The sequence below is a fragment of the Halichoerus grypus genome, chromosome 2 (genome assembly GCF_964656455.1).
Source record: "Halichoerus grypus chromosome 2, mHalGry1.hap1.1, whole genome shotgun sequence".
In the NCBI taxonomy this organism is placed as follows: Eukaryota; Metazoa; Chordata; class Mammalia; order Carnivora; family Phocidae; genus Halichoerus; species Halichoerus grypus.
Window position 1 is genome coordinate 145,493,714 of NC_135713.1, and position 71,669 is coordinate 145,565,382.

Sequence of the window (71,669 nt, forward strand, 5' to 3'; positions counted from 1 at the left end):
GATATTTGCAAAGCATGTATCTTCTAAAGAGCCTAGGGTCTGACAGAAAAGAGAGCCCAGAAATAATCCCGTGCTTATGTGGTTAATCTATAACAAAGGAGACAAGAATATACAATGGGGAAAAAGACAGTCTCTTCAATAAATGGTGCTGGGAAAACTGGACAGTTACTTGCAAAAGAAGGACTGGACCACTTTCTAACACCATACACAAAAATAAATTCAAAATGGATTACAGACCTAAATATGAGAACTGAAACCATAGAAATCCTTGAACATAGGCAGTAATTTCGACATTGGCCTTAGCAAATTTTTCCAGATAGGTCTCCTCAGACAAGGGAAACGAAAGAATAAGCTATTGGAACTATAGCAAAATAAAAGGCTTTTGCATAGTGAAATAGACCGTCATCAAAACAAAAAGGCAATCTCTTAGTGGGAGGAGACATTTGTCAATGATATATCCAATAACAGGGTTAATATCCAAAATATATAAAGCACTTCCACAACTCAACACCAAACAACAACAACAAAATCTGATTTTTAAATGAGCAGAGGAACCGAATAGACTTTTTCCACAGAAGACACCCAGATGGCCATCTGACACGTGGGAAGATGCTCAACATCACTCATCATCAGGGAAATACAAATCAAAACTACAATGCAGTATTGCTTCACACCAGTCAGAATGACTAGTATCAAAAAGGCAAGAAATAACACATGTTGGCAGGGATGTGGAGAAAAAGGAACCCTTATGCAGAGTTGATGGGAATGCGAATTGTTGCAAACATTGCAGAAAACAGTACAGAGTTTCCTCAAAAAATTAATAGAAATACCATACAATCCAGTAATTCTTTTTTTTAAAAGATTTTATTTATTAGAGGGGGAGAGAGAGAGCACAAGTGTGGGGCAGAGGCAGAGGGAGAAGAAGACTCCCCACTGAGCAGGGAGCCCGATGCGGGGCTCGATCCCAGGACCCTGGGATCATGACCTGAGCTGAAGGCAGACGCTTAACCAACTGAGCCACCCAGGCGCCCCTAATCTAGTAATTCTACTACTGAGTATTTACCCAAAGAAAATGAAAATACTAATTTGAAAAGATATGTGCACCCTTGTGTTTGCCGCAGGATTATTTACAAGAGCCAAGTTGAATCCATTGACTCAAGAAGGACCAAGGGGGGTCGAATTTTGAAGAAGGGAACTTCTGAAAGGAAAAAGGAGGCCAAAAAAAAAAAAAAAAATTGAGAAGACATCACTAAAGTACTAAAAGTGAATAATTGTCCTAGGATTCTATACTCTTTGGAATATATTTTAAATTAAAATAGTAAAGAATGTATATATGACAGGTGAGTACAAAGAAAATAGAATGAGAAGACCTATTCAGTTAATCCAAAAGAAAACACTTAAAAACAAAAGTAACATAAGGGAGGAGTGGGGAAAAAAAAAGGATTAGTATGAAGCCAGATATAAACCCCACAAGCCACCCAAATGGTGCTTTAGTTATGCTTCTCTAGTCGGGAGTGTGACAGCACTTCAACTGGTCCTAAGGGTTAACTTGCTTCAAGTTAGCACACTCCCTACTTGCTGACCTAAGTCCCTTGATCCCTAACAGACCACTGGCCTTGAGGAGTGAAGGACCAGAACTTTCCCAGGCCACAGAGGCCGGCAAGTCTGTTTGAAGCCCCCTCGGCTCTTTGATTAGCCTAGCAATTTTTTTAGCAAAATGTTTTTCTTTTTTGAGGTCACACAGATGATTTTACTAACCTCCATTTGTGCATTAGTAGGCCTCCCCATCCTGTGCAGAAGGAACAGGGTACTCTACATACCAGGAAACAAGAACCAGAACCCGGAGCACAGCCCTAGCCCCACCCCAACACCAGCACTGGAATAACATTTGTAGTTAGCACCATCGTGTCTGCACATAATCAAGAAATGTTGCAGACCACTGCACTCCCTTTACTCGTTACCCTAAACCACTTTTTTTTTTTTTAAAGATTTTTTATTTATTTATTTGAGACAGAGAGAGAGAGCACATGAGATGGGGGAGGGTCAGAGGGAGAAGCAGGCTCCCTGCCGAGCAGGGAGCCCGATGCGGGACTCGATCCAGGGACTCCAGGATCATGACCTGAGCCGAAGGCAGTCGCTTAACCAACTGAGCCACCCAGGCGCCCTACCCTAAACCACTTTAAAAACCCCTGGACCAGGCAGAAACCTCAGAGTTGGCTTTTGGACAAGAGTCTGCCTTCTCCCCCGTCTGCTGGCCTCCTGGATGAAGCTCAAGTTCCTTTCCAATCAAAACTCGTCTCTTGAGTAACGATCGATCTTTTGACAGGGAGCCGAACTCGGAACTTGGGTTCGGTAACAGGAGGAGGACGGTACATGTCATCCCGCTGATGGAGGGCAGCAAGTCTGTGGGCTCAGCCACAAGGCGGCAATCAAAGTTGAAAAAAGTCTCAGCAGGATGGATTTCCCCACATTGTGTAGATTGAATATGGCAGTTCATTTGTGGGGCCCAAGCAAATGCCACCAAAAGGGCCCCAAAAGGCTTGCCTGCTGGTAGGGAGGGAGCTGCTCTCGTCCCTCCCTGGAGGTTCCCTCTCTGTGTCTGACCTCAGCTGCTTTAAGGACTGAGCCAAATACTCTCCTGGGGAGGGAAAGGCATGACTCACAAGTCTAGTGATCCAGGCAGGCTGGGTCTGAGGACCCAGACGTGGTCCCGCAGCACCAGCCCACAGGGTCCTTTGGCTTCTCGCAGGACAGAAATCAAACTCCCGTCCAGAGGAAGCGAGAGCAGTGTTTATGGAAGCTATAGAGAGGGTGCAGGGACAGACAGAGGGTCTGGGAGACTCAGAAAGGCAAGGAGAGAGTGTCTCCTCTCTGCCTGGGGTCTGGCTTTCTACTGAGGACGGTGGTCTCTCCGTCATCCAGGAACCGGTGAGAACAAGGACAGGGTCCGGGTGTCCATCACAAGTCACTTCTTCCCTGAAGCCAAGAGGGTCTGGCGTCAAAATGTCCAGTGTCAGTGCTCTGAAATCCGCACACGATGGCCTCACCCAGTCATTCTTGCCCCCGCACTCCTCAGATGTTATCTATTGTGCTGGAAGGCTCCAAAGACATCATTAACTCCTTGTCTCTTACAAGGAGCACATACATTAAGGCACGTGTAAGGTGAGGGTACAGGTCCTAGGAAGAAGAGAAGCAGGAAAAGGAAGAAACAAGCCAGCTTTTCTCCTCATGGGGTCCCTTCAGTTTCCCTGTCTCGCTAGCTCTGCTGCGCACAGATGCCCGAGTCAGCATCCTCCCTGGTCCTGAGTGAGGGATGCCACGTACGGGGCTGGCCAAGGCTCCCAGAAGCAGAGGTAGCATCAGGGTGGATGTGACAGCACAGGGAAAAAGGGGAGGGGGCTCCAGGCCCACAGAAGAGGAGGTAGCTCTGAGCCTGGATTGAAGAACCAAAGGGGGAGAGAAGCCACCCCCGATTCATGCTGTCCCCCCCAGGGCCACCTCCGTTACCCCTTGTACTTCCTGGTTTACCTGAACTCTCTCAAACTCCTGACCAGCATGTGTTAAACCTCTTGGTCTCTGTTCCCAAAAAAGAAATTCAACTGGGAGAGTTTGAGCACTAATTGTAGTTTGGGGGTGGGGGGTTAAAGTAAACTTACAAGGCAGGACTCTGAGCCAATTCAGTCCCGTGGTTCCAGCTGCCCTGCCAAGTACATGGTCAAACGTGCGGGTCACGGCTTGCTCCGTGAATGTAAATGATTAAAGAAAGGAAAACGATAGATCAATACTTCTCACGGACATGTAAACAGCCTCCCCAAAATACTAGCATTCAAATCCAGCACTCTATCAAAGGTTAACATAGCATAACCACAAGCAATGAATTCCAGAAATACAAAGGTAGTTTATCAGGTGTGTGTGTGTGGGGGGGGAATGGTAGTTTATAACAAATAGAAAATCTTGGGCCACCTGGGTGGTTCAGTGGGTTAAGCGTCTGCCTTCGGGGCGCCTGGGTGGCTCAGTCGTTAAGCGTCTGCCTTCGGCTCAGGTCATGATCCTGGGGTCCTGGGATCGAGCCCCGCATCGGGCTCCCTGCTCGGCGGGAAGCCTGCTTCTCCCTCTCCCACTCCCCCTGCTTGTGTTCCCTCTCTCGCTGTGTCTCTCTCTGTCAAATAAATAAAATCTTTAAAAAAAAAAAAAAAAAGCGTCTGCCTTCAACTCAGGTCATGATCCCACGGTCCTGGGACCGAGCTCCCAGCTCCTGGGCAGTGGGGCTGGGGGGTGGGGGGGGTCTGCTTCTCCCTCTGCTACTCCCCCTGCTTGTGCTCTCTATCAAATAAATAAATCTTAAAAAAAAAATAGAAAATCTTGATAAAATAATTTACTAATATTCAACACCCATTCATGATTTTCTATTTTTAAAATATTTTATGTATTTGGGAGAGAGACAGTGTGGGCGCACAAGCGGGGGTGGGGGGCAGAGGGAGAGGGAGAAGCAGACTCCCCCTGAGCCCCCTGAGCAGGAACCCCACGGGGGGCTCGATCCCAGGACCCCGGGATCATGACCCGAGCTGAAAGCAGACGCTTGCCCACTGAGCCACCCCCCGCCCCATGATCGATTTTCAGAGACCTCTCAGACCACTGTGACTACGAGAAAACAATCTTAGACTCATCTACACAGAGGCGACAGCAGGTGTGAATCCCGCGTGAACTGCTGAAAGCGTCTCCGCCCTTGGGGGGCGGGCCTGGCCCAGGCACGGGGAGGTCAGCGCGGCACCTGCTGGGGTCACCGGACTGGGGTCCTTGGCCCCAACGACTGTAGGAACGGGGCCGTGCCCAACACGGACAGGCACAGGCAGGGCAATCCCGGGCCAGCGGGCGCGGCTGAAGGGAGACGCGGTCCGACAGAGGCGTCGGGCGGGCTCCCCAGAGCGCTCCGGGGACACTGCGCGGGGGCTGCGGCGGGAGCGGGGCGACGGCCGCGCAGGCGCAGTTGGCGGAACTTGCGGCTCCCTACGCGGTAGATTTCGTCTGCGTGTTAACTCCCCGTGGCTGGGCGAGTTTTTTAGCGGTAAAATAAGGGAGAAAGTTGGTGAAAGGTCCGCTTTGGCGGCCACGGGTGCCTGGGACTCACGTGAACCGGCCTAGGACTGCCCCTCGGCAAGCGGCTCTGCTCTGCAAGCAGTGGTCCCCGCCCGCAGGGGGCGTCCCGGGTGCCCAGGGGCTTGCTCCCCAGGTCCCGGCCCGGCTCGCTGGGACCGACACAGGGCAGAACAGAGTGGTGCCCAGGACTTGGCTCTGACGCGGGCGGATGGGGCTGCAGGAGTGTGCGGCCTTGGGGTCGGGCTTTCCCGAGACTGTGGCCTCTGCAAGGCGAGGAGAGAGAGGCCAGGGACGCTTACTCTTCCCGAAAATTCCAGCTGCCTCGGCTCCCTGCTGGAAGAGAAGCCCTCAAAGGACCTAGGGGTGGAGGCAGCCTCCTCGATGACCGAGCAGAGGATTCCCGGGCGGCTTGTCCCCAAGCCCCCAGGAGGAAACCTGGGGATCCCCACAAATACCCCAAGAAGGCTCTAATGGGGTTCCGTTCCAGCCCATGTGTGGAGGACTCCCAACATCTGGGGAACTGAGGGGATTCCTCCTGGAGCCAGAGGCAACAGGGCCCAACCACCCCTCTCAGGCATGTTCTAGAAAGCATTCCTCTAGGTAGCCCTAAAGCAACGGTTCTCAACTGGGGAATTTTGCACCCCAGGAAACACTTAGCAATGTCGAGAGATGTATCTGGTAGTCACAACTGAGGGGGAGCTACTGGAGAGATGTGGGGTGCTGGTAAGCATTCTAACAAGGGCGAGACAGCCCTCCACAGCAAAGAAGTATCTGGCCCAAGTATCAGTAGTGCCGAGACAGGAAAGAGCTTTAGAAAGCCGGGCCCTGAGCCGGGAATCTGGGGGCAGGCCCTGCCCATCTGTGCCCTGTGCAGAAGAGCAGACAGCTGCCCATCGAGCTGCCCCCTTCTGAGAGAAGCACATCTTCCTTCCTACCTGTTTGCTACCTGCCCCCCACAGGATGTGCCCAGGACCGCGGCTCTAAGGGTCTGTGCCCCTGGCCTCGTCCAGAGTGTGACCTGACCCCCTGGCTAAGACGAGATCAGGGCAGTGATTGCACAGAGGGTCTGTGATAACCTAAGTCATCTCCATGTGTCAACCCTGTCCCCCCCCCACCCCGGCCCTTTCACTGGACCTCCCTTTTCCCAAGTGCCGGCTCCAAACCCGGCCCATCCATGCTCCCCCCAGAGGCTGCAGTGGGCGCTCCCACTGAAGAGCTACACTGGGGGCACGCAGGCCCCAGGATGGGTGCTCTGGACTGTGAGTCCTCCAAACTCGTTTCCTGCACGTCCACAGTCAGGCCTCTCTTCCCAATAGCAGTGGCTGAACCCCAGGACCGTGAACCAGTCACAGAACCATCACACTGTTTGGACTTTGGTCCCAAGTCCACCTGAAAGAAAATGAGGGTCATGCTTCTCAATCCCAATGACTTGCTCTCCCTTCCACAAACCCAGTAAATACATAATCATAAAAAAAACTATCAAAACCAGGTAGATGTCCCTTACACTCTCCAGTAGTATTTGTTTATTTCTGGTTTAGTTACAAGCAATAGAAGCAGGGGCATCTCGTTACCACAAGAATCGAGAGGACCACACTGATGGTCCCAGAGGCCTGCCATGAAGCAGCAGGAAGAGGTGAACGACCAGGAAAGGAGAAGGGGGCAGGGCCACGCCAGGCTGCATTCCAGAGGTCCCTGATCTAGCAGACTCCACCGCGGGGGGTGGCCTCCCATCCTGGGCACTGGTTGACCGCTGCACTAGGAGGGGAAGGTTTCTGCCGCGAAAGGTCTTGGGTTCCCTCTAGCACAAGGATACCCACTTCCTGTGGAAGTAGTTGAAAACAAGATCTCAGGCCACCCCCAAACAATCCCTCCACAAAGGTAGAAAGAAAACAGGTTTTTAAAAAATGGAGTAAGCTTTAAACCAGATTGTGGTAGCCACAAGACAGTCCACTAGCAAGATTACGGAGACAGACGGAAACTCCTAACCCAGGGCATCACATACGCAAGATAAACCACAACCAGCCCTCGAGAAGACTTGACCATGCCGTTCGTCACACCGAGCTCACCCTAAATTCACCTGGCAAGTGGGATTGCTACTGGTTTCCTAGTTGCCTTTACCCAAAGGAAACATTTCTAGTATTTTATTACGAGAGGTAGGTTTGTTACTCAGAGCCTTGCACCTGCCCAAGTTCGTTCCTACCCTGGGAGACTGGAATAAGGGGCTCCACCGTCCTCCATGATTGCATTTCACAGAGATGGCTCTCCGGTGCTTGAGAAATCATTCTTGATCTTTGGAAAGCTAGCAAGGGGGTTATCCAGCTTTTTAAGTTCCCTCCCAGCCCACAGGGCAGCTCTGGGGAGGAGAGGCTGATGGCCCCATGTACCTGGGTCTCTGTCTTTGCCCAGAGTCCCGGTGACAGGAAGGTGAACAAGGCCCCTTCTGAAGGCAAATCCCCACCACCCTGCCTCAGCACTGTCTATTAATGACCAGTACTGGACCTCACCCTCCTATTAAAATTGAGCTGAAGTTTCTTTTTTAGATTTTTTTTTTTTATTCACTTGAGACAGAGAGATACAGAGAGAGAGAGAGAGAGAGAGAGCACAAGCAGGGGGAGTGGGAGAGGGAGAAGCAGGCTCCCAGCTGAGCCAGGAGCCAGACGTGGGGCTCCATCCCAAGACCCTGGGATCATGACCTGAGCCGAAGGCAGACGCTTAACCACCTGAGCCACCCAGGCGCCCCTGAGCTGAAGTTTCTTAATAGTCAGACTTGGGGGAATATTTTCTGTGTAGTATATGTGTACAGGGTCACTCTGTCATATCTTTCTTCACTTTCTTAGAAGTTTATGAATTTTTTTCTTCCAGTGTGGATCCCAACTTAGTCTAGTCTTTCTCTTGAAAAACTTATTACACACAATTCACGCTCCTTTTACTAATAAGATTCGTCGAAATAATGAGGATTGCTGTCCTTCGATGAATATTGCCTTTCGTGGAGAATGGAAGCTTTAGAACCGAGGTGGCTTACTGGTCGCTAGAGGGCGCCCTTGAAAGGCCACATTTCCAAAAATAAACATTGGCAGGGGGTGGACTTGTGGGTCAAAGCCCTGGCAGAAGGACTCCGCCAGGACCCGAGGGGGTGGGCAACCCACCCCACAGATGAGTCAGAGACAGGCGCAGGCCCAGCCACCCCTCCTCCCTCCTCCGCCGTCTTATGCAATTGGAGGCCTTGGTGCCCGAACCCGACGAAGCCTGGGCTCTAGGTCCTCCCCTTCCGGGCACAGAAAAACAGCAGTAGCCCAGAGCCCATGTTCCCCTCTTTTGTCTGACAAAGGGTGTCTCGTAATGTGGCTGTAGGCTGGACACACCCCAATGCAGCCACCCAGAGGCCTCCAGAGACAGCTTGCTGCCCTCAGATTTCAGGAAGTATCCGAGAAGACAGGACTGAACAGGATGCTGCTCTGACCCAGGTTCTCCCCTGGAAGACCCAGACGTCAGGGCCACCTTGTCCCCCACTTTCCCCTGAGACCTGCAGGAGGAGCCATCTGCCACCAGGGGGCAGCAGAGATACCACCGGGCTTGGAGGGTCTGTAGTGGGGGAGCAGGGCAGGGCTCCCCGTTAGCACAGAGGTGGTCACTGTGTGTCGGAGCCCCCGTCCCCAGCCCCCATCTCACCTACACTCAGCCTCTCAACACACATGTGGGTTAAAATGGCCGCAAACATTCCGGCGATCTTTGGGTTCTCTCTCTGCTCCGATCTCTTTCCTCCTGACAGGTCTCTCCTAAAATTTTCTTTAGGTCATCGAGGAATCTGAGGTGATGCTCTACCTCTGGAAACCCTTCCAGTCACTTCCATGGCAGCTCAGCAACTGTCCTGGGCTCACCCAGGCACTCACAGTTCTGATGCATGAAGACCTTCGTCCAGGAAAACCTAGTATGTTCATTCATTTCAAGGACTTCTGCCTATAAGTTACTAACACAGAGTTCCTCTTTCTAACGTTTGGCTGAAAAGCTCCGATTTACCCAGAAAGTATTTTTAATTGCATTATATTTCACTGACAACGTTGTTTTACCCTGAGGTATAGAAACAATTTCCCACATATTGATGATTTTTCTGTAAGCTTTGAAGCTGAGCCCAGCCTTTCGTCACACGGCCCCTAGAAGACAGCCCTAAAGACATTTGAAGAGCAGATTATCAAATCCACACACCCCTCTGGAGTCCATCTCTAGGTTCTAGGTCAGGCTTAGGTCCTCTGCCCCAAGTGGTGGGACTTTCATAAAGCTCTCAAGTTCCTCGAGGAGTAAAAAAAACCAAACCTGGGAGCGCCTGGGTGGCTCAGTCGGTTAAGTGTCTGCCTTCAGCTCAGGTCATGATCCCAGGATCCTGCGATCAAGCCCCACATCGGGCTCCCTGCTTGGCAGGAAGCCTGCTTCTCCCTCTCCCACTCCCCCTGCTTGTGTGTGTGTGCTTGCTCACACTCTCTCTCAAATAAGGTTTAAAAAAAAAAAAAAAAGAACCAACTCTAAATTATGAGATGCACTTCCCTTTTTACAAGACTCCTCTTGACCTTTAAGGGGAAAAGTCAGGGGCCAGGGTGGGGAGTCTTGCCTCTGTGTTTATGGAGAGGCCCCACAGAGAATCCTGGGCTATTAATAGAAGGTCCACAGTTCTTCAGGGTTTTCTCTATTTTCCAGGTCCTGGTTGTTAAGGGAGTGACTTCAAGCCCAGCCCGGCCCATTGTGTCCAGAGAATTCTGAACCAGGTCAGCCCATAGGTTCTCTCGACCCATCAGAAAGAGGTCCTGGCCTTTTTGGAATGTCCCCTGCTTCTCTTTCCTATTTGCTCCTCAGTAACTGGGGGACCCAGCAGTGGCCTCGAGGGACACTGTCCTGGCCTCAAAGTGGACGTGGCCTCTTCATTAAGGCAGATTTCCCAGGGAGACTTGACACCCTCCTGAAATCTGTTCTCTATCCCCTCTCTCTACTCCCTCCCCACCACCACCCCCCTCCCCACCAACTGCCTCCACACAGTGGGCACCGCAGCATGCGTTCACCCCCACAATCAACTCACCTCCAGCCTCTTGAGAGAACCTACTTCAGCTTCCTAGGACACCATTAGGTAGAAACTGTCATAGATTCTCCCCCACATTTTTCTTATTTGCCCAAATTCCCTTATTTCAGGATGCTTGATCCTTCTTAATTTTCCTTCTGTCACTCAGAAGACTCCATTTTACCTTTGGAAATAAAATCCCTCCCCGTCACCGTCTTGCCACATCAGAAATGACCACTGGCTCACGGTCACGCGTGTTTCTGACCTGGGAAGACAGCCCTTCACACAGCAGCCCCCACTGTCTCCTCACGCCTCACCTGTAACTGCTTTTCCTCCTCATATTCTAACCCCCCAAGAAGGTGCCCTTCATGTTTCAGAAGTTCACCCTAAAAACGTCATAGTTGGGTGTTTTGTTTTTTTTTACAGTGATATCTTGAAAAAATTTCCCCTAAATTAGAAAAATTTTCCTAAGGCTTAGAACTCCATACCTATGTTTCCTCATCCGTAGGAAGACAAGCAGCCCTAAAAATGGCGACATAGCTTCCTCGAAATCCCCATGCTCCTCTGGAATAGATCTGAAATCTCAGAAAGTCTTTCCTAATCAGGCCTGAGTCTTCTGCTCCAAAGAACCTCTGAGAGCGTTCTTTTTCCTCAGAGAAAACGCAAAGCACCCGCCCATCCGACCCTTCTTAAGAGGAGCTTCTCGGCCCCATTGTGCATCGTGCATTAGAAGCACCTGAGGCTTTCCTAGAGTCTCTGCCCCCCTGGAGTCCTGGGAGGTGGGAAGGACCATGGACTCAGGGGCGGCTCATGGCAAAGGGCACGATGTTCCTCTAGGAGGCAGCAGATCTCAACCCAGGCTGCAGCTGAGACTCCCCCAGGCAGCTCTCCACAACACCAAGACCTGGGACCCGGCCCAGGATAATTAACTTTTAACCACAGGGATCGACCTTTGAAATGCCTTCCAGTTGATTCCACTGCAGAATCAGGCCTGGGCACCTGAATACAACTGAATTCACTGGCAGGCAAAGATCCATGAGTTTGCTGAATTTGTAGACCAGGGGCTGAGCTAGCCTTGACCAGGAAATTCCGTTAAACAGAGTGGTAGTCAAGGACAGAAAAACAGAGAAGTTAAGTGTGACTGGAGCATTGATATGAGGAGGACATTCATGCTTGACCTGAAGTTGTTGGTGGATAAGGAATGAAGAAGGTTCTGAGAAGTCACAGAACCCGTGGGCTGCACACGGAGGCAAATCTAAGCAGGATCCTCTGTGAGATGTCATGCCGGCTGTTCATGGAAACCCCCTCGGTGCCTGGTCTATGTTCATTCCAACGTCGGAAAACAAAACAGTTAATGGCACACATAGTTAGAAGATAGGATGCAATCATTTCTGCTGGAGAAGAGCCGTGAGTATGGTGATCAAAAGAATCTAGGAGTCGTTTCTCCATTTTTGCTCTGGAAACATCCTGGAAGGTCCCCATTGGCCCAAAGGGTGGGGCGCTGAACAGGGGTTCTATTGAGGGTGACGCTGGGGGAGGATACTCTGAGTGGGGTCCCGCTGAGCATGGAGGCCAAGTGGATCCTGAAGCTTCGATTTCCTGCTGCATAACAAGGGTGATAAGCTGGAGAGGGAAACTTGGTTGTTAGTAGCATCTGGGGAGGGGGATGGGGGTAACATGGTCAGGGTTGTGTCTAAATGGTCCCTTAGGCAGTCGGGGTGGACAGGACAGGCCTGGAATGAGAAGCTCGGTGTCTCATTAGGGGATTCCCCGGTCATTTGGGCATCAGGAAAGGGAAGCCTGAAATCTGTCTATGGAAATGAAGGGAATGTGATGTTTTGTTTTTTAAAGATTCATTGATTTTTTTTTTTTTTTATGTACTCTCTACATACAACCCTGAGATCAAGAGTCACATGCTTTTCTGACTGAGTCAGCCAGGCGCCCCAGGACTGTGATGTTTTCAGGATTCCTCCTGAGCTAGTAGACCCTGAGCCTGAGTTGACTTAAGAAGTTACCACTCCTTGGGCGCCTGTGTGGCTCATTTGGTTAAGCGACTGCCTTTGGCTCAGGTCATGATCCTCGAGTCCCGGGATCGAGTCCCACATCGGGCTCCCTGCTCAGTGGGGAGTCTGCTTCTCCCTCTGACCCTCTTCCCTCTCGTGCTCTCTCTCATTCTCTCTCTCTCAAATAAATAAATAAAATCTTAAAAAAAAAAAAGAATTAAAATTGTTAAAAAAAAAAAAGTTACCACTCCTTGTAAAGCCCCCTTCCCTGCCTCCTCAGACACCATCCTGAGATAGATGCCATAAATCTGAAGGACCAGGGAGAAATGGGGTGGATGGTCGCCAAGACTTGAGTTTTATTCTGAGTGGGGTCCAGAATCCTGACGGGCAGCTGAGCTCCTGAAGTCAAAAGACAACCCAAGGATCATCATTCCTGTGTGTTTGTGGGACGATGGCTGGATTCTTTGTCTTTCATTTCCATAAGCATTTTTACAGCCATTAAAAGAGGAGCCCTGCATGTCTCTCTGACCTTTACAAATTCTAAACTCGTTCAATCCTCAAAGCATGTGTCATGGAAGGTGTTAACTACACTCGTTTGGCAGAGCTGGGTGGTAGCTACTTCTCAGAGCGGGGACCAGACACCCAGCACTGTGGGTACAGGGCTCATGATGCTGTGGATGCTGCTTCTGAAATATTTCCTGGGACAGTCCTTCAAAATTCCTGATTTTTTTTTAGAGGGAGAGTGTGCATGGGTGGAGGGGAAGGGGTAGAGGGAGAGAATCTCAAGCAGGCTGTACACTGAGCATGGAGCCCAATATAGGGCTGGATCTCAGGACCCTGGGATCATGAGCTGAGCCAAAATCAAGAGTCGGATGCTTAACCAACGGAACCACCCAGGCGCCCCTCAAAATTCCTGATTTTTTTAAAACATGGACGAATCTTTTTCTTTTAAAGATTTTACTTATTTATTTGACAGAGAGCGAGTACAAGCAGGGGGAGCGGCAGGCAGAGGGAGAATGAGAAGCAGGCTTCCCGCTGAGCAGGGAGCCCAATGTGGGGCTCGATCCCAGGACCCTGGGATCATGACTTGAGCCGAAGGCAGATGCTTAATGACTGAGCCACCCAGGGGCCCCTCAAAATTCCTGATTTTAATGGGACTGTGTGTCTGCTTTGATTTTTCATCTGACTCACTCATTTTGCACCTCCAAAGTTCCATATAGGTCCTGTTGATGTTCTTTAGTTACCTCCTGTGTTCATACTCTCCCCATGTGTTTGACCACAGCTAGGCTATTCATAACAGTTGTTTCGAAGTCCTTCTCTATTAATTTCACCCTCGCTATCATTTTGGAGCGATTTTCCTGCTTGTAGTGAATATCATGCCTGGTAATTTTCTTTTTTTTTCTTTTTTCTTCTTTAAACAGCAATTGGTAAATTTTTTTCTTTTTTTAAGATTTTATTTTATTTGAGAAAGAGATTTACAATATCTTTTTTTTTAAGATTTCATTTATTTATTTGACAAAGAGAGAGAATAAGTAGGCAGAGTGGCAGGCAGAGGGAGAGGGAGAAGCAGGCTCCCTGATGAGCAGAGAGCCCGACGACTCAGGATTCGATCCCAGGAACCCAGGATCATGACCTGAGCCGAAGGCAGATGCCCAACCTACTGAGCCACCCAGGCCTCCCAGCATTTGGTAATTATTTTATTTTATTTTTTAAGATTTATTTATTTGACAGAGAGAAACACAGCGGGAGAGGGAACACAAGCAGGGGGAGTGGGAGAGGGAGAAGCAGGCTTCCTGCTGAGCAGAGAGCCCGATGCGGGGCTCGATCCCAAGACCCCGGGATTATGACTTGAGCCGAAGGCAGACGCTTAACGGACTGACCCACCCAGGCACCCCTCATCTGGTAATTTTAGACAGAGGTCAGCATTAGGCATTTTACATTGTTAGGTGTTGGATATTTTCTATCCCTTTAAATAATATTGGCTTTGTTCTGTGGTGCAGTTAAGTACCATGAATCAGATTGACGACAATTTTTGAAAAGGTTTGTATTTTTCTTTGCTTCAGAAGGTCCAAGCTCTGATTTCTAGCAAAGAGCAAGAGGAAGAGAAATGGATGGAAAATCCATAGAAGGAAGCCCATAAAGATGAGGATCCTGAGATTAAGAGGGAATTTAAAACACTTCTGGGGGCCAGTGTTTACCATGCGCTCCTCAGAAGTCACGCCCAAGACAGGAGTTAGCTGGTCCCACCAGGCCACATGGTCCATGTGATGGGCCCAGAGAAGCAATTCTCGCACAGATATCCCTCCCGCCCCATCCACAGCAAGGCGGCTCGTCCCCCCTTGGAGGCCCAGTCCACACTGACCAAGGTGACGTGGTCATCAGCAAGCTCACCCAGATCCTCTCCTCCCCGAGGCAGCATCCCTGCCGCAAGAAACATCACGATGGAGGGTCAAAAGGTGGTAGAAAAAAAGAAACCTCCCAAGTCGGACATGAACATATTTGAAAGGCATTGCAGATTATGTGCCCTCTGTAACCAGGACACCAGGACAAGGAACAGGACAGACGTCAGGAACGGGAGCTAGCCAGACCCAGGCCGAGAGCTGGACCAACAGATGAAGACGGGGCGGCACAGCTCCTTGGAGAAGCACAAAGTGGACGAGAAGCCCACGGACACGGACAGAGGGCCTGAGTCCTGCCAAGGAGTTGATCAAGTGTATCAGAGAGGAGTTTCCTGCATTGCTGGCTGGAAAGGTGCTGGTTTCTCTGAAGAAGCCAGAGGACAAGAGTAGGCTGGGAGATTTCTTTTGCATGTCCAACAGTGACGCAGCATGCGAACCAGACAGGGAGGGTGAATGGCTGTGGGCGGTTTTGAGGAGGTGGATTATAGCAGCTGGACCAGGGCACAGGAAGGGCCCCAGAGGCTGCTGGGACTTTGAAAGCAGGGGGAAGAGGGTGAGTATATGAACACCCAGGAGGCTCTCCGCCTGATGTCATGATGTCTGGAGGGTGGAGAACCAGGCACTTCAAAGAAACCAGAGCTTTCATTGCCAGTGGAGGAAGATGAAGGCAATTATTGAGAGGAGGACAATAATGGAAGCCAATGGAGTTGAAGTCAAAAGACCAAAATGCTCATCTCCAGTTCCAACCCCAAGAAGAATCTCCACAAGGATATGTTCGTACGGCTTTCTCTGCAGTATCCAGAAGGCCGCTAGGGTTGTCTTATGAATGCATATACCAATTTTGTCCCACTGAAGCTGGTTATCCTGCCAATGGAGCAGTGGTCCTGAAGAACTCTTCCCCTGGGCTTTCTTAGAGAGGACATGGCCCCTGGGCATGGCTAGGTCATAGGCAAAGATTCAAGGGGAGGGTGGGTGATGTCCTCATGAGTTCTCCACATGCCTTTCTCTCTCTCAGGTCCTCCCAGTACAGATGCAGCTGACCTCCCACCTCGTCAGTACCGGATCCAGGCCTGGACCGCCACCCATCTTCCATCTGGGGAGATGCTTTGGGACCCCCCCACATGTGATCTACCCAGAGAATCCTTAGAAACCATAACATGAGGCCTCAAACATGAACCTTCCATGGTCCAGTTCATACCCATTTCCTACCTTTCACACCTGCAAAGTCCCCAGCAGCACTGATGGACTCCCCTCTGATTATGATCCAGATCTTGAACTTTAAGAAAACTTGAACCCAGACCCCAATTCCACTTGAGAGATAAGAGACATCCTGACTCTTTCCTTCCCCCAAACCAATAAAATAAAAATAAAATGTGAAATGGAACGAAATGATCCTTTAGTTCTGATTTGTGATCAGGGCTTGAAAGGGACCCTAAAACAGAGCAAGGGGCAGGGAGGGTGCTCAGCTTCCTCAGGAAGCTGGAACCTGTCTTCCTACTCATCACCCCTCCCCTTTCCTTCCTGCACTGAGGCTCCTTGACCATCCCGGGGCATCCTTCATAACCTGAACCAGATCCAGGACTTATAAACAATTTGAAACTTGACCTTGAGTCCCTTTGAGGGACAAAGGACTATCACAGTCCATATACTCATGACTCTCCCTCTTCCTCAGACTCTCGTGAAATTAAAAATTGGAAGTGCGTAAGACAAACCTCCTCTCTTTCTACCTGGGGGCCGGGATTGGAGGGATCCCATAATAATGTAGACAAAAGCCAAGGGACAGCCTGGAACTCAGCTGGGTGACTTGGGATATGTCACTCTCTTCACTCTCCTCTCCCCAGCATTCCTTCTGCACATGAGGGACACTTATAGATAAAGGAGTCTGTTAGTTCTTATAGGCAGCCATGGGTTCGATGCACCTTACTGAGATTGGAGTGGCCCAGTCTGGCTCAGCTGCCCTTCTCCCTGGGACTCATTCTCCAGGCTAGCTGGGGATTCTGTGCAGTGAAGCAGATGCCCACGGGCTCCAAGACCCTGAATATGCTCAGTCCTCCGAGGCTCTGCTCAACAAGGTGGACAGAAGAAGCAGATACCCCAGGCATTCCAAGGGATCTTGGCACTTTCCCCTTTGGGTTCCCATCTGAAGGCTGGGGAGCATCCTGGGCTAGGGCCTCACGACCTAAACACTCACCCACCAGCTCCCTGTTCCCCATCTGTCACAGGACTCCAGGGACAAGTCCATACCATATGACAGCATGGAGCATGCCAAGAGTATGAACGTCATGGTACTAAGTTCCCTTGATGACCCAGAGTCAAGGTTACCTCTCACTCCACCATCCCCCGGAAACGAGTGTGGACGGCAAAGTATCCTGGGGCACAGACTTGGCCCAGGAATACCTGTTGCCTGTGAGTAGCTGCAACTGGGGCTCTGCATTTCAGAACAAAGTCTCCGGAGTTGTATCATGCTTCCCTGGTGTTTGTGAACCACTATGAAAAAGCTGATCATCAGATTGCTCATGATTTCCCATCATCTCAGAGAACAGAACAAAGAGCGATTTACCACTTAGAGCAGAACGTCTCAACCTTGAATGCCCCTGAGAAACAGCTGGGCCCATAGACTGCAGGGTGGTTAGACTCACCTGGGACCCAATCAAGCCTGATGGGCGAGAGTTGGCCAAATCTGTTTAGAAAGTCTGCAGGATTTCAGCCCAGGTCATGATCTCATTCCTTTTCAATATTGATGCCTTTTATATCTTTTTCTTGCCTAAATTGCCCTGGCTAGAACATTTAGTACACTGTTGAATAGCAATGATGAAAGTAGACATCCATGTCTTGTTCCTATTCTTAGAGGGAAAGCAACCAATCACTTATCATTAAGTATGATGTTAACTATGGGTTTTCTTTTTCTTTTTTTTAAATTTTATTATGTTATGTTAGTCACCATACAATACATCACTGGTTTTTGATGTGGTGATCCACGATCCATTGTTTTCGTATAACACCCAGTGCTCCATGCAGTACGTGCCCTCCTTAATACCCATCACCGGGCTAACCAATCCCCCCTCCCCCCTCCCCTCTAAAACCCTGTTTGTTTCTCAGAGTCCATAGTCTCTCATGGTTCATCTCTCCCTCCAATTCCCCCCGCCCATTTTTCCCTTCCTTCTCCTAATCTCCTCCATGCTATTCCTTATGTTCCACAAATAAGTGAAACCATATGATAATTGACTTTCTCTGCTTGACTTATTTCACTTAGCATAATCTCCTCCAGTCCCATCCATATTGATGTGAAAGTTGGGTATTCATCCTTTCTGATGGCTGAGTAATATTCCATCGTATATATGGACCACATCTTCTTTATCCATTCGTCTGTTGAAGGGCATCTCAGCTCTTTCCACTGTTTGGCTATTGCAGACATTGCTGCTATGAACATTGGGGTGCATATGGCCCTTCTTTTCACTACATCTGGGTCTTTGGGGTAAATATCCAGGAGTGCAATTGCTGGGTCATAGGGTAGCTCTATTTTTAAATTTTTGAGGCACCTCCACACTGTTTTCCAAAGTGGCTGTACCAACTTGCATTCCCACCAACAGTGTAAGAGGGTTCCCCTTTCTCCACAACCTCTCCAACATTTGTTGTTTCTTTCCCTGTCCATTTTTGTCATTCTAACTGGTGTAAGGTGGTATCTCAACGTGGTTTTGATTTGAATTTCCCTGATGGCTAATGATGATGAACATTTTTTCATGTGTCTGTTAGCCATTTGTATGTCTTCTTCAGAGAAGTGTCTTTTCATATCTTCTGCCCACTTTTTGACTTGATTATTTGTTTTTTGGGTCTTGAGTTTGAGAAGTTCTTTATAGATCTTAGATACCAGCCCTTTATCTGTAGTGTCATTTGCAAATATCTTCTCCCATTCTGTGGGTTGCCTCTTTGTTTTGTTGACTGTTTCCTTTGCTGTGCAGAAGCTTTTTATCTTGATGAAAATCCTAGCTAATAGGATCCAACAATACATTAAAAGGATCATCCACCAAGACCAAGTGGGATTTATCCCTGGGATGCAAGGGTGGTTCAACATTCGCAAATCAATTAATGTGATCAATCACATTAATAAGAGGAGGGAGAAGAACCATATGGTCCTCTCAATTGATGCAGAAAAAGCATTTGACAAAATACAACATCTTTTCCTGATTAAAACTCTCCAGAGTATAGGGATAGAGGGAATATTCCTCAAGTTCATAAAATCCATCTATGAAAAACCCACAGTGAATATCATCCTCAATGGGGAAAAGCTGAGAGCCTTTCCCTTAAGATCAGGAACACATCAAGGATGCCCACTCTCGCCACTGTTGTTCAACATAGTACTAGAAGTCCTAGCAACAGCAATCAGACAACAAAAAGAAATAAAAGACATTTAAATTGGCAAAGAAGAAGTCAAACTCTCTCTTTTTGCAGACGACATGATACTTTATGTGGAAAACCCAAAATACTCCACCCCCAAATTACTAGAACGCATACAGCAATTCAGTAATGTGGCAGGATACAAAATCAATGCACAGAAATCAGTTGCTTTCTTATACACTAACAACACAACTGTAGAAAGAGAAATTAGAGGAACGATTCCATTTACAATAGCACCAAAAACCATAAAATACCTCAGAATAAACCTAACCAAAGAGGTAAAGGATCTATACTCTAGGAACTACAAAACACTCATGAAAGAAATCGAAGAAGACACAAAAAGATAGAAAAATATTCCATGCTCATGGATTGGAAGAATAAACATTGTTAAAATGTCTATGCTACCCAGAGCAATCTATACCTTCAATACCATCCTGATCAAAATTCCAATGACATTTTTCAAAGTGCTGGAACAAACATTCCTAAAATTTGTATGGAATCAGAAAAGACCCCGAATCGCCAAGGAAATGTTGAAAAAGAAAAACAAAGCTGGGGGCATCACGTTGCCCGATTTCAAGCTATATTACAAAGCTGTGATCATCAAGACAGCATGGTACTGGCACAAAAACAGACATATAGACCAATGGAACAGAATAGAGAGCCCAGATATGGACCCTCAACTCTATGGTCAAATAATCTTTGACAAAGCAGGAAAAAACATGCAATGGAAAAAAGACAGTCTCTTCCGAACCATGAGAGACGATGGACTCTGAAAAACAAACTGAGGGTTCTAGAGGGGAGGGGGGTGGGAGGATGGGTTAGCCTGGTGATGGGTATTAAAGAGGGCACGTTCTGCATGGAGCACTGGGTGTTATGCACAAACAATGAATCATGGAACACTACATCTAAAACTAATGATGTAATGTATGGTGATTAACATAATAAAAAAATTAAAAAAAAAAAAAGACAGTCTCTTCAATAAATGGTGCTGGGAAAATTGGACAGCCAAATGCAGAAGAATTAAACTCGACCATTCTCTAACACCATTCACAAAGATAAACTCAAAGTGGATGAAAGACCTCAATGTGAGACAGGAATCCATCCAAATCCTAGAGGAGAACATAGGCAGTAACCTCTCTGACATCGCCCACAGCAACTTCTTTCAAGATACATCTCCAAAAGCTAGTGAAACAAAAGCAAAAATGAACTTTTGGGACTTCATCAAGATAAAAAACTATGGGTTTTCAAGGATGATCTTTATCAGGTTGAGGATGTTTCCTTCTATTCAGAGTTTGTGAGTGTTTTCATCATGTTGGATTTTGTCAAATGCTTCTGTCCACTGAAATGATCATGAGTGTTTTGTTCTTTACTTTGTTCTATATTCTATTGATATGATGTATACTCTTTTCATCTCAAATAATTTAAAAGACAACTGCATAAAGCCATAATTACAAAGCTATTGTTAGGCTCATAATGTATAAGGATGGAATTTGCATAACAATACTACAGAGGAGGTAGGAAGAGAACTATATTTCAGTAGTTTCTGTATACTATTGGAATTAAGTTAATATTCATCTGAAATTGTTTTTTAAGTTAAAATGCATATTGTTTTCCCCAGAGCATCCATTAAAAAGAACTCCAAATATATAGTTTTTTTATTATAAAAATCATTTATTTGGAATAGTACTGTATAATAACTCATTTTTTACCTGAGTTATTTTACTAATTCTTTACACTGGAACAAAATAACATTTCTTATAAAGTCTAGAAGTTAATTATTGAACATTAGTGATTGCTTAACTACATTTAACTACCATTTCTTTTTTCTTTTTTCCTTTTTAAAAGTTTTTTTATTTAAATTCAATTAATTAACATATAGTGTATCATTAGTTTCAAAGGTAGAGTTCAGTTATTCATCAGTTGCGTATAACATTCAGTGCTCATTACATCACGTGCCCTCCTTAATGCCCATCACCCAGTTACCCCATCCCCCCACCCCTCTCCCCTCCAGCAACCCTCAGTTTGTTTCCTATAGTTAAGAGTCTTTTATGGTTTGTCTCCCTCTCTGTTTTTGTCTTATTTTATTTTTCTCTCCTTTCCCTATGATCCTCTGTTTTGTTTCTTAAATTCCACATATGAATGAAATCATATAATTGTCTTTCTCTGATTGACTTATTTTGCTTAGCATAATACCCTCCAGTTCCCAAATATATAAATTTTTTTTAACAAAAAAGAAAAATGGTACACCTGAAAACATCTATTTAACACAAAAGAAGGCAATTAGAGGACAAAGGCACAAAAAAGCTATATAGAGAAAACAAATGACAAAATGACAGATGTAAATCCAGTGGATTAAACACTCCAATAAAAAGGCAGAAATTGCCAGACTGGGTTTCAAAAAAGCAGAATCTAACCATGTGCTGTCTACAAGAGACTCGCTAAAGTCAAATATACAAATAGGTTAAAACTAAAAGGATGGAAAAAGATAGACAATGTAAATAGTTAGCAAAAGAGAGTTACAGTGGCTATACTAATGTCAAACAAAATTAAGGGGAAAAGGTTACTAGGGACAAAAAGAAACATTTTATAATATTAAAAAAGAGATCATTCATCTGGAAGAAAAGACAATCATAAACATAGATCCATCTAACAAGAGAGCCTAAAATATATGATACAAAAAATGAATGAGTTGAAGGGAGACTTTAGTACTATCAGTCTGCTTGACTTAATTGGCACTTATAGAAAATGCCAGCCAACAGCAGGGGAATATACATTTTTTTCAGTTGCACAAGAAACATTCTCTATGATAGACCATGATCTATTATGTATCTAATTTATGCTTGGCCATAAAACTAGTCTCAATAAATTTAAAATAATTGAAATCATATAAAGCATATTCTCTGACTATAAGGGAATGAAATTAGAAATCAACAATTTTCAAAAAATGGAAAATCTGGGGCACCTGGGTGGCTCAGTCGTTAAGCGTCTGCCTTCGGCTCAGGTCATGATCCCAGGGTCCTGGGATCGAGCCCCATATCGGGCTCCCTGCTCAGCGGGAAGCCTGCTTCTCCCTCTCCCACTCCCCTTGCTTGTGTTCCCTCTCTCGCTGTGTCTCTCTCTGTCAAATAAATAAATAAAATCTTTTTAAAAAAATGGAAAATCCATAAACATTTGTAAATTAAACAACACATTTCTAAATAACCCATGAGCCAAAGAAGTTAAATTAGAAAGTTAAATTAGAAAGTCTTTAGAACTGAAAGAAAAGGAAATCACAATATATCAAACTTTATGGGATGCAGCTAAAGCAGTACTTAGAAAAGTATAGCTTTAAGCACATATATCAGCAAAGAAGAAAGATCACACATCAATAATTTAAGCTTTTCTCTTCTGTATCTAGATTCTGAAGACAAAAGCTTAAATTATTGAGTGTGAAATCAGTGGAAAATAGGAAGATCACATACTAGAGTGGGAATTAATGAAATAGAAAATAGAAAAATAGTGAGAAAATAAATTAAACCAAAAGTTGGTTTGCTGAAAGGAGCAACAAAATTGTCAAACCTTAACTAGACCAACAGAGAGAGAGAGAGGAAACACATCACCAAAATCAGGAATGAAAGGATGACACGATTAGCCCTAGAAAAATTAAAAGAATTATGAAAAAAAATACAGTGAACAATATTATGCCAACAAATTAAACTGAGATGAAATGGGAAAATTCCTAGAAAGACATAAAGTACTGAAACTGACTCAGGAAGAACAGGATAATCAAAATAGACCTACAAAAAGTAAGAAAATGAAATTAATAATTAAAAAAAACCTTTCTACAAAGAAAAGCTAAGGCCCAGATGGCTTGCTTCACTGGTACATTTTAGCAAACACTTGAAGAAATAATTCCTTCACAAACTTTTCTAGGAAATAGAGGAAGGGGGAATGCTTTCTGGCTATTAGGCCAGAATTACCCTAATAGCAAAGCCAGACAAAAATATTACAAGAAAAAACAACCATTGCAACCTTATTCCAGTATAACCACACTAGCACCTTTGAAAGTCCTTCAGTTCTTAAACACCTCTGCTTCTGAAACCCACCAATACCTACATGCAAGGCTCCCAAAAACTTAGGTAAGACCAGCACTGGCTGTGTTTGGGGAGACTGTCCCTTGCAAGTACAGCTCTCCCTTGGAAGCAAACAGGAAATTCACTTTTTTTTTTTGCATCAGATAACAAATTCAACTTATGGTGAATTCACAATCTTTTGGCTAGATCAACTCCAATTACAATTTGTTATTAGTTCAGGCTTGTGGGTGGCAGATGCACGAATGCAGCTTTGAGATGCTCAAACTCAATTTTTCTAACTTTTGTGGTTATTGCTGTCATCCCCTTTTCTATATGTATATATATATATATATATATGAACTCCAAAATGCCAAAATGCAAGTGTAAATTTTGTGATGAATTTTCTGAACAACTGACATTCATTAAACAAAGAAAATTCTTCGTAGCTCTTAGTAATGCATGCAATTATTCATTAAATATAAAAAATGATGGAAACTCAGTTATAAACCAGCATATTCTAAGCACTGAGCATAAGAGATGCGTGATTTCTTCAACTAACATCAAAGAAAGTGGTAACACATTTTTTGATTAATGAAGATAAAATAATCACAGAAAAAGTTACAATGGATGGCCTTGTACGCTGTATATTATCGGACTTTCAGCTCAAATGTCTGGCCATACTGCTTCTAGAATATTTTCTAACTGTTTTAAAAGCCTTGAAGAAGGGGGGCACCTGGGTGGCTCAGTTGGGTAAGTGTCCGACTCTTGGTTTCAGCTCAGGTCATGATCCAGGGTCCTGGGATCGAGCCCCGAGTTGGGCTCCACGCTCAGTGCAGAGTCTGCTTGGGATTCTCTGTCTCCCTCTTCCTCTGCCCCTCCCTCTGCTCCCCCTGCTCATGCTCTCTCTCTCTAAAATAAATAAATAAAAATCTTAAAAAAAAAAAAAAAAAAAGCCTTGAAGAAGGAACTTGGCAAGGTCAGGTCAGCCAACCGTAGAGTCAGAGAACTTTTATAGCCACAGGGAAGATTGTATTGAAAATAAGACTCAGGATCTAACGTTAGGGGGAGCAAAGCTGCAAAGGAAACTGAATGTATAGCCTCAGCGCTCCCTGATGCTAAAGTTTAGAACTCTAAGAAGCAACTAGTGCATTTAATATGTTGTCCTTTCAATCTACCCCAAAGTGACCAAATAAGTCACTTATTTATATATGTATCCTTGAAAACATGTAGCATAGTTGTGGTTTTTTAAAAACAGCAAAAATGACATTGTGTTATAAATCGCATTTTCTTTTTCACTCCATGTTAAGTTCTCAGGTCTGTATTGCTATATGTAAATTTAGTTCATTGCTTTTAACTTATGTGTAGTATACAGTTGACTCTTGAACAACACAGGTTTGAACTGTGTGGGTCTACCTATACACGGGTTTTTTTCAATAAATACAGTATAGTACCATAAATGTATTTTCCTTATGATTTCCTTAACATTTTTTCTCTAGCTTACTTTACTGTAAGAATACATTGTATAATACATGTAACATACAAAATGTGTTAATGGACTGTTGATGTTATCCGTAAGGTTTCCTGTCCACAGTAGGCTATGAGTAGTTAAGTTTTGAGGGAGTCAAAAGTTACACACAGATTTTCAAATGTGCAGTGGGGGTCAGCACCCCTAACCCCTGCACCCTTCAAGGATCAACTGTGCATCCATTTTATTTACCCACTTCCCTAGTGATGAACATCTACATTATCATCTTTTCTTCCTATCACAAAATGTCAAAGAGTATCCTCACACATGTTGTCTTAATGCGGTTAAAAGAGACTTCCTGTGGGTTTCTGTTCCACTGTTCCCATGACCACCTTCTTCTTTCCCTTTAGCCCCGCTTGTCCTAGCTGCCGAGAGTCCTTCTCTTATCATCCTACTTAAAGATGACCCTCCTCAGTTATGCTTTTAGTCCCCAGTTTGTTTCCTTCATAGCATATATAAAAAGTTGAAGTATTTTGGGGCACCAGGGTGGCTCAGTTGGTTAAGCACTCAACTCTTGGTTTTGGCTCAGGTCATGATCTCAGGGTCGTGAGATCGAGCCCTGCATCGGGCTCCACACTCAGCAGGGAGTCTGCTTGAAGATTCTCTCTCCCTCTCCCTCTGCCCCTCCCCCTGTGCGCACGCTCTCTCTCTAAAATAAATAAATAAATCTGAGTTGAAAGTTGAAATATTTTATTCTATTTTCTTTCTCTCTCCCCCACTGGAATCTAAGCTCTATGAGGGCAGGTACTTTGTCTTGTCTACCGTTGTATCCTCAGCACCTAGATCAGTGTGTGGCATAAGGACATGACATAGGAACTTGACAATTATACAGTAAAAGAAAGGGTTAAGCCCAGAAGATTCGAAGACAAATATATATGACATATTTCCATACTTTTATGTAGGCATCTACGACGTTCACGAGAGATTTAGGATTTAGGTAAATATATTTTCCCTGCAATGGTTTCACTGGATGGGTGACAGTTGAGACTATTGGTAAGTGGGGGTTGAGAAAGTAATTTATTAACCTGGCTCTAAAGCCCTTTCATTGGAAATTCACAAGAAAATTGGGAAGACCAGCCCATCCTATTCCCTCCAGAACCTCTGAATTAAATCCCTTCCAGCACCCTTTTACTCTTCTCCTCACATATACGTGGCAAGGTGCTTTGTGTATCAGGGAACTCTTCTAGCACTGTCTGGTGGGACTGAATCCTGCTTAATAATCCTGTGCTGTGTGAATCCCCTCACAACCAATGTCAGGAAACACGGAACGGGGGATGTTATCCATCTTCGGCAGTTTGGGATGCATGGAGTCCTTTGTGACTTGCCGTTGAACTATGAATGAGGCATGCTGAGGCCTTTGATGACCTGGACGTGCTGGAGATAATCTGACCCATTGTTTCATCATGAGCAGGCCTTGGTGATATATCACCGTGGAGAGCGGTTGGTTTTTTTTAAAGACAAACTCCTTTGGTGTTGATGAAAGATGGATTCGGCATATTTTCCATAATGACTAAGGAAAGTAAGTTGTTATGTACTTTGTTCTATGAGTTGAAGCACTTAGAATAGTTAAATGCAAGTACTTTGGAGCAAGCAAGGCCTAAGACTGAATCTTGGTTCTGGTACTTATTAACTGTGACCTAGAGCAAATAACCCAAGAGTGATCACTTTACAGGGTTGTTTAGATTATTAAATGAGGTGACCATGGACATACAGTGGTTAGCACATAATGGATATTTAACTGATAGCTAAACACAAATGAAAAATCTAATTGAATACAGATTGGTAATTATCAGTAATAGGCAACTTAAAACAGAGGTTATAACTCTGTAAAGGATTGTTTATGCCTCTGTAAAGGTTTCTCTAGAGAGACAATAAGCTTTTGTTAAAATTAATTTACTTGACAATTTAGACTTTTTCTCTAAAACTCTGCTCTCATATCTGTGCTAGACTATACAAGAATATTCCTCTGCTTGCTCTTCAAAACTAAGATTTTCTGGGGCGCCTGGGTGGCTCAGTTGGTTAAGCGACTGCCTTCGGCTCAGGTCATGACCCTGGAGTCCCAGGATCGAGTCCCGCATCAGGCTCCCTGCTCGGTGGGGAGTCTGCTTCTCCCTCTCCCTCTCCCCCCTCTTGTGCTCTCTCTCTCACTCTCTCTCTCAAATAAATAAATAAAATCTTTAAAAAAAAAAACAACTAAGATTTTTTTTTTTAAGATTTTATTTATTTATTTTTGCGAGAGAGAGAGAGAGAGAGAGCGAGCGCGCGCATGAGTGTGGGGGCAGAAGGGCAGAGGGAGACGTAGACTCCTCACTGATCAGGGAGCCCGATGTGGGACTCCATCCCAGGACCCTGGGATTATGACCTGAGCTAAAGGCAGATGCTTAACCTACTGAGCCACCCAGCAACCCCACACTTAAGATTAAATACTCAAAATGACATTTAAACAAGATAGCAGCAACTACAAAGCAGACTCTGCTATTCGGGAACACTTTTCTGGGATGTCTATAGATGCCTCTGGGTGCCTTTCCGTTTGGCTGCCTTTTTTTTTTTTAAGATTTTATTTGAGAGAGCGAGAGCACACAATCAGGGGGAGCATGGAGCCCTATGAGGGGCTGGATCCCACTACCCTGAGATCATGACCTGAGCAGAAATCAAGAGTCAGATGCCCAACTGACCAAGCCACCCAGTTACTCCTTCACTGGGCTGCCCTGTAACGTTGTATTGCTGTTTGAGCAGAACTGTGCACGGTCTTGACCACATTCTCTTATATCCTCTTGAGACAAATGTTTCTCAGCAAAAAGAAAAAAAAACCAAGTTTTCTTCGGTGCCAGCTTCAGTTTATGCCTGTACATTCGCAGCAAGCTGAGCCCCACTTTACCTTGCAGATGGCCCAGTCCACCCAGTTCGGCACTCTATCTGATAGATGTCCCTGATCCAGCATGGGTAATCAGTTGTAGAACCAGTAAATTTCATGTTTTGGGCAAAATTGGTTGGCGTATCTTGGTGGCTCCAGGCATAACAGTATGCTATGGGTGCTTGTTTCAGGACCTCATCTCTAACTGGTGTGTAGTCAAGAGCAGGGTAACGGCTGGGAACAGATCTAGTCTGGGACAGCATCTTAGAGATGGACCTGGAAGGATGGGCAAGATTTAGAGTTGTAGATACAGAAATGTTGGCGACTCCAGACAACAATAATATTGTCCGTTTCATTCTATAGCATAAAGAATTTTCAGTTCCAATTTTCCAATTATCTTTTCAACTCCATTTCTTCGCTTCTTGAAGGGTGGCATGATCTCCGTGAGGATTTACGTATCTTCAACTTCACTTTTTGAAGACCTGTGGTACAATCTCTATGACAATTCAATTTATCCTAAGTAGGGGGCACAAGTTTCTAAGGATATCAGATCACTAAATTACAGGGTCCTCCTTTCACCTAACGATATACAAGAGTTCAGGTGCTATTGAGTTTATGTCCATAACCATCCAACCCTGTCCTCCCAAATTTGATTTCTGGCTTTGCCTTTTATTCAGTGAGTCCTTGTCAGAATACAGAATCCTCTTGACCCCTTCAGTACTAAGGATACCTGACCCCTTCCCTGCATTTGGCACTGCCAGCTTTTCCTTCATTTAAGCCCTTCTCCCACCAGCTTTCTCTGACACCGTACTCTTGGTTCTCCTCTCCTTCTCATCGTTCCTTCTCAGGCTCTTTCCCTCCGTCCCTTAAAAGCGTTTCCTAGGGCTCAGACTGGTTCTCTTTTCTCTACACACTCACAGTGGAGAACTGTCTAGGGACTCTTAGAACCGCAAAATACTTTGAGATAAGCAAGCCCCTTAAGTGATGCTCACTAGCTCTCAGATGTTACTCTGCCTCGGTTAAACGAAACCCACCCAGCAAGGACACAAAAATGGGAGCTTTGTTAGGGAAATTCTCCAGCTACCACCTGCCCAGGAAGCAGGCACCCTAACAGGAAGAACCCCGTGAGGAGTCTCAGCTGAAACTTGCTCCTTTTGTGTGTTGTGTTCTTCCGACGAGGAGCACAGGCCTCAAAAAGAGAAGCATCCCTGAGCTTGTTTCTGAGACGTCCTCTTTATTTATGCCCCTCCATTTTAGACTGCAAGCTCCCAGGCGAGCTGGACGACTCTCACCCTGATCACTGAACTGCCCGCAGCACCCGCCCCGGGCCGGGCACAGGGCAGGTTTGGGGGCTTAGCTGCGGCTTGTTGGCACTCTCTAGCGCTGACGTCCCGGAGGAGACCGAGGGACGGCAGCCCAAGGGCCACAGTGTGGTACACCTGAGCGGGAGAGCAGGAAACGGGGCCACGGCTGGCTCTGCGCCGCACCCAGCTCCACCTGCAGGAGCAGGCACGTGCCACACGGTCAGGACAGAGCCCAGGCGTTTCCTGCGGATTTCATCCAGACCCCGCCCCCACGAAAACAACCTTAAGGGTCCGGTCCACCACCCCGACCCCAGGCCTCCGGGCGGGGCCTGCCTGGGCCGCGCAGCCGCAGTGTGGAGGGCCGGCCCGGCCCCGGTCTTCACAAAAGCCCCGCCCCTTACGCGGAGTGACGGGAGCGCGCGAGCCTCTGTCACGCAGGCGCGCTCGCGCGGCGTAGGTGGCGCTAGAGGCCGTCCCGGGGGTTGTCAGGAGACGGCGCTGCCGCCATTTTGTGGGGTGTTTGTCGCAGCGGCTGGAGAGGGAAGACGGCGGTTTGGCGACGTTTCCCGGCCAGAGGGCCTTTTGCTTTTGCGGAGGTGAGGTTTTGGGTGGACTGGGCTGGGCCGTTTCCAGTCTCTTAAGTCTCGAAGCCAGGTGTCGGAGAAATGACCCAGTTCGGGGCCTTGGCGAGCGGGGTTTCTTCGGAGCACAGCCCCGCTGGTGGCCTTTGAACCTCTAGTTGCTCAGGTGCCCTGGTAGATTTGACGTCCCGGGGCGGCGGGGCCGCGGTTCTGCCGCGGACTCGTCTGATGGCCTGGCCCTCGCGTCGGGGCTCCGGGAGCCCTGGCCGGTGCCGCCGGCGAGAGCGAGGACGTGTCGGGAAGACCGTTCGGGAGCTGCCCTGGGGGCTGGTGTAGGCGGAGGTCAAGTTCTCCTCCCGGTGCCTGGTCTCTGCCCCCGGTAGCGTTCCGGGGTTCTCCAGTCAAAACCTCTGGACCTGGCTGCGAGGGCGCCGAAGGCCCTGGCCGGGTGCCCGGGGCGGGGCGGAGGGGCGGGGACCGACTGCGCGTCGGAGGCACTGCGAGTCCGCCGGTGCGGGTGGCGGAACCGAGCCCGTGCTCGGGAGAGGGGGCCGTGGGGGCTTCGAGCTGGCGCAGCGCCCTGCTCGCCCCCTGGAGCGGAGCGCCCCGCGGCTGCGCTGACGTGCATTCCCGACGCCTGGCCGTCAGGCTGGCCTTGCTTACCAGGTGGCCGTGCACGCTGACCCGCCCCTCGGGCTCGTTTTGTAGCCGTCCTGCTATGCGTGTGCTCCGGGCACACGCTCCTCCAGGCTCCCGTGACCCATTAGGTGCAGGCCTCTGGGCCGTCTAATCATACCTCAGCCTCTCCCGATATTTTAGAGTCATGTCCACGGCGTAAAATTGGGTATGAAAGGGCAGTAAGAGAATCCGATTTCTAAGGCGGATCCGTTGTGTCCGATGTTTTCAATGAAAGATATGCGGGGATTCTCACCTGTAAGACTGTTTACTGATTGAAGGTAGTGTAATAATTCCAAGTGGTTTGTTCTTTTGTGTGGATGTGAAGGACCTTTAACATGTAGGTCTGGGATCCTCTCTGCCTCCTGAGACAATATTTCTGAACATTAGTGGGAAAAGTTCACGGCAGCTGAATTAAATTCAAAGTGAACTTAGCTAGAGAAATGGAGAAAATCTTTGGCCTTCCCAGGGTGCTCATTCTTATTTTAATGTTTTGAGTATTGATAATTTTGGTGATTTGAGTATTCTGCCTTGTTAGAGGTGAGCTGGTTTTGGCAGACTGACAGAAGGGGAAAAAAAAAAAAACACCCCACAAAGCTAAAGCAGATAGTTTTGCAAAAACTGCATTCATAATGGATAATCATGATAATAATCCTCAGTCATCAGGTGTTGTAATTTTGCTGGCTGTGACTTAAGAATGCTACTACTGTGGTTAAAAGACAGTTGGGGTGATTAAAGGAAGGTTTGGAAGAATTCCACTAGAAATACAAATTTTTTTAGATGGCTTTTCTGTTGGCCTGGCCTCAAGTTAATTTGCAGTGTCATTCATTTCAGTTTCCCATTTTGAGGTGACTCTATCAAACTGGAATGCTCGCTTAAATCATTCCCAGTGAGAATCCTAACACGTTTTAGAATTTTTGATTTACCTGACCAATGCCTTCTCTTCTCTTTTTAAGCAAAAGGCATGATACAAATATTTTCTTAGGGAATACCTCCCAGGAGAATTGCAGCTGCCTCATTTCAAGTCTTTTAATGCATTTGAAATCATTTATTTAAATTTTTACTTGAATTTGTTTGTTACAAAGTCATTTGGGCAAGCTAAAGGCAGTAAACTAAGCTGAATTTGCTCCATTTTACCTTTTTTTCAGCTCTTGAGTTGCAAAACTCACCCTTTGAGCAGTTTGGATATCACTGTTAAAAACTTAACTGCTTTGTAAAAGAAGTAAGATGGGGAGCAGCAGATAGTGATTACATTGTTAGAGCACCTGTCCCGAGCCTGGAAGGAACCTCTGCGTTAGAGGTTGTAGCGGGAAGCAGGAAATCAGGGAGTGGTCATTACCCTCATCTGATTTCACTGACCATGTGCATCCTTGTAGGTTGGCTTCTTCAGTCACCCCAGATCTACAACAGTTATGTTTTCATTTTAAGACTAATTGCAAGATGATCTGAAAATAAACTTGTTGAATAGAGAAAATGAGTTTATTAAAAAAAAAACTTTGTTTTGCTTTTCAGTTTCTCTGTTTGAATACTGTGTTTTACTCATGTCCTACTTTTTTCCCCAAAGCTTGGAGTCATTCTGAGATTAGAAAAGGGAACTCTCTTTAGTGTTTTGTTTTTTTTTTAAAGAAGCTTCTTTACCTTTAAAACATCATCCCCTGTATTTAGTGTCCTTAAGTGTTTTTCTGATTTCAGTTGTCTGTATTACGGAATTTTGCCAAAGCTGTATGACACTTAGGATATTTCTTCAAAATAGTTCATAAGGCCCCTGGGTGGCTCAGTTGGTTAAGCGACTGCCTTCAGCTCAGGTCATGATCCCAGGGCCCTGGGATGGAGTCCTGCATCGGGCTCCCCCGCCCTTGCTCTGTGGGGAGCCTGCTTCTCCCTCTCCTTCTGCCTGCCGGTCCCCCTGCCTGTGCTCTCTCTCTGTCAAATAAATAACAAAAATCTTAAAAAAAAAAAAAATAGTCCATAAAAGTTAACGTTTTGTTTTAAAGAAATCATATTGATAACTTAATCAGGAGATCATTTACTATAAAAAGAAGGTAAGGGACACCTGGCTGGCTCAGTTGGTGGAGCATGTGGCTCCTGATCTTGGGGTTGTGAGTTTAAGCCCTGCGTTGGGTATGGGGATTACTTAAAAATAAAATCTTAAAAGTAATAAAAATGAATTAAAACCACTCAAATTATTAATTTTTAGCTGGATATTGTCTACTGGAGGTTCTAAGTCTAAATCCTAGCTCTTTGACTATGTTTACAATGGCAGTTAGCAAGGGTTAGTTGAAGATAAACACCAAACTTGAGCATTTCTTTAGAAGAATTGAAAGAAAATGTATTATTAAGGTCTCACAGTGTCTTGCATCATTTGGTGCTAGATCTGTATGCCATTTACAGTCATCTGACATACCATGGAATGGTGCCCCGTGCCTTGGGAAATACCACCTACAAAGATGTTAGAACCTGTATGAGCCCATGTGCTGAGTGTTTATATTTAAATACTGTGTAATATTTTATTTACTAAACATAGCCATCTATCGTCTCCACAGCTCACTTTTCCTTTCCATTAACAGATGCGGCATTCCAAGAGAACCCACTGCCCTGATTGGGATAGCAGAGAAAGCTGGGGCCATGAAAGCTACAGTGGAAGTCACAAACGGAAGAGGAGGTCCCACAGTAGTACGCAAGAGAACAGACATTGTAAACCACATCACCAGTTTAAAGAATCTGATTGGTAAATTACTTTTGAATTAGTAACATTTTAACACTAGTCGTTTTAATGATTTCTCATTAGCTTATGTAGCTTTATTCTGTCAGATTGTTTTATAATTCAGTCAGCAGATATTAGAAAATGTTTGTTGGATTCCTGTTACAGGGTAAATACTGTACAGGTCCTGAGACTACAGCTGTGAATAACACAGTTCATACTCTTGCTGATGTCTGGGCCTGGTGGGAGACAGTTGAGTCCCGGGTGCCAGCAGTATAGTCAGGGCGGTGGGACACAAACAGTTTAGTCAGAGTGATGATAGGATGTCCAGTGAGTGCCTTTAACTTGTATGTAGGAGGAGATACGTATTTTGGGGTGCTCATTTAGGGTTCCACGAATGAGAGATGATGAGGGGGTAGGGAGAGTTAATCCAGATGAGAAAACCAGCATGTGCTCCTTGGGAATGGTAAAGTGCATGGGGGAATTAGTCACTTATGCTGTATTCTGTAGGTTATATTTGTAGATAAGGCCAGTGGAGGTGTGTAGGATTTTTAGAAGCTTGGTTATTGTAAGAACCAGTAATTTAGGAAAGGGCCTCAATAAAAATTTTTCAGTAGCACGTGTCCTGTTTAATTATACTCTTACTGTGTAAAATTTGGAGGTAATACATTTATATAGAATTAAAGGAATTTTAAAGTTCCTAAAGGATTAAAGAAAGGCTAGGTGAGTAGCATTTCTTTCAGTCTGTCTTCCATTAACTTCCCTTTCTCATTTGTTTTGTTGGTTCTATGTTTTCTCCTTGTTTTGTACAGATGTTCCATTGAGACTGTTTGCCAGATTGCTTTCTAAATTAGCCAGCTGGGGTTACTTTAAAAAACAGTATGTAATTTTTTTCCTTCTCCATGCTAAAACAGACTTGTTCTGCGGAACAGTGAGCTTGTGGATAGTCACTGCAGACTAATCTTTCTTCATCACATACTGTCATATGGGGAAGAGGGAGGGTTTGCGCCAGGATGACAGTGACTTGAGCTAATTAATGCACTGTAGAGAAACGTCTGTACCCTTCTATTAACAAATGCAAAATGCCCTGTGAGGTTTAACATCATAGTACTAATAATCAATAAGCTTGTTATTCATTGTATATGTAGGAAGGAAGGTTTGAGTGATGAATAGTTTTCTTGTTCGCAGTTAACTACATAAACATGATACTGTGTTGGTGCAGTTAACCAGCCGGCCAGCAGCTGCTGCTTTGACAGTGGCACCTGGGGTGTCTTCTGGTAATTGCTCTCCATAATCTGGAATATTCTAATAGCCTTTTTTGAAGGTTAAAAAACTTTACAATAGGGGCGCCTGGGTGGCTCATTCGGTTAAGTGTCTGCCTTCAATTCAGGTCATGGTCCCAGGGTCCTGGGATCGAGCCCCGCATCGGGCTCCCTGCTCGGCGGGGAACCTGCTTCTCCCTTTGCTGCTCCCCCTGCTTGTGCTCACTCGCTCTCTCTGTCAAATAAATAAATAAATAAAACAAAACTTTACAGGAGTATTTTTTATAAAATTACTGAAAAGAGAACTGCAGTAAACTGTAAAGAAGGTAACCTTGGTAGGTTGCTAGTCCCCCATTATTTCTAACTATTCTTAAAAAATCGTTCTTTACGAGTCTTTGTTTCTATTTCCTGAAAATAGGTTCTAAGAAGGGACATTTTTAAGTTAAAGGGTGTGAACTCTTATAAACCTCTTGCTACATATCCATGTTTTTTTCTAGAAAGTTTGTACCAGATTCTACAACATGTTCTTTCATGCTCCTACCAGTCTTGACATTTTGAAATGCCAAGAATAGTGGTTTTAATTCAAATTTTTAAGGTTTTAGTGAGTTTGTCCAATACATATTTTTTCTCTTTCAGAGTATTTTACTGATTTAGAAGAGCTTTTACTGTATATCAATTTTTTTTAACCTTTTTCCATACATACTGCAAAGTGTCTTTTTGATTTGTCTTTGGCAGTAGCCTGTGAATTGGTCTCCCTGCTGCAGGCTTAATTAGTTCTGTACAGTGTATCAGGAGACCGATGTGGCTATAAACAGTGCCTTTATGTATTGTGGTAAAAGTTCTTAAGTGTCTTATGTAACCTAGAGTATCAAGTCTTAAATCAGTGATTCTCAAAATTTGAGTGTGAACAGAATCTCCTCAGAGGTATGTGTAAAATGCATATTACCAGATGTAGATTCAGTCAGTCTGACCTGGGGCCCAGGGATCTTCATTTTTAATAATTCCATATTTTGATACTATTGATAAACAGACCACCCTTTGAGAAACGCTATCTTAAACTCTTTCGCCTGGCATGCAAGATTTGCATGATCTGTTCCCTGCTTATTTATTTGCCTCTGTTCGTTCCCCTATGTGGAAAATTGGTCTTGCTGTAATTGTCTACGTACTGTTTCCTGGGTAATACGTAGACAGGCCATCTCCCAGAACACTGTTGTGATCTGTTAAGGTGAGATGGTAATAATGCCATTCTTCTGCCCTGGCATTTCTTCTGCTTTCTACTGTATCGAAATCTTGACTTCCCTTTAAGATGCAACTCTGCTTTTTTATGGAGTCTTCCCTGACCATTTTAAACAGTTTGAGCCCCCCCTCCCCCACAATGATCCTAGCACTCATGCGACCTTTCAACATTTCCTGCATTGTTGAGTTTTGTTTTTATGTTCGTAATCTCAGATTGTTCATTTGTTGGCAAGGATTTTGCCTTATATCTATTTTTTTTTATCTTCCACAGGACCTGTGTGGAAATAAAAACAAATGCCCGTAGCCTCATTATTCTTGGCTATTTTGAAGGACCACAGTGAAATATTCACTGGACATTCAGTGAATATTTTTAGAACTTAAATCAGTCTCTTCATCTTGTCCACTCTGTCCATACATAGCCTTTATAATTCTGTAGACTTTGTTTATATAATCTCTAAGGCTTGGTGGTTACAGATTGAAGAGGTCCCTCATCTTTCTAGTTTATCCTCATGGCTTTACTTCACCTCATGTTTGTTAGTCTGTAGATCGTTTATGGATTATCTGCAGCTCTAATTTTATGCACTATTCCAGCTAAAGATTATTAGTATTAGTTTTTTCTGATAGGTTTTAGACTTTAATGGAAAGGATGCCTTACAGAATTACAAAGGATGCCCTTAAGAGTGAGGTAATTTCTAGCCTGATGTAGATTTGTCGCTGACAGTTCGAAGCCAAGTGATCAGATCCCTGACCCAGACCCACATTCTTACCCTAATATCCTGAGTCGTTTCTCCAGTGGTTCGAACTTAAGATTAAAACTGGGGAAAGGGGGTAAAGGGGGTTCTGCATTTCCTTAGCCTGGATTTGATGCCAGTCCTGTTGAGTAGGAGTTTAGAGATGCTTTCCCTGTATCTCTGCCTACACCAGCCCCCTGGGAAAAAGAACAACAGCATATTCTGGGCAAAGAATGAGGTTGGTGAGGGCAACTAGTCAACATCTGTCACTCCATTGCTTGTCAGGATTCTTGTAGCTGATTTGTCTGACTGGGCAGGTGTCCCCTCTCTCCCTCAGTGCTCCATGTGCATCCCTCTTGAAGCTTCGCACTCTGTTGAAGAGGACACCATCCCAGGTAGAGAGGGGGATGGGAAACTGGGCCAATTGAATCTATGTCCTTTTCTTTCCATCAGATCTAGGCTACTTAACTGGGATCTGTTGACTTCCTGGGGTCCGGGACGTCTATGCAATTCCTTGCCGAGTTTTGTTTGTGCATTTCTTAGGGGAGAGGGTCCATAGCTTTCATCAGATTTTTGAAGGGATCTGTAGATTCAGAAGTTAAGCACTATGGCACTAGATGGTAAGGTTTCCCATGTAGAATTTTTGAGTATTTTGCAAGTAGGAATGACAGGAAATCAGAACACAAAGGGAAATAGGGTGGTGCGGGTGGGTGTTTTGTAATCCTAGGCAAGCAATTACAAGATCCTTTTCTCATTTGTGGGGAATATATTTTAATGTTTTTGGCACATGAGGCAACCTTCAAAAGCGGTGTTATCTATTTCTCAAAAAGGAAAACCAGGAAGCTGGGAATACAAAGAGTAGAGGAGATGGGATGGGTGATACGTGTAGTAGAATGGGCCCGTATGATAGGAGTTAGAATATGCTCTACAATCATGGCAAATCCTTTTCCTTCTTAGGGATCTTAATTTAGTGATCTGTAAAATGAAAGGGCTAGAATGCAATTAAGATTCCTTCTAGCTCCAGTATACCTTTCATGAAAGAATTCTGTGTGTGCCGGAGAGAACTAAAATTCGCTTACATTAAAAGAGAAAGGAATCCTGTTTGGCCTGCCTCTGATTGTGTGTGGCTCTGTGAGGAAAGCAGGCAAGCTTAGTTACAGATGCATGTATCCTAAGACTGATAAATTTCAGAAGAGCAGTTTTGTGAATTTTTGGTTTTAACTTTATCTGAAAGGTAAAGGGACACTTAAGTAAACCCTGAACATAACATAATTGACTCAAGCTTTGTTCCTCGATGTGAGGTGTTTGATAGTCTATCTGATGGAGAATGTGAACTTGCTTGTTGGTTAAAGCAAGATTATGTCTTAAGTTTATGAGATAAGTATAAATTCTAATCCATCAATTTGAGGTTTTTTCTTTTACTGAGTTAGCTGTTAAACCAGGAATTACTGAGAGATTGTTCTGTTTGAGCCACACTGCTGCAGAACGAAGAGAATGATTTGAAATCCTTTACTGTGTTCGCAGTCATTATTTAGAAGCGAGGTCCTTGAATGAGAGAGATTATCGGGACCGGAGATACGTTGATGAATACAGAAATGACTACTGTGAAGGCTATGTTCCTAGACATTATCACAGAGACGTTGAAAGCGGTTATCGAGTCCACTGCAGTAAATCTTCGGTGCGAAGCAGGAGAAGCAGTCCTAAAAGGAAGCGTAATAGACACTGTTCAAGTCATCAGTCACGTTCGGTATGATTGATTTTGTTTTTATCTTGGGTGGATGCTTATTTGTGTGTAAAAGCTCTTAAGGAGCCAGTAAGTTTGAAAAAGTTTATGTATACATATAAAATTATTTGGATATATTATAATTGTTTATATTACTTGAGTCCTTAAACATCCAGATTCTCATAGCTAATCTGTATTTATTAGGTAGCCTTCATTTGCCCACGTTTACTCATTTTCTGCAGTCCAGATCATGAGTTCTTGATTTTAATATTAAAAATATTTTTAAGTTTTGTAATATAACTTTATGAAAAGATGAAGCACCCATCTTTTCTTTCATCTTAAACTTTTTTTTTTTTTTTTTAACACACTTTAAAAGAAGCCCTTTTCCTGATAGTTGGAAACAAATCTAGAATGTTGCACTGGTGGATACTTAATTGTTGATAGTCTCTACGTAGGGAAGTCCCAGAGCACAGTGCGTCATTGCCCGTAGCTAGTTCCATCAAAATTCTGAAATGGGTGCTGAATGGAAAATGCATTAGCCAAAAGCGTGCCTTTTTTTACACTCAGACATCTTCACCTGTTTAATCAGTAAACTTTGAATAAATTGTTTTCTTCCCCAAGTTTTCTTCAGTAGAACTAGCTTTGATTAGATTGAACACTGAAATTAACTAGCTTTTATTTCCCCTTTTACTTTAATAATGTATACTTTAAAATATTGCTAAATAAGCAATTTCAACTAATCTTGACATTTTAAAACCTTTTCCTGACAAACTAGACATTTCAATTCACAGCATATGCTATTTTATAGCAAGAGATTAGTAGATCATGACATTGCATTCTTTAAATTTCAGACTTCAATTAAATCAGTATTTTAAAGAGACAATTGTGTTGTTTTTTTCTATTGCCACTTTAAGTATCTTATCTGAAAATCTGTTCCTTGCCATGTTTTTCTTCTGTAACATAAACTGTGCCCTGTGAATTTCTGGGGACTGAATTTGAAATTGCTCCTGCCAACTGTTCGTGGCCTGGTGCTTATCTGAATGCCTGAATATCTCCCCGCTGAATGAATTGCGTATTCTGCCCTGAATTCACTCTGATATATTGATTGGCTGGACGATCTTGGTGCTGCCCACTTGCCGATCCAGAAGAGCCACCGAAGGAAAAGATCCAGGAGTATAGAGGATGATGAGGAGGGTCACCTGATCTGTCAAAGTGGAGACGTTCTAAGAGCAAGATGTATAGAATATTTTTCAACACTTTTTTAACTTTGCAGACAGAATAATCTTTTTAAGAATAGTTTGTCAGCGGGGGGCTAAAGAACTCTTCATTGCTTTTTTGTTTTGTTTTTTTGTGGGTTTGTTTGTTGTTCTTTTGTATTTCTTCTTTTCTATAGAATTTAAATATTTCTACTCTAAAGTTCCAAAATAATCAATGGAATTTGAGATTAGAGCAAGAAAGATAGCTCTATCTAATTGTTTTTGTAGCAGCTGAAAATAAAATAATTTGAGTGCTGGAACCTTAGTTATGCTTTGGTAGAGATCATTTGAAAATATTCCACACTTAAGTATTCATTGTTTGAATAACTAGATAATTGGTACTCAGGTACTTACTCCTCTTTCTCCTCCCTTACTTTAGATGAAATCGTGGACACTTTGGGTGAAGGGGCCTTTGGCAAAGTTGTAGAGTGCATTGATCATGGCATGTAAGTTTTTTTTCTTTTTTGAACATTCTGGTATTTCTTGGGGGGAAGGATCCATCATTAAGTGAAATGGTATTTTAAGTAGTAGCCACGTGTTTTCCTGGGTGGTGTAAATATCCAAAATTTCTTGAACTGTGTCTGGTTATTTACCAAGAATGTGGATTTTGATCAAGAACGCTGACAAATTCAGGGGCGCCTGGCTGGTTCAGTCGGTGGAGCGTGCGACTTTTGATCTTCGGGTTGTGAATTTGAGCCCCAGGGCAGGTGTAGAGATTACTTAAAAATAAAATGTTAAAAAAAGAAACCTGACAAATTTCATCAGTTGGTGTTTGTTGAAATTAAAGTGGGTCTTCAAGTGAAGGGGTTTCCTAGAACTTAGGCCTTGACCCTTATGTGAGATTTAGAGTGCTTTGCTTTAGTTTTGAATAGCAGAGACAATAAAGCTTGTCTAATCTCGGTCAAAAACATGTATTCTCGATCTGAAGGTTGCACAGTGGAAGAAATGGCCTAGCAAAAAGCAGTCTGCCCTGGAGTGTTGTTAAGGGAGTGGAAGGGAACATCTTCCATTTAAAAGGTTTTGGAACCTTTTAGGGACTCCTGGGTGGCTCAATTGGTTAAGCATCTGCCTTTGGCTCAGGTTGATGATCTCATGGTCCTGGGATCAAGCCCCCATTAGGGAGGCTCAGTGGGGAGTCTGCTTGCCCTCTGCCCCTCCCCCGCTCATGCTCATAACCTCGCCCCCCCCAATAAATAAATAAAAAATCTTAAAAAAATATATAAGATTTTTGGAACCTTCCAGCTTTATTTTGGAATGATTCATAATTACAACTGGAAGTCTGCTATTAAGTACTAGATAGTACTAGAAGAATTTCATTTTATCACAGTTGTGCTCTGTGTCATGCAGATCTTATACATTGTTTCTTCAGACTTGATGAAATCAAAGTTTGTATGGCAAAGAAACAAAAACAGAACAAAAACCTTTATTCCCAAATTTGTGTATTAGAGTTAGCTTCTTAAGTATAAAGAAATTCTATTATTTAAAGTCTGCAGAATAAAGTCCAGATTCTTTAATGAGTTATACGAAACTCTTTGTGATTTGGTGCTCTGTGTCTCATTTTAACATTTTCCTCCAGGATCTCTGTTATGTAAATTGCAAACTTTTTTGTAAATGAACCTCTTTAAAACAGTTTAGTTCAACTGCACATCTCTAAATTGATATCTAAAATTTTTCATCATAAAATAGTTGGGAAGGATATGATTTTCACCTTATTTAAACAATATATTTTTAAACTTCTCTCTTTAAATATAGTTGAGGGAATGTAAATACTATAGCAACTTGATAAACCTAATGTTATCCATGAATCAACTCTTCTTGAATGCTTAAACATGTTTTATTCTCGGTTATTTTCATTCCATTTTCCATAAAGTGTATTATTCTAAGTATCTTATTATCACCCTGTCTTTTCTGCAACAAAAATGTGAATGTTAAATGAAATTTTGAAGTATATTGAAATACTTTCAGACTTCTAGAAAAGTTTCTAGGATAGCTGAAAAATCCTATATATCCTTTTCCCAGATTCTCCACGTGTTAGCATTTTACATTTTCTTTATCATTCTGTATATACACACGTGTGTTATATTTTCAAATTTTGCCAGCTCAGATCTTACTCAGACTTCACCAGTTGTCCTATTAATATCCTTTAAAATTTCTTGAGATTCCAAAGTGAGTATTTGAGATATTCCAATTAATGGTATTCAGTTGATCAAGTACAATTCTTTTGCAAATTTTGATACTTATTGGACCTGCGTATAAAAGTTAATTGGAAATGTGTCTTTTATTGGGTTGGTTTGGACTTTTAAAAAAGGAGTACACATATTCATAAACATACTTCAAGTGCTTAACTTTAGAGGCTTCCTTTTTTTTTTTTTAGATGATATGTAACGTGTAAGTTGAAAGTGTACAATTCTTCACTGTACTATAATTACTCTAGTAGTTTTAGCTAACAGTTTTATTTTTCATTTATAGAGCTAATAAGCACTGAGAAAACTTGGTCATACAGTAGATGAGACTAGAAGGAGTTTTGTCACAGTAGTTTCATAGCGACTCTTTGAAGAAGTCTTGAGATACATGCCAAGTGTCATAGGGAGATTATCATCAAAATAAGTTTTTAATGATTTATGAGCTCACAATTTCACTGGGGCTTTGTTGAAGACAGTGAATTGGAAACCACCAGACTTGGAAAAAAGGTTTGCTATCCAGCCACTAGAAAGCTTGGTTTGCCTCAACGATTTTTTTTAAGGCTAATTTATTTTGAGAGAGCGTGAGGGAAGGGGCAGAGGGAGAGAGAGAATCTCAAGCAGACTCTCGGCTCTGAGCACTGAGCGGGACGTGGGGCTCGCTCTCATGACCCTGAGATCATGACCTGAGCAGAAATCATGAGTTGGCTGCTGAATGGACTGTGCCACCCAGGCGCCCCCTAGGGCACATATCTTAATATACTAATTAGGGGTGTATGAAGTTTTCTTATGTAAAGTGGAAGGACCACAGTAAAAAAAAAAATGGAGGCTCGAATGCTGGTTCATCTTTAGGAAGATCAGATTTAGAAAAGAAGACAAAAAGAATTTGAAGGTTTAGAAATCCATTTCCTTCTAGATCATTCGTGGCTTGATACTTTCTAGGAAGTATTACAGATACCCAGATACCCCAGTCTAAAGCTTGTGCCCTACTTTAGCTGTTTTACCTACTTGCATCAGTGAATGTGCTAAACATTTTCTTGGCTTCATGACCTACTGGTGGCGTCTCCTTTGTTTGAACATGTTCACTTTTCCTCCCAAATCTTACAGACTGGTAGCTGTTTTTCAGGGCTCAGTCATGTGTCACCTCTTCTCTGAATAAGTTTGAGCTTCCCTGACCCCCTAATTGTTAAGCTCTCCCATCTCTTTGCTGTGTAGTAGCTCATACGAAGCACTTCTAACCTTGTAAGTTGTTCATGTGTCTGTTTTTTCCATTAGACCGTGAGGAACGGAGGGACAAACCTTGTCTTCTTCACTAACACCTATGTGCCCTCTGGCACAGGGTGGTCTGTCCCGGTGAATGAGCATATGCTTTCAGCAGTAGCATGTTCTATTTGAGGTTTTATTTTTATCTTCTTTTTTTTTTTTTTAACTTTTGTTTAAAATCTAGGTAAATTGTAAAGTTCTGGAAACATTAATATTTGTGAGTATTAAGGGAATTAATCGCTCTATAGAAAGTGTGTTTTGGGGTGCCTGGGTGGCTCAGTTGGTTAAGCAGCTGCCTTCGGCTCAGGTCATGATCCTGGAGTCCCGGGATCGAGTCCCACATCGGGCTCCCTGCTCAGCAGGGAGTCTGCTTCTCCCTCTGACCCTCCTCCCTCTCACTCCCTCTCATGCTCTCTGTCTCTCGTTCTCTCTCTCGCAAATAAATAAAATCTTAAAAAAAAAAAAAAATTAAAAAAAAAAAGAAAGTGTGTTTTGTCAGAATGTTTTGAAAAGATGTTCTGTGGAATCTGATAAAAGATGCCCTGAAAAGTCTTTTTAGACTTATTTTAGAAAAATAACAAGAGTAATTAATAGTAAGATTATGCTTTAGAGGACACATGTCTTCAGCCTTCTTCTGTACATAAACCTTTTTCATCTTAATTTTGTTTTTAAGGGATGGCATACATGTAGCAGTGAAAATTGTAAAAAATGTAGGTCGATACCGTGAAGCAGCTCGTTCAGAAATCCAAGTATTGGAGCATTTAAATAGTACTGATCCCAATAGTGTCTTGTAAGTATAAACTTGAACTGTGCTCCATCATGTTGCCTAAAATAAGCAGAATTCTGTGAACTGACTTGTTTTTATTTTGATCTGTTTTAGCCGATGTGTCCAGATGCTAGAATGGTTTGATCATCATGGTCATGTTTGTATTGTGTTTGAACTACTGGGACTTAGTACCTATGATTTCATTAAAGAAAATAGCTTTCTACCATTTCAAATTGACCACATCAGGCAGATGGCGTATCAGATCTGCCAGTCTATAAATTGTAAGTATACTTGATAAATTTTAAACACCAGAAAATTAAAAGTGTTCATTATACAAGCAACATGTCAAAACATTGTTACTAAAAGTACACGTTAGGTAAAGATGAAACTCCCGTACCCACTACTAATCCTCACTGTCCCCCAATACAGATGAAATAATGTAAGTGAAACTAATAACGCCTTTTTGTTCTCTTGTAGTTTTGCATCATAATAAATTAACCCATACAGATCTGAAGCCTGAAAATATTTTATTTGTGAAGTCTGACTATGTAGTCAAATATAATTCTAAAATGGTAAGTTACAGACTTAATTTTGGTGGTGGTTTTTAAAATTAATTTAGCTTGGTGATCTTGGATGAGGAATTTTCACTTCTGAGGCTGGTTATATCCTGATATTTAACCTAAAAAAAGGATAATCCTTCTTTACTTTTCTCATGGAGTTATGTTGAAAATCAGAAAGATAATTCATGTGCAGCAAGCCTTTTGAAGTGCTATAAAGTATTTCATTTCTTTACTGATCTTTGTGTTGACTCAACTGTATTTTTCTAGAAACGTGATGAACGCACACTGAAAAACACAGATATCAAAGTTGTTGACTTTGGAAGTGCGACGTATGATGATGAACATCATAGTACTTTGGTATCTACACGGCATTACAGAGCTCCAGAGGTCATTCTGGGTCAGTAGACACCACCCTTCCTGATACTGTAATTAAAAAAGAGATTTTTTTCCTCCACATCTTTTATTAGGGGATGGGGGGGATGGATATGATTTTCTTAGCAGTGTACAGAAAATGTTAGCTGTCTTAAGAAAAACTGTCTGGACATGGCTAAAAATAACTTTTCCTGAATGGGAAAAATGTGATACCATCTGTAAAGACATTTCAAATGTTTTTGTTTTTAGTTTTTATTTTATTTATGTATGCCTGTATGCTTGCTCCATGCCCAGCATGGAGCCCAGTGCAGGGCTTGAACTCACATACCTGAGATCAAGACCTGAATTGAAATCGAGAGACAGACGCTTAACTGACTGAGCCACCCAGGCGCCCCCAAGTCGTTATTTTTTAAACAAGTTAACTTTGCGAGATCATAAAAGGGCAGGTTCTGTTGACAAAGTCTGTCACAGCAATGTGAAGTGATGGGGCTACCCATTTTCACGTCACAAAAGCATGGTGCTGTAGAAATGCTAAAGGTCTGGTTGGCAGACATCTAGGTAAAGAGCAGATGGAGGTCAAGAAGAAGGAGGGGCCAGTCTAAAAGGAGAGCTTCTTCGAGAAGAAAATGAGAGAAAGATTAAAGAAGAAAATGACTTCAGGTACAGAGTTTTGAAATAAGAGGGAATTCAGTAAGGGAGTGCATGTCTTATGCCTCAAAAATGTCCGAGAGACCAGATCTTGTAATCAAGTGGGGAAGTGTCAGGAGGTTGGGGGTTCAGAGACAGTGGAAGGAAGTTCAGATCCAGGTGCTCTTTGTAGATGGTTACATGGAATAAGCTTATTAGTCAAAAGTATGGTCCAACTGAGGTTGAGTAGTATTTTTATAGAGTCAGTTTCTCCTTTTCACCTTTTTTTGCGCAACAGGAGTTGGTAGTTCAGAATAAGAGTAGAAAAACACATGATTTTTATGGGGGATTGGTAAAGGCATAAGGAAATTGAGAATATTAGGCAGTGCTGGCCAATAGAACTTCCCATGTTTCCATGGAAACTTTCGTTGTATATCTGCAGTGTCCAATATGGTGGCTGTTCACCACATGTGGACTACTGTGTACTTGCAGTGTCGGTAGTGTGACTGAGACACTGAATTTTAAGTTTTATATTAATTTAAATGTTGGATGTAAATAGCCTCATGTGGCCGGTGGCCACCGTGCTGGAAAGTAAGGTTTCGAGCTTGTCTTTGAAATGGATGATAATAGGATTCCTGCTTAGTGTGGTCTGAAAGGAGCTGTTGTGTTGCAGTAGTTTAGAAAGTGTATTCACGGTTGAGGACTAAAGGCTTCAATGAGGGCAAAAGAAAGGGGTATGGAAAGAGTCTGTGGACAGAAGTATTTTCGGGTCTTAAAAAGACATAACTTCCTGTGTTGTCAATTTTAAGATGCAGATTTCCCCGGGGCGCCTGGGTGGCTCAGTTGTTAGGCGTCTGCCTTCGGCTCAGGTCATGATCCCAGGGTCCTGGGATCGAGCCCCGCATCGGGCTCCCTGCTCCTCGGGAAGCCTGCTTCTCCCTCTCCCACCCCCTGCTTGTGTTCCCTCTCTCGCTGTGTCTCTCTCTGTCAAATAAATAAATAAAATCTTTAAAAAAAAAATGCAGATTTCCCCCCACATTTTAACATGAGGAACACAACACAGAATAACTGGCATTTTTTTCTTTGTTATTGGTACATAAAATAGTCCTCTGTGTCTTACTGGTAATGGCCTCCCTAGATTGGATAAAATACAGTAATTCTTAGTAATGACAGTAACACAGTTCCAAGTATGGCCAGACTAGATAGTTGATGTAAATCCAGACTTGGGGTTATTGCCCTTGAGGAAAAGAAATTAGGAGATTGGGAGATTAGTAGGGTCCTTTGTGTTTTTGTGAAGTATTAATCCTGAGGATTAAGGCAGAATTAGGTTGAAGAGGAAGATGAAGTCAGGGGTGCCATTGAGGAGGGCAGTTGGTCTCCTGTCTTGCGTGCTGGTAGTAAACAGATGAAGCTGAGAGAGGTAGGTAGAAGTGAACGGTGGGGAATCCCAGAGAGTCTGAGTCGGTGCCCAAGAGAATGGGATGGTTTAGAACGGTGTGTGGCAGGTTATGGTCACCTGGGAAAAAAGCTGCTTTGGGAGATGGGAGTGGCTGGAGAAGAAAACATTAATTTTGGGTCCAAGACCTATCATTTGCAGATTTTTTATGTGTCACCGTAGGTAGACCCCGTGCTCAGTTATCCATTTGTTCAAATGATAGGCACTGTGAGGATTAACCAAAGTGACTAAATTAAAAAAATAAGTAAATAAAATGACTAAATCATAGTCAAGTTTTTCGAGTGTGTTTTTCTTTTTTTTTTTCCGAATGTGTTTTTCATTACTGAAAGTAATTGAAATATCTTTTAAAGTAGGTTTTATTTATATATTATTGTTTTATTAACTATTTGATCTTTAAAAGATGAAAACATCTATATGGTTTACTCTTTTTCTCCTTTCCAATTAAGTACAGGCTAAGAAGACTAGGTATTTTATTCTTTCCTGAACAGTACTGCCATTGAGAATTGTGAAGGGGAAAGTATATGTGATACCACGTACAGACAGCCTGAAAAGTATATATATAAGTAGAATAAGTAGATCCCTGTGAACTTTAAATGGCTCTGTAATTTTGCTTATAATGAAACTGCTTACAATACCATTATAATCCTTATGTAATTTATGTAAAACTATAGTATTTTTTTATTTTATATTTTTATTTTTTATTTTTTTAAAGATTTTATTTATTTGACGGAGAGAGACACAGCAAGAAAGGGAACACAAGCAGGGGGAGTGGGAGAGGGAGAAGCAGGCTTCCCGCCGAGCAGGGAGCCCGATGTGGGGCTCGATCCCAGGACCCTGGGATCATGACCTGAGCCGAAGGCAGACGCTTAACGACTGAGCCACCCAGGCGCCCAAACTATAGTATTTTTTTAATGCAAGAAGTAAACTCAGGCTTTACGCTGATAATAATTGATAAGTGGTTAGTAATTACATTTTGAGGATGATTGTCAACCTGTATTTGCTATAAAAATATAAATTTTCCTGGAATAAACATGAACTGGGTGTAACCATGCTCCACATTGCATACAGTTCAGAGACTATGGAGTATTTGTACAAATTGGTAGTTACACGTGGAAAATATTTGCTAGTCCCGCTCTTATTTTACATAAAATGCCCCCACCCCCAGATTAAAGCACTGACTTGTTGTAAGGATATGGAGAATTATGAGAACATACTGAGTAACATTTTATATAAAACTAAAAATGTAAACCCTGAGTTTACTGTCCTGTTCTCCCAAATGGGCCAGGTGAAAAGAGCACCCATATAGGGAAGGCTATAGTGGCAATTAAAAATTGTTGCATGTGCAAGTGTGTGTTTGTGAATGCTGGAGAGGTGGTGGAGACAGGGGAACCTCTGACACTGGTGGTGGGAATGCAAGCTGGTCCAGCCACTCTGGAAAACAGTGTGGAGGTGCCTCAAAAATTAAAAATAGAGCTACCCTATGACCCAGCAATTGCACTCCTGGATATTTACCCCAAAGACACAGATGTAGTGAAAAGAAGGGCCATATGCACCCCAATGTTCATAGCAGCAATGTCCGCAATAGCCAAACTGGAAAGAGCCGAGATGCCCTTCAACAGACGAATGGATAAAGAAGATGTGGTTCATATGTACAATGGAATATTACTCAGCCATCAGAAAGGATGAATACCCAACTTTTACATCAACATGGATGGGACTGGAGGAGATTATGCTAAGTGAAATAAGTCAAGCAGAGAAAGTCAATTATCATATGGTTTCACTTATTTGTGGAACATAAGGAATAGCATGGAGGACATTAGGAGAAGGAAGGGAAAAATGGGGGAGAGGGGAATTGGAGGGAGAGATGAACCCTGAGAGGCTATGGACTCTGAGAAACAAACAGGGTTTTAGAGGGGAAGGGGGATGGGCTAGCCCGGTGATGGGTATTAAGGAGGGCATGTACTGCATGGAGCACTGGGTGTTATACAAAAACAATGGATCGTGGATCACCATATCAAAAACCAATGATGTATGGTGACTAACAATAAAAAAAAAAAAAATGTGTTTTTAGGGCGCCTGGGTGGCTCAGTCTGTTAAGCATCTGCCTTCGGCTCAGGTCGTGATCCCGGGGTCCTGGGATCGAGCCCCGCATCGGGCTCCCTGCTCAGTGGGGAGTCTGCTTTTCCCTCTCCCTCTCCCCACTTGTGCTTTCTTTCTTATTTTCTCTCTCTCTCTCTCTCAAATTAATTAAAAACAAACAAAAAAAACAAGTTGTGTGTTTTTGTTTTTACAGCTTTAGGTTGGTCCCAGCCTTGTGATGTTTGGAGCATAGGTTGCATTCTTATTGAATATTACCTTGGTTTCACAGTCTTTCAGGTATGTATTTAGTAAATACCATTTTATAATTAATTTTCAGTATTAAAGACATGTGAAAATTTTGGCCTCCATATTGACAAGTTGCTGTAGTGTTCTTCTTCTTAAGGTTAAAACTTACATATGGAAAATGGTCATCCTTCTCTAAAACTGGAATTGGGTGAACTACTTTTGGTGAATGGTCATAGTCCATTTTGCATGTGATTGGAGTTTTTAACACACAGTTCATATTGTGTTCCCATTTTTTTGTTGAGCTCTTGCATAAGTTTATATTAGTGTTAACTGTGGCCAGTTTTAATTCCATTCTGGTTATGTTGACAGCACGGCCATGAACAAGTCACTTACTCCTTTTTATAAAACAATTCAGGAACAATAAGTGGTATTTTATGCTTATGTATTAAGCATCTGTGACCCCCTAGGCACATTTCAAGGCTCTTACGTGTATAAAGATGAAAAGACAACATCTCTGTCCTCAAGGAATTCGTGCAAAAGAGATGTGGAAGAGCTTACAATACAATGTGGTGTATTTGCTATCATGGAACAATGTAGAAAGCGTAGTGGGAACCCAGGAAAGATGGACAGTTAGATTCCTCTGACAAGGCACCACTGTGGAGGTGTAGGAGTTTAGGCCAGTGCTAGAAGGAAGATGAGGGGTTTGTCAGAAAACTAGAGAGAGTGGCAGCCAGCTCAGGAAGAAGAAATTGTACCCATTAACGTATAGAGGCATAAAAGAACATACTCTAGTCGGGGAACCGTAAACAGTGCTGTCAGAGTATCTCGCATAAATGGGGAAATGATGCAGGGACTGACTAATGGACTTGTTTGGATAGAAAGGAACTTGTTTCCTAGAAGTTAGTGTTTTCCAGAATGTAGACTAACCCAGTGTGGAAATAATTTTGTAAGTTTGTCATTCTGGCCTTTATTTAGAGATTATTCCTCCAGGTTTTTTGTTTTTGGTACTAAATTGTGCCTTTTATGGAATGATGATAATAGTTGTTGGTAGTTGGTTTTCTAAATTAAAGTCCTTACTTGTCAAAACAAAGTAGGAAACCTTATTTAAGTCTCTACTTTCTTCCCTTATAATTCTACTTACATCTGAAATCTAACCATCTTCTAAAAGGTTTAGGTTGTGTGAGCATTGGAGAACTTGAAGTAGGGCTGTGATGTGCTCAAAGTGTCGTGATCTCTTTTGAGGGGGGTGGGGGTCCAAGTTTGGCACATTCTGGCTCCTACTGTTGAGGGTGACTTGCTCTCGGGGGTGATGCAGGGTGCGGGGGTGGGGAGTGTGAGGAGTTCAGAGTCACTTGGGTGCTGGCTCTTGTAGAATGTGTTCTCTGCTTGTGGGGCCCGTCACCAGCTGTCTCCTGTTGCTAATCCACAGAGATCCTGTTAAAAGTACCCTGAGTTTATAGACAAGTTTGATATCTAGAACCATGGTGACCAGTCAGTTCCTGGAGGTGCTATATCTGGTTTGTGGCGGTAAGCTGAGGGCCAGGAAAAGTTGAGCAGAGTGAGGTCTTCTTCCTTCTGACACCTGTAGTAAGTTGCTTCCCATGATTTGTGATTGTAAATCACTCTGAGGTCTTAAGTGCAGATTATTAACACTGGTTTGAGACATGTTTTCTGTTTTAAGTTCCACCCTCCAAAATACTCTTCAACTAAGGAATTTTTTTTAAATGTGGAGCTAGCTTTTAGCTGCACCTACTGCAAGAAGGAAGACCATTAGCAGTCAGACAGTTGACATTCCAGAAAATGTCCACATCACTCCAAAGGGATGCACTATTGTAAAGAGCCCCAGAGGAACCCTGCAAAGGGACTTCAGTGACATCAGTGTAGAACTCCGTCTCCTTGGAAAGAAGGAGAAGATTCCAGGTTGACAAATGATGGGGAAATAGTGTGAACCGTAGCCAGTTCTTTTCTGTCTGTAGTCCTGTACAGAACATGAGCAAGGGTGTTAGACTGGGCTTCCATTACAAGACGAGGTGTGTGTATGCTCATTTCCCCATCAACGTTGTTACTTAGGAGAATGGTTTTCTTGTTGAAATCTGACATTTCTTGGGTGAAAAATGTGCCTGCAGGGTTTGGATGAGGCCAGGTGTTGATTGTTCAGTATCTCTCAAGCCCAGAAAGATGAGTTAATTCTTGAAGGAAATGACACTGAACTTGTATCAAACTGAGCTGCTTTGATTCAGCAAGCCACAACAGTTAAAAACAAGGATATCAGAAAATACGGAGGTGGTATCTATGATTCGGAAAAAGGAACAGTTCAGCAGGCTGATGAGTAAGATCTAAGTTGTCAAGCTACAGAAACAGCAAGATGCCGGATGATCTTTCAGACTCACTTGTGGTATTTTAAAAACATAAAAGTGGAGCTAGTATTACCTCCTCCTGTCCTGGATTAGGGACTTCGCATGTTGGAAGCGAGGTGCTAGGAACAGTAGTCGATAGATTTTAAAAGGCATTGCACACAGCCTCTGCTCTTCACACTTGAGAGTTGGCAAATGATGTTCTGCCTGATGACTGCCTAAAAAAGAATGTGACCGAGACCATTTGTGGCCAGGTAGGCCTAAAATGTTTACTCTTTGGACCTTCACAAAAGTTAGCCGCCAGCCTCTGATCAGGGAGCTCACTATCTCAGCTGTAAGTGTGCGGGTCTCTCCCCTACTTGGGCCAGAGCTCTGCTCCTGTGTGACTTAATGAGTTTTTACTTAGATCCACAACTCACCTTTGCTCATTTATGAGCTAGTATCTCAGCTTCTTGGACACGCACGTTCCGACATACGGACCTCAGGATTGTTGTGAGAATTACTGGCCCTGTATTTTTATTGCCTGGGAATAGTAGATGTCAACATGTTGCTATTCACTGGTGAATGGAGGCCAGTTTGGGGTCAGCAGCTATGAATAAGTGAGGAGACCGTTTTTCTGGTACTTTTCCCTAGTCATTCTTTAACAAATGGTGCAAGAAATGAAAATAAATAAGGAAAATGTTCATTTTCGCATTAAAGTCCATGTCTTATGCTATACAGAACCTTACTGTTGGATATCAGAAAGACTTCAATTTTACTGGTTTGCACGGAGAATACAGCTCACTCAGTATTGTTCCATCTTTGAAGTAGAGTGTAATATCAACCGTGCAGCTGTCTAATCGAGCCCCTTGTTGTCAGTGCTGTTTTCTGGTATTTTCCTTTATTGTGCTTGTAGCACAAGGGAAAGTGCTAAATTCGTTTTTCTTATGTATTTTAGACTCATGATAGTAAAGAGCACCTGGCAATGATGGAACGAATATTAGGACCCATACCGACACACATGATTCAGAAAACAAGGTACGTGCAAGGCCCTGTATTCAACCTACAGAAAACCCAACTTTGTTGTTACTGCTTGTCCCAAGGACTTCGATTTAGATTTTTTTTTTCATGAAGTCAAATTTTTAAAAAGTAATGCAGTATTTACCTTGTGATCTAGTAAACAAAGGTATGGTGTTTTTACACTCAGGTTAACTTTTGTGTAAATGTTTTCCTAACTTGATAAAAACATAATACAGAGAGTAGTAAAAAGAGCTTGATTTTGGAGTCCTGTCGATCTGTTTGTATTCCATACCACTGCTACCTAGATGTATGCCTTTGGACAAGATACTAGAGTGGTTTGCAAACAAAGCTTCACCACCCCATCCCAGATCTAGTGCAATCTGAACTCATGGGACTGGGTCCAGAGGCCGACACTGTTCCGTGCATGGTATTTACGAGCTGCTCAGGCGGGCCACTAAAACCTCAGAGGGTGCAAGAGTGAGGGAGATGTAACCTCAAGTACCTGATACGTAACTGCTGAGATGTGAAAACATTGTATGCATGTGTGTGTGTGTCTGCAGAGCTGCCCATGCTTCCATTTGGTCCAGTGGGGGTAGGGTAAACGTGTGGCTCTTCTGTTGTTTTTACCGACCCAGACTTCTTTTTCTTGTAGAAAGCGCAAGTATTTCCACCATAACCAGCTAGACTGGGATGAACACAGTTCCGCCGGCCGGTATGTTAGGAGACGCTGCAAACCATTAAAGGTAAAAGAGAAAAGATCCGAGGTGGTTAAAAAAAATGTTTTTAAAAGTTATTTTTAAATTCTTTTTTAAACAAAGACATTTTTTCCCCCAGGAATTTATGCTTTGTCATGATGAAGAACATGAGAAACTGTTTGACTTGGTACGAAGAATGTTAGAATACGACCCAGTGAAAAGAATCACCTTGGATGAAGCCTTGCAGCATCCTTTCTTTGACTTATTAAACAAGAAATGAAATGGAAATCAGTGGTCTTACTATATACTTCTCTAGAAGAGATTACTTAAGACTGTGTCAGTCAACTCTAAACATTCTAATATTTTTGTAAACATTAAATTATTTTGTACAGTTAAATGTAAATATTGTATGTTTTGTATCAATAGCATAATTACCTTGTTAAGCAAGTATGGTCTTGATAATGAACTATAAAAGTTAAAATTAATTTTCCTTTTTGAGATTAATTACCATTTTTAAAGATCTTTGGAATATTCTTTGTGTCCAGTGAAAAATGTGATTGATCTTGTCTTTTGTACATGGAGGTCAGCTCTTTGAAGTGATTTTTTTTGAGTAAAAGAAAACCTTGACTACCTTATTCTTAATGAATATTCTTTATATACCTCAAATTCAAAATTTTTCGTAACTTTATAAAGTTTTTTCTGTAATTGTTGAACAGGTAATAAGTATTAACTCCCAATAGTAGACAGGTATTGGAAACCAGAACCCACAGGAAAATGTTTACTGTTGGAATTCCATTAAATTTTAAGAACTGTGTTCTGTCTCGGTGGCACTAAGTAGCGTTTGTAGCAGGCGTCCAGTTTGTCCCTCGTGACAAGTTGTTTAATAAAACCACACGCACACTTCATTTAAGATGGAGTCTAACTGGCAAGTCACAAACAGAACTAGGAATTCTGATGCCTGAGGATTTAATTTTTAATTTCACACCGAGGAGTTTTGAAATCCTGGAACATCAGTTTCCACATCACAGGAAGGAAGTACTTCAGTCACAGCCTCTGAGAGTTAAGGTTATGAAGCAGTTTAGATTTGTGTTACTCTGTAGTGGAGCAAAGGAATGACTTGCTGGGAAAACACATGGGACACAAAACACCCTGAATAGACCATGTAATCCTGAAAGAGAAAAGCAAGGCTGGAGGCATCACAATTCTGGACCTCAAGTTATTGCAAAGCTGCAGTGATCAAAATTGTATAGTATTGGCACAAAAACACGTAGGTCAGTAGAACAAAAAAGAAAACCTAGAAATGAGCCCCAAATTCCGTGGTCAATTAATTTTTGACAAAGCAGGAAAGAATATTCAATGGGAAAAAGATAATCTTTTCAATAAATGGTTTTGGGAAAACTGGACCACTTTCTTACACCATACACAAAAATAAATTTAAAATGGATTAAAGACCTAAATGTAAGAGAGGAATCCATCAAAATCCTAAAGGAAAACACAGGCAGTAACCTCTTTGACATTGACCATATCAAATTCTTTTTAGGTATGTCTCCTGAAGCAAGGGAAACAAAAACAAAAATAAGCTATCGGAACTTCATCCTGATAAGAAGCTTCTGCACAATAAAGGAAATAACAAACAAAAAGGCAACCTATGGAATGGGAGAAGATATCTGCAAATGATATATGCAATAAACAGTTAATACCCAAAATATATTAAAAAAAACATACAACTCAACACCCAAAAACCAAATAATCCAATTAAAAAATGGGCAGAAGGCATAAATAGACATTTCTCCAAAGACGTACAGATGGCCAACTGACACATGATGCTTAACATCACTCATCATCAGGTAAATGCAAATCAGAACCACAGTGAGATATCATCTCACAAAGGTCAGAATGGGTAAAGTCAGCGTACCAAGAAACAACAGGTGTTGGCAAGGTTGTGGAGAAAGGGGAACCCTCTTGCACTGTTGGTGGGAACGCAACCTGGGGCAGGCATTGTGGAAAACGGTATGGAGGTTCCTCAAAAAGTTGAAAATAGAGCTACCATATGACCCAGCAATTGCACTACTGGGTATTTACCCCAAAGAATACAAGAACACTAATTCAAAGAGATACATGTACCCCTGTGTTTATAGCAGCATTATTTACAATAGCCCAGATACGGAGGCAGCCCAAGTGTCCACCCACTGATGGATGCATCAACTGATGCAGAAGATACGGCATACGTATACAATGGAATACTATTCATCCATAAAAAAAGAGTGGAATCTTGCCATTTGTAATGACATGGATGGAGCTAGAGAGTATAATGCTAAGCGAAATAAGTCAGAAAAAGACAAATACCATATGTTTCATTCATATGTGGAATTTAAGAAACAAAAATGAGCAAAGGGAAAAAATAGAAATCAAGAAACAGACTCTTAATTGTAGAGAACAAATGATGGGTACCAGAAGAGAGATGGGGTGGATAGGTTAAATAGGTGAGAGGGATTAAGAAGTGCACTTATGATGAACACAGAACGATGTATGGAAGTGTTGAGGCACTATATTTTATACTTGAAACTAATATAACACTATGTTAACCAAGTTGAATTAAAATTAAAACTAAAAAAAAGTCATATCCGTAATATTTGTTTCTCTCAAATGTAGGCTGTTCAGATTATAATCACAGTTCAGGTCTTTCATTTAAACAAAGTGCTGAGAATTAGTGATTCTACCAAGATTTTATCTTGTTATTTTGTTATTTGCTTTCTTGAGTGGAAATACAGGGAAGGAAAAGGCAGTGGAAAGGTCTTTGTTAGGTCCCAGCTAACTTTCCCCAGGTTTCCTCCTGTTACAGAACTTAGGACGCCCTCACCCCAGGACTGAGCCAGCGCTGTGCGGCTACGGGAGAGCTTGAGAACAACATACCTTCAACAGCGAGATGTCCTTCTGTTCAGTTATGTTCACTTCTCAGTATTTTCCACTGGGTCGGGGTGGAAATAAAGGACAGAATAACAGGAGCAAAAGATTCTCTTGGGGCATAGAACTCCAAGGAGGTTTCCTAGGGCTTTCTTTGAATTCAGGACAAAAGATGGGGATCTGAGAGTCATAGTGGACCTCATGGAGAGGTTGGAAACATGTCAGAGCCCTTCTGTGGCTGGCTGGCATTCTGCTCTGCATACCCTCCTCTCCTCTTCTTTGTCCTGCCCGCCGTTTAATGCTGCTTCTGGGTCAACTTGTAAGGCCCATCCATGGGTGCACTTCCAGCTTCTATCAAACTTGCACTTTATCTTTTCCTGACTCAAAGCTCAACCAGACTTTGTGCAGCAGTGCGGCCAAGTGGCCCACCAGATGGCTTTCCTCATTGACACCCCCCTGTCTGGAAGTGTTGGTATTTGCATTTGCCACCCCTGCATTAAACTTGTCTTATGTGTCTTCAGGAAACTTTCTGACTTCCCTCTGATGCCACCAAGCAACAAAGTTTTCTGTGTCCACATTTTATTTTGACCACATGTACATGAACATATCTAGCAAACTTGTGCATCATTCTTTCATTTCCATGTGTCACAGGTTAGGTTTCCGGGAAGCAGACTGAGACAAGTTTTACATGTTGGAAGGTTTATTAAAGAGTGCTGTAAGGATTGAACTCATGGTACAGAAAGATAAGGAAGCAAAATTGGATACAGGGATATGTAGTCTGTAATGCTTCAGATATTACAGGGAGTCCTGGAGCTGGGATGGACATTCAGGGTCAAACTGAGGGAAGGTAACCAAGCCTTTATATCCTGTATCAACTAGCCATAGGAGAAGCACAACTTGAGCAAGGTGTTTTCCTCAGTTGTTGGCAATTCCTGCAGAGGTAAACAGCTGAAACCTGTCACCTGCTAACTCTGTGGGACGTATGCTCTGTGTCTCCTATTCTTTTAACCCCATTGGTGCAGCCTTCCTTCTACACTATCCATACTCAGCATGGACATTCTTGATTGAATTAATGTGTTAATCTCATGAACTCTGGTCAAGGAATGACTTATTTTCAGTACGGCACATCTGTTTCTCTTCCAGTCAAACTACAGAAGCTAATTCAAGTTCCCAGACCCCAGAACCCACATCCACAGGTGCCAATGTCAACCTAGACCTGCCCCCCCACCACAGGGACACCTCCCCAGGAGTTTTCTGAGAGCCCCAGCCACTTCCTGGTTCCTCAGGCTGTAGATGAGTGGGTTGAGCATAGGGGTGATCATCGTATAGAAGGCTGAGACCACCTTGTCCTGCTTGGAGGAGTGGTAGGCTTGAGGCCGCATGTAGGTGATCATGGCAGCCCCATAGAAGAGAGAAACCACTGCCATGTGAGAGGAGCAGGTAGCAAAGGCTTTCTGACGACCTTCAGCAGAATGGATGTGGAGCACAGCTACCAGGATCCGCAGGTAGGAGGCGGAGATGACAGAGAAGGGCAGGAGCAGCATTAAGATGCAACAGACATAGATCATGGTCTCATACAGGGAGGTGTCAGCACAGGCCAACTTCAGTATGGCAGGGACCTCACAGAAGAAGTGGTCGATCTCCTGAGAGCCACAGTAAGGGAAGCGAAGGGTGAAGATGGCCTGGATCAGTCCATCCACCAAGCCAAAGAGCCAGGACCCTGCCACCATGAGCCAGCAGACACGGCGGCTCATGACCACTGAGTACCTCAATGGGTTGCTGATGGCCACATAGCGGTCATAGGCCATAAAGGCCAGCAGGAAGCATTCATCCCCCAGGAGGGTGAGGAAGAAGAGGATCTGGAGCCCACAGCCTGTGAAGGAGATGGAGCCACGGCCTAGGAGGAAGTCAGTGGCCATCCGTGGCACAATGGTGGAGATGAGCATGAGGTCCATGAGTGACAGCCAGCTGAGGAAGAAGTACATGGGGCTGTGCAGGCGGGAGTCGATGTTGATGAGGAGGATCATGAGCCCATTGCCAGAGAGGGCCACCAGGAACATGACCATGATGGTGGAAAAGAGAAAGAGGTGCAGTGGCGAGTGGGTGAAAAGGCCCAGAAGGATGAAGTGGGAGATGAGAGTCTGGTTTCCCACCCAAACCATTGCTCCTACAGAGGGATGTGCCAGATGAAGGGTTGGGATCTGGAAACAGGAGATGTATGTTTAGTGCCACAATACTGAGGACATCAAAACTTTGCCCAATGTGTTGTCCTCTTTAATTGTTACTTTGTTTAGAGTTAACTCTAAGTTTCTCTTAAGAAAAAGAATTTCTAACAAAGATGCGGGCTGTTGTTGATGATGTTTTAATTCCTAGGACTTTCTTCACATAGCTGAGAAGCAAATTTTGAGCTGTTTATTGCTGAAGTGGGCACTGTTTCTGCCTCTGCTAGGAATTGGGCTGTTCTCTAGTCCTACAAAGCTCTAGGCTGGCATCCCTCAAGAATTTGTTTTTTCAGGGAAAAGTACTAAAGCAGCAAAGACATGTACCAACTGTGTAAACTGGGCACCTATGCAAACATTTTGAACTTCAGTTTCCTTATCTTAAAATAAGATAGCAATGTGATCTTATAGGGTGATAGTAAAGATTAAAGGTGATAACATAAGTAATGCCTAGTAGATTAGAAATGACAAAAGCTGACATTACTTGAGCATATTTTATGTGCCAGGCATTATGAAGAACACTCTGCCACATCTTCACATATAATCCTCATAACTGCCCTGGAACATTCATCATTATCTTGATTTCACAAGTGGGGAAACTGAGACAGAAAGAAGCTTACTAATTTTCTTTCTTTTGATATATGAAAGTTTAGAGTATTTCCTAAAAAGCTTTGTAAGTGGGAAACTGAGGGCAATTCAAATGCCAAAGACAAAGGGAAAAAACTAAGCAAATTATGGTCCAAACACATGATAAAACAATATGTACTCAATTGGATATTAATGATATATTTTTTAAAGATTTTATTTATTTGACAGAGACAGAGACAGCGAGAGCAGGAACACAAGCAGGGGGAGTGGGAGAGGGAGAAGCAGGCTTCCCGCTGAGCAGGGAGCCCAATGTGGGACTCAATCCCAGGATCCTGGGATCATGACCTGAGCTGAAGGCAGCTGCTTAATGACTGAGCCACCCAGGCACCCAATATTTATGATATTTTTAATAGATTCTAAACAAAATAGTTATATATACTGGGTATTTTATAGAATTTCTAAAGACTAGGAAATCTAGGAGAAAATGTGCAAAGATATTATCAGTGTGGTCTCTTCTAGTAGTGGGATTAAGGATTCTCCCCCCTTCCCAGTTTCTTTGTATTTTACACATTTTCTATATTGACTAGAGAACAGCCCAATTCCTAGCAGAGACAGAAACAGTGCCCACTTCAGCAATAAATAAACAAAATTTGCTTCTCAGCTATGTGAAGAAAGTCCTAGGAATTAAAACATCATCAACAACAGCCCGCAACTTTGTTAGAAATTCTTCTTCTTAAGAGAAACTTAAAGAGTTTATTCTAAACCAAGTAACATTTGGAAACATAATTTAATTTTTAAAGCAAGGTTATACTGCATATAGGATCAACATTCAAAAATAAGCAGCTTTCTCACATAATACTACTAACCAATTAGTAAAAGTAGTAGAAATAATATTCACAATTGCAACAAATATCTAAAGTACCTAGGAAAGAACCCCAATGTAAAAAATTATAAAACATTACTAGCTGACCTAAAAGAGGGCCTGAAGAAAGCTATGCATATTGGATGTATAGGCTCAACACTAAAAGGATGCAAATTCTTTCCAAAATTAATCTATAAAAATCCATGTGATCCCAATTAAAATCTCAGTAAGACACTTGCAGTTTGGGAGGAGGAGCAAGATGGCAGAGGAGTAGGAGACCTAAATTTCGTCTGGTCACAGGAATTCAGCTGGATAGGGATCAAACCATACTGAACACCTACAAACTCAATAGGAGATTGAAGAAAAGAATAGCAGCAATTCTATGAGCAGAAAAGCAACCACTTTCTGGAAGTTAGGACATGTGGAGAAGTGAATCTGAGGTGATATATGGGAAGGTAGAATATGGGGGGAGGGAGCCTGCATCAGCTGGCTACCAGCAAGTGATAGAGCAGCAGAGCACAAAATCAGAACTTTTAGAAGTCTGCTCCACTGAGGGATGTCGCTCTAGTGGCTAAGTGTGGGGTGGAACCCTCACTGGGACAGTGTGGTCTCAGGACGCTCGGGGTCACAGTAAGACCGGGGGTGCCTGAGTGTGGCAGAGCTCCCAGGTATTGGAGCGGGGAAGCCGGCTGCATAGACAGAGCCGAGGAGTGGGCTCTATTTTCAGGGTTGCCATAAACCGTGATCCGTGGCACAGTCAGGCCACTGATCTTCAAGCAGGGACCCAACAAGTGGCAGACTGCGGGGAGACTCCCCTTCTTCCCCCGGGAGGAGTGGCGCAGCTGTGCACTGCAGGAATCTGCTGGGTTTAGAGACTCCAAACGGGGTTGTGTGCCAGAGATTGAAATGCTCGGTCACAGGCCGGGTGAGCACAAAGTGTGGCTGGAGACTAGGGAGATGGGAGTGATTGACTGCTTTTCTCTGGGGGCTCACTGAGGAGCGGGGCCCTGAGTTCTTGGCTCCTCTAGGGCAGAGATTGGGAAGCCGCCATTTTCACTCTCATCCTCCAAAGCTATACGGAAAGCTTGCAGGGAACAAAAGCTCCCGAGAGCAAACCCAAGCAGATTACCTAGCCCAGCCCCTGGCAAGGGTGGGGCAATTCCGCCTCCGGCAAAGACATTTGAGAATCACTGTAACAGGCCCCTCCCCCAGAAGATCAGTGAGAACAGCCAGCCAAGACCAAGTTTACCAATCAACGAGACAGCAAAACCCCAGTGCTAGGGGAATACAGCACATAGAATTCATGGCTTTTTCCCCATGATTCTTTAGTCTTCCAAAGTTAATTTTTAATTTCCTTTATTTTTATCTTTTTCTATTTTTTAGTTGAATTTTTCTTCTTTCCTTTTTCAACCAACATCTTATCAATTCCTTTTTTAAAATCTTTTTTAATTTTCATGTTTACAGTCATATTCTATCCCTTCATCGTATTTAACATTATTTTTGTGTGTGTGTGTGTGTGTGTATATATATATATATATATATATATATATATATATATATATATACACACACATATATATATATATATATAAGTTTTTCTTTCTTTAAAATTGGGATACACTTTCTTCTAACAGACCAAAGTAGCCCCTAAATCTAGTGTATGACATTGTCCTAGTCTCCCACCTGGTCATATTCTCTCTTTTTTTTAAATTTAAAAAAGTTTTTTTCCAACCAACTTTTTATCTTATCAATTCCTTCTTTAAAATCTTTTTAAATTTTCATCTTTACAGTCATATTCCATCCCTTCATTGTATTGACTCTTATTGTTGTATACATATAAGTTTTTCATTCTTTAAAATTTTGGGAGGCAATTTCTTCTAACAGACCAAAATATGCCCAAAATCTAGTGTGTGGCTCTGTTCTATTCACCATCCTGCTCATATTTTTTTTCTCTTTCTTTCCCCCTGGTTTCAGGTCTCTTCTGATTCGTTTAGTGTATATTTTTCTGGGGTCATTGTTACCCTTTCACATTTTGTTCTCTCATCTATTCTCCTCTGGACAAAAAGACAAGACAGAAAAAATCAACTCAAAAAAAAGAACAAGAGGCAGTACTGACTGCCAGGGACCTAATCAATACAGACATTAGTAAGATGTTGGAACTAGAGTTCAGAATGACGATTATAAAGATACTAGCTGGGCTTGAAAAAAACATAGAAGATACTAGAGAATCCCTTTCTGGAGAAATTAAAGAACTAAAATCTAACCAAGTCAAAATCCAAAAGGTTATTAATGAGGTGCAATAAAAAATGGAGGTTCTAACTGCTAGGTTAAATGAGGCAGAGGAGAGAATTAGTGATATAGAAGACCAAATGATGGAGAAAAAAGAAACTGAGAAAAAGAGCGATAATAACTACTAGATCATGAGGGGAGAATTCGAGAGATAAGTGATACCATAAAGCGAAACAACATTAGAATAATTGGGATCCCAGAAGAAGAAGAAACAGAGAGAGGGGCAGAAGGTATATTGGAGCAAATTATAGCAGAGAACTTCCCTAATTTGGGGAAGGAAACAAGCATCAAAATCCAGGAGGCACAGAGAACCCCCCTCAAAATCAATAAAAGTAGGTCAACACCCTGACATCTAATAGTAAAACTCACAAGTCTCAGAAACAAAGAGAAAATCCTGAAAGCAGCTCAGGAGAAGAGATCTGTAACCTACAATGGTAGAAACATTAGATTGGCAACAGACCTATCCACAGAGTCGTGGCAGGCCAGAAAGGACTGGCATGATATATTCAGAGCACTAAATGAGAAAAATATGCAGCCAAGAATACTATATCCAGTTAGGCTGTCATTGAAAATAGAAGGAGAGATAAAAAGCTTCCAGGACAAACAAAAACTAAAGGAATTTGCAAACACAAACCAGCCCTACAAGAAATATTGAAAGGGGTCCTCTAAGCAAAGAGAGAGCCTAAAAGCAACATAGAGGAGAAAGGAACACAGACAATATATAGTAACAGTCACCTTACAGGCAATACAATGGCATTAATTCCTATCTTTCAACAGTTACCCTGAATGTAAATGGGCTGAGCCCCAATCAAAAGACACAGGCTATCAGATTGGATTAAAAAACAAGACCCATCGATATGCTGTCTGCAAGAGACTCATTTTAGACCCAAAGACACCCCCAGATTGAAAGTGAGGGCGTGGAAAACCATTTACCATGCTAATGGGCACCAAAAGAAAGCTGGGGTGGCAATCCTTATATCAGACAAATTAGATTTTAAACCAAAGACTATAATAAGAGATGAAGAAAAATACTGCATCATACTTAAAGGGTCTATCCAACAAGAAGATCTAACAGTTGTAAATATCTATGCCCCTAACATGGGAGCAGCCAATTATATAAGGCAATTAATAACAAAGGCAAAGAAACACATTGACAACAACACAGTAATAGTGGGGGACTTTAACACCCCCCTCACTGAAATGGACAGATCATCTAAGCAAAAGATCAACAAGGAAATAAAGACTTTAAATGACACACTGGACCAAATGGACTTCACAGACATATTCAGAACATTCCATCCCAAAGCAATGGAATACACATTCTTCTCTAGTGCCCATGGAATATTCTCCAGAATAGATCACATCCTGGGTCACAAATTGGTCTCAACCGGTACCAAAAGGTTAGGATCATTCCCTGCTTATTTTTGGACCACAATGCTTTGAAACTAGAACTCAATCACAAGAGGAAAGTCGGAAAAAACTCAAATACATGGAGCCTAAAAAGCATCCTACTAAAGAATGAATGGGTCAACCAGGAAATTAAAGAAGAATTTAAAAAATTCATGGAAACCAATGAAAATGAAAACACAACTATTCAAAATCTTTGGGATGCAGCAAAGGCAGTCCTAAGAGGAAAGTATATAGGAATACAAGCATTTCTCAAGAAACAAGAAAGGTCTCAAGTACACAACCTAACCCTACACCTAAAGGAGCTGGAGAAAGAACAGCAAATAAAGCCTAAACCAAGCAGGAGAAGAGAAATAATAAAGATCAGAGCAGAAATCAATGAAATAGAAACTAAAAGAACAGTAGAACAGATCAACGAAACTAGGAGCTGGTTCTTTGAAAGAATTAACAAGACTGATAAACCCCTGGCCAGACTTATCAAAAAGAAAAGAGAAATGACCCAAATCAACAAAATCATGAATGAGAGAGGAGAGATCACAACCAACACCAAAGAAATACAAACAATTCTAAGAACATATTATGAGCAACTCTATGCCAGCAAATTAGATAACCTGGAAGAAATGGATGCATTCCTAGAGATGTATCAACTACCAAAACTGAACCAGGAAGAAATAGAAAACCTGAACAGACCTATAACCACTAAGGAAATTGAAGCAGTCATCAAAAATCTCCCAACAAACAAAAGCCCAGGGCCAGATGGCTTCCCAGGGGAATTCTACCAAACATTTAAAGAAAAATTAGTACCTATTCTTCTGAAACTGTTCCAAAAAATAGAAATGGAAGGAAAATTTCCAAACCCATTTTATGAGGCCAGCATTACCTTGATCCCAAAATCAGACAAAGACCCCATCAAAAGGGAGAACTACAGACCAATATCCCTGATGAACATGGATACAAAAATTCTCACCAAAATACTAGCCAATAGGATCCAACACTACATTAAAAGGATTATTCACCATGACCAAGTGGGATTTATTCCTTGCCTGCAAAGTTGGTTCAACATCTGCAAATCAATCAATCTGATGCAATACATTAATAAAAGAAAGAATAAGAACCATATGATCCTCTCAATAGATGCAGAAAAAGCATTTGACAACACTCCTTTCTTGATTAAAACTCTTCACAGTATAGGGATAAAGGGTACATACCTCAATATCATAAAAGCCATCTATGAAAAACCCACAGCAAATATCATACTCAATGGGGAATAACTCAGAGCTTTTCCCATAAGGTCAGGAACATGGCAGGGATGTCCACTTTCACTACTGCTATTCAACATAGTACTAGAAGTCCTAGCCTCAGCATCAGACAACAAAAAGAAATAAAAGGCATCCAAATTGGCAAAGAAGAAGTGAAACTCTCACTTTTTGCAGATGATATGATCCTTTATGTGGAAAACTCAAAAGACTGCACCCCAAAACTGCTAGAACTCATACAGGAATTCAATAAAGTGGCAGGATATAAAATCAATGCACAGAAATAAGTTGCATTTCTATACACCAACAAGAAGACAGAAGAAAGAGAAATTAAGGCTTGGATCCCATTTACAATTGCACCCAAAACCATAAGATACCTAGGAATAAATCTAACCAAAGAGGCAAAGAATCTGTACTGAGAAAACTATAGAAACTCATGAAAGAAATTGAGGAAGACACAAAGAAATGGAAAAACGTTCCATGCTCATGGATTGGAAGAACAAATATTGTGAAGATGTCAATGCTACCTAGAGCAATCTACACATTCAATGCAATCCTTATCAAAATACCATCAACTTTTTTCAAAGAAATGGAATAAATAATCCTAAAATTTGTATGGAACCAGAAAAGACCCCGAATAGCCAGAGGAATGTTGAAAAAGAAAAGCAAAGCTGGTGGCATCACAATTCCGGACTTCAAGCTCTATTACAAAGCTGTAATCATCAAGACAGTATGGTACTGGCACAAAAACAGACACATAGATCAATGGAACACAATAGAGAGCCCAGAAATGGACCCTCAACTCTATGGTCACCGAATCTTTGACAAAGCAGGAAAGTATGTCCAATGGAAAAAAGACAGTCTCTTCAACAAATGGTGTTGGGAAAATTGGACAGCCACATGCAGAAGAAGGAAACTGGACCATTTCCTTACACCACACACAAGAATAGACTCAAAATGGCTGAAAGACCTAAATGTGAGACAGGAGTCCATCAAAATCCTAGAGGAGAACACAGGCAGCAACCTCTTTGACCTCAGCTGCAGCAACTTCTTCCTAGAAACATCGCCAAAGGCAAGGGAGGCAAGGGCAAAAATGAACTATTGGGACTTCATCAAGATAAAAATCTTCTGCACAGCAAAGGAAACAGTCAACAAAACCAAAAGACAACCGACAGAATGGGAGAAGATATTTGCAAATGACATATCAGATAAAGGGCTAGTATCCAAAATCTATTAAGAACTTCTCAAACTCAACAGCAAATAATCAAGTCAAGAAATGGGCAGAAACATGAATAGACATTTCTGCAAAGAAGACATCCAAATGGCCAACAGACACATGAAAAAGTGCTCAGCATCGCTCGGCATCGGGGAAATCCAAATCAAAACCTCAAGGAGATACCACCTCACACCAGTCAGAATGGCTAAAATTAACAAGTCAGGAAATGACAGATGTTGGCGGGGATGCGGAGAAAGGGGAACCCTCCTACACTGTTGGTGGGAATGCAAGCTGGTGCAGCCACTCTGGAAAACAGTATGGAGGTTCTTCAAAAAGTTGAAAATAGAGCTACCATACAATCCAGCAATTGCACTACTGGGTATTTACCCCAAAGATACAAATTTAGTGATCCGAATGGGCACATGCACCCCAAAGTTTAGAGCAGCAATGGCCATAATAGACAAACAATGGAAAGAGCCTAGATGTCCATCAACAGATGAATGGATAAACAAACTGAGGGTTGCTGGAGTGGAGCGGTGTGGGAGGGATGGGGTGGCTGGGTGACAGACATTGGGAGGGTATGTACCATGGTGAGTGCTGTGAATTGTGTAAGACTGATGAATCACAGACCTGTACCCCTGAAACAAATAATACATTATATGTTAATAAAAAAAATTAAAAAATAAATTTGTAATATATTAAAAAAAAGACACTTGCAGTTTGGAAATGGCAAAGCAGAGTCATTCTCTCAGAAGTCACCCAAAAGCACTAACAAGATTGAGATCAGAAACAGAATCTGTATTAGACAAATTTGGGGTAGCTGGAAGCTGAACGCACAAGATAAAATTGAAACTGACACACAAGTCAGTAGAAATTGAACAGGGGTGAAGGAAAAAGCAAAAAAAAAAAAGACACCTATGAACATAGACCACAAAGTACCCTTTCCAACAGAAGGGCAAACCCAAATTGCTAATTTGCCCTAATGCATCTCCTGGGACCCAGATGTGTTCCCTGGAATATGTGGGAAAATAGAAGAAAATAAATGAACCTCTCACTCAATCCAAGAATCTGACTGGCCCAGGAAACATTTATAGATACTGACTTTGGATGTTTAAAAAATAATAAAATGAAAGCCTGGTCATTTCATTCAAAGCAAAGCCATGATTAGTATACTCTACCCACATGCTCAGAGCACCCAATTTGATTTTTAATACCCTATATTTTAATATGAGTAGACAACTGAGGGTCAGCATACATCTGAAAAAAGTTTCCCTCTTCAAAGGGAAGGATATCCAGCAAAACAAAATAGATGAAAAAAGAGACTCTTCAGAGAAACCAAAATTTTAAAAATTCTACTCAGTGTTGAATGAGATAAGGAAAGATATTATAAACATGAAACAAGAATGAAATGATATAGAAAAAGGAGTATTCCAAAAATGGAACTTTTTAAAAAATAAAAATACCTTTTGACTAAGCAGTTCTACTTACAGGAATTCATCTTACAGATATACTTGAACATATGTGAAATGACACATAGTCAAGGTGGTTTAGTATAGATTTGTTTATAGTAGAAAAATTGCAAATGATCTAATTATCTATCAACAGAGGAAAGGTTGAATAAACAATGAATAATAGAAACAGAATGACATTGCTTTTTATGTGTTGATATAGAATTCTCTCCAAATTTTATTGTTCTGTGAAAAAAGCATAGTAGAATAGCATATATAATGTAACTGAATATATACTATGTTATATAACATACTATATAGTTTGTGCCCTAATTATATGCCATAATTATATTTATGTGATGACATGAATTATGTTACATGTTATAATTATATAATTATACTATATTATATCATGGTATATATCATGTAATATTACATTTTACATATATACATATAAAAAGAAATGTGTATGTATATACATATATCTGTATATCTATAAATAAAATCTCTGGAATGAAACATAAGTGAACTAGTGAAACTAGAAACTAGCATAACTAGTAACACTGTTTGCCTCAGAGGAAAGAATCTTAAATAAGATTGCAGGGATCTGGGGGCGCCTGGGTGGCTCAGTTGGTTAAGCGACTGCCTTCGGCTCAGGTCATGATCCTGGAGTCCCTGGATCGAGTCCCGCATCAGGCTTCCTGCTCGGCGGGAAGCCTGCTTCTCCCTCTCCCACTCCCCGTTTGTGTTCCCTCTCTCGCTGTGTCTTTCTCTGTCAAATAAATAAATAAAATCTTTAAAAAAAAAAAAAAAAGATTGCAGGGATCTGGGATAGAAAAAATGGTTTTTTGGGTATATGATTTTGTACCTCTTGAACTTTACACTATGTGAGGTAATAAGAAACTTTAAATGAATGCATAAATATAATGTGGAAATGATGTCCAAGAGCATTTGTCGTGGAAATTGACAAAATGAGAACCAACATGCACACATAACATGTTGTAAGTGCTCTGATAAATATTTGCTGAACAAATAGCTGAGATAATTTTGAAAAGACGATGTCCAACAGATTAGAGTAAAAACTAAAACTGCCTCATCAGTTATCAAAATATAAAGAGAATGGTATTGGTGAAGGAACAGGCAAATTGAACAACAGAACAGAATTAAGTCCAGAATCAGAGCTACATGTGTGAGAAAATTTACAATCTGATATAATAATAGAATTTAAAATCTGTGTGAAAAAAGGGCTATTCTATAAGTGGTTACAGATAATAGCTCACATGGTTTTTGTTTGTTTGTTTTTTGCTCACATGTTTTGAAAAAAAATTAAATCTCTACTATATCCCACACACATAAATAATTTCCTGGCGGATTAAAGAACTAACTGAAAGACATAATATTATTAGAAAGAATATAGGAAAATGTCTTTATGACCTTGGAATAGAAATGGATTTATTAAATAAGGCATAAAGAATGAACAAAATATATATCATATTGATAATAAGTATTTACAATAGAGTGTTTTATTTTTTATTTAAATTCAATTCAATTAACATATAGTGTATTATTTGTTTCAGAGGTAGTGTTCTATAAAATACATACTAGAAAAGAATTCATATTCTTTTCATATTAAAATATATAAAGAATACCCATAAATCAATAAGAAAAATGATAGATAAAATGAGCAGTAATTATCAGAAAGGAAAATCCAAGTAAGTATTTAATACATACATTTCAGAGTTCATAGTCCCCCCCCCAACAACTGAATAAAATCAAATAAAGGCAGAAATACAAATTTTTACCCATCAAGTTGATATAGTTTGGTAATATTAAGTGTGGGCAGGCAGGAATATGAGAAACAAATACACATAAATTGCTGAAGGACACAGAGTATGATAACAGTAGTTACCCTGCAGAGAGGGTTAGGATTGAGAGGGGATTACGGTCAAAGAGCGACTCTACCTTGATCTGTAATATTTGAATTTTTGGCAAGAATGTCTTCATGTATTCCTTGAATTTAAGTGAAGATTGTTATATGAGCAGATAACTGATGTACCTGGAAGATCTTTTCTCTTTCACCTTCCTTTGTAGCATAACATTTAAAGAAACCTATACAAGTACAAACTAGGATTTTTTCAAGCAAAAGTAATAAATTCATATTTTTAAACTTTCTTTTACAGAAAAAGTAACACTGATTGTACACTAGTCTCAATGTCACTAATGGGGGTGTTGCAGGGCATCTCTGTTGCCAAAGCTACCCGGCCATATGCACCGCAGTCATAGCACTTAGAGCAGATTGAGAGTCCCAACCTAGGGCATGACAGTAGACCTCACAGAGTGACTGCACAGAATGCAGCGAGGCATGAGAGAAAGGGCAGGGGATTAGAAAGAGAGCAACATTAACAGGAGATGAAGGGAGGAAGGGAGAGATGAAAGGAGTAATGGGAAGATGTCAAGGAAAAGGAGACAAGATAAAGAGATGTGATAAAATGGAGAAAAACGAAGAAGGAAAATGTTAGACGGTCACAAGAGTTATTGCCCCAGAAGAGACCAAAAGTAAGAAAACAAAGACAATGCAATAGAGGGCAGGGGACACAGACATGGTGAGAGAGAACACAGATGCTAAGAGGGAAGGATCAGGGGAAAGGCAACAACACAGGTGGGATGAGGGACAGACACACCAGGAGCACCTGAATGAAGCGGGCAGCCAGGCAGAGGGGCAGAGCACTCCTGTTGCCAATGCCACAATGAGCTCTCTGACTTCTGGGACTCTGGAGGATGTGAGAGCCCAGGATCTCTGACTCTCCCATCCTGTTGGGAAAGACCGGAGCAGACCACAATGCCTGCAAACCCCTTTAACTTTCTTTAGAAGTCCTGCCCCATCAAGGTCTTCCCATAGCTGCTCCTGGCCCTTCAGACCCCAGAAACAGGTGCTCCAAATATGCACAGAGACAACAGATATGGCCTGACCCTTCCCAGCTTCCTCTCCCACCACTGGAACATGTTCCCTCTCCCACGGGACAAGGGTTCCATGTAAAAACCTGCAAGGCCAAACCGAATACCCAAACATTCCAGGCATGTCCTGTCTTTCCTCTTCATCTTAATATGCCAAATTCCATTCATGTTTCCACCAGCTAGACCCTATGCTTGGATTCACATCACCCCATCTGCATGGAGCAACTTCCCTAATACTTCATTCATTCAACAGATATTTATTGAGCACCTCCTATGTGCCAGGCACTCTGCTAGGTGCTGGGAATAAAGTCTCCTCCTGGGAGCTGAAACTCCTGCTGATTCTCTCTTCCCACCTCTGAAACCTGCACTCTTCCATCAATTCCCTCTCCATCTGTGATCACAACTCTTTAAAGTGCTTGGTGTCTAGAATGAGTTAAGCTGCTGCTTGTTGGATCAACAGAACCTCAAAGGTTACTAATGTGGGGGACTATGAACTCTGAAATGTCTGAAAATCTGATGCTTATGTGCATAATTCTGGGTAGAAAGTCCATTGTCTTCATTATATTTCTCTAAAAAGTGGAAAGACTCTACTTTTTTATTGTTGAATTGAAGTTACTTATATGGTGGTGGTATTTACATTTTTGAGATGAATTTCTCAACCTTATGGTGTCTTTATTGAGCATGAAGCCTTCATTCAGTGTGGTTCCTGCATGTTCCATATTACCTATGCACACCTGATTAGAAATCATCATTTTTTTGATGGAAATGGGAGTGACTCCCTAGGTCCTGAAGGATAATTGGAACATCTGAGGCTAAACAGAAGCTGATTAGATAATCAAGAATAGGGACAAAGTAGAGCCTGAGGCAAAGAGAAGAAAGCACAGTATTGATGGGGAAGGCAAGTCCAGCACATTGGCTAAGTAGCAGGCCCACAGAGGGAAGCTGTGGAGGGATCCTGGTCCTGAATGCCAGGTTGAGAAGTTGGGACTTTATACATCACTGGGTCATAGTTAAGAACTAAGATTCAGCCAATTAATAGCTTTGAGCAAGTGCTAACTGAAGCTTTCATCTCATCTGCAAAATGAGGATAAAAATGATCACCTTCCAGAGTGTTTATAAAGATTAAATGAGTTCATGTGTTCAAAAACACCAGACATTTGCATAGTTCACCCAGAAAAAGCTCAATAAATGATGGCCATTTTCACTGTTAAGTGAAGGAGCAGGTCTAAGGATGTTCACAGGATGGTGGAGAGATGCGGGGACCTAAGAAGGGGAGAAATTACTAAAAAGCAGCTGTGATGTCCAAACAGGTGATGGGCAACCAGCTGCCTGATCTTGGGCAGGTTCCTTAATCATTCTGAGCCCCAGATTCATCATCTATAATGGCTGTGAGGATAAAATGAGATAATGCATGTAAAAGCCCCTACTTTAGTGCCTGGCACATAGTAAGTATCCAATACAAAGTGACAGCAATTATGAAGTCTACACTCCAAAACTTATGCTCTGTACAAATGTGGTAAGACTGTAAATGAGGAGGGAAGTTTTTGTTTTTTTTTTTAAAGCACATTGCATTGGAAATCAGAAGTTTCAGGTTGAAAGGGAACCGGGACATTGTTTACTCTGACTCCTATCAGATGCCTCTATTGACCGGCAATGTTTTTTAAGCAATTGATCAGATAAACTAATCTTTGCAAATGAAAAAGTCACCAATCCATGTAATCTAAGACCTTGCTACCAATTCAGATGCAAATTTCTCCTGACAAAGCTTTACCATATAGTTTCAGTTGGGCAAATGTGGGAGATATTAGGGCAGGAAGGTCCTTCTATATCTCTCAGATCAGTCTAGCCAGAGCCCTAGGCTATGTATAAGAGACTCCTGCAGAGCTGCACTTTAGAATTTTGTCAAGGAGCCCTTTAGGAGAAAGGGAAAAAGTCAAACCTGTGCCAACTTTCTCAAAGAGAAACAAAACTGTGGAATGGGAAGAAAAGGGAATAAACACACCAGAGCATGCTTTTCAAAATAACTGCAGGGCCGTAACTGTCCTTCAAAAGAAGGAGTATAGGAGAAAATATCCACATGGAATAATATG

The 71,669-nt window shown here is 42.4% G+C and overlaps 2 protein-coding genes, 1 long non-coding RNA gene and 1 pseudogene across 5 annotated transcripts; 3 read left to right on the plus strand and 1 right to left on the minus strand.

Moving 5' to 3' along the window:
- Positions 1–8,360: 8,360 nt before the first annotated feature.
- On the plus strand, positions 8,361–15,932 carry LOC118528574 (uncharacterized). Its single transcript, XR_013445889.1, has 5 exons — positions 8,361–8,561; positions 8,890–9,025; positions 9,787–9,854; positions 10,650–11,548; positions 15,559–15,932. It is a non-coding gene; the product is annotated as an uncharacterized LOC118528574 (long non-coding RNA).
- Positions 15,933–29,137: 13,205 nt separating this feature from the next.
- Positions 29,138–53,070, plus strand: CLK4 (CDC like kinase 4). 3 transcript variants are annotated; one of them, XM_036096459.2, is made up of 13 exons: positions 29,138–29,269; positions 32,497–32,657; positions 37,384–37,606; positions 38,728–38,818; positions 39,218–39,284; positions 42,955–43,071; positions 43,162–43,328; positions 43,525–43,619; positions 43,875–44,004; positions 48,356–48,438; positions 51,679–51,758; positions 52,393–52,483; positions 52,575–53,070. In XM_036096459.2, the coding sequence occupies exons 2-13, from the start codon at positions 32,497–32,499 to the stop codon at positions 52,713–52,715; spliced, it is 1,446 nt and encodes a 481-aa protein (XP_035952352.1). In that variant the 5' UTR covers positions 29,138–29,269; the 3' UTR covers positions 52,716–53,070. The 3 variants fall into 3 exon arrangements, with proteins under 3 accessions (XP_035952352.1, XP_077923794.1, XP_077923793.1); XM_078067668.1 differs by lacking the exons at positions 29,138–29,269; positions 38,728–38,818 and adding exons at positions 33,443–33,509; positions 36,197–36,254 and having other exon boundaries at positions 32,520–32,657; XM_078067667.1 differs by lacking the exons at positions 29,138–29,269; positions 38,728–38,818 and adding an exon at positions 36,197–36,254 and having other exon boundaries at positions 32,522–32,657.
- LOC144381045 (large ribosomal subunit protein uL6 pseudogene) lies at positions 49,869–51,672 on the plus strand (annotated as a pseudogene).
- A 2,966-nt stretch (positions 53,071–56,036) lies between the features above and the next one.
- LOC118538478 (olfactory receptor 2V1-like) lies at positions 56,037–57,848 on the minus strand. Its single transcript, XM_036096463.2, has one exon. It carries the CDS (start codon positions 57,499–57,501, stop codon positions 56,545–56,547), a length of 957 nt encoding a protein of 318 aa, XP_035952356.2. The 5' UTR covers positions 57,502–57,848; the 3' UTR covers positions 56,037–56,544.
- Positions 57,849–71,669: the final 13,821 nt, after the last annotated feature.

Coding starts and splice junctions, on each gene's coding strand:
- CLK4 (XM_036096459.2), top strand. CDS start 32,497: ATGCGGCATTCCAAGAGAACCCACTGCCCTGATTGGGATAGCAGAGAA. Junction 43,329..43,524: donor GATCTGCCAGTCTATAAATT/GTAAGTATACTT, acceptor GTTCTCTTGTAG/TTTTGCATCATAATAAATTA. Junction 48,439..51,678: donor TTGGTTTCACAGTCTTTCAG/GTATGTATTTAG, acceptor TATGTATTTTAG/ACTCATGATAGTAAAGAGCA.
- LOC118538478 (XM_036096463.2), bottom strand. CDS start 57,501: ATGGTTTGGGTGGGAAACCAGACTCTCATCTCCCACTTCATCCTTCTG.